At 36.8% G+C, this 72,089-nt stretch overlaps 1 protein-coding gene across 1 annotated transcript; it reads right to left on the bottom strand.

The window, feature by feature from the left end:
- Positions 1–18,452: 18,452 nt before the first annotated feature.
- On the bottom strand, positions 18,453–57,166 carry LOC113237938. Its single transcript, XM_026474655.1, has 2 exons — positions 56,843–57,166; positions 18,453–18,677 (listed from the first exon to the last, which is right to left on the bottom strand). The coding sequence occupies exons 1-2, from the start codon at positions 57,164–57,166 to the stop codon at positions 18,453–18,455; spliced, it is 549 nt and encodes a 182-aa protein (XP_026330440.1).
- Positions 57,167–72,089: the final 14,923 nt, after the last annotated feature.

The raw sequence follows: 72,089 nt of genomic DNA on the forward strand, positions 1-72,089 counted from the left end.
CAAATTCCGGGTACTCGGAGCTTTGTGTAGTGGAGCATCTGCCCAAGCTTGGTACGCGGACTGTTTACTACAATCAGACATTAAACCTGGACGAGCTTGGGGTCTATTGCGTACATCAGAGTATGGTATGTGATACTCCATACCCAAACGCAAGGCCTCGACTACAGCATTAGCACAGCGCGACGAGTCTCCTGAAGTAAAGCACACCTGCCAGGGATATGACGCTAAGAAATAGCGCATTTCGTCCCAATCTGCTAACTTGTATCGCCACACCCGTCTCACACCACTAGGGCCCTATTCGGGTGGGGAGTATGCGGATACAGTTTTCACCAGACAATGGTCGGAAGTACCCAGTGGGGCTTACACAACCACAAAGTAGCAGTCTGGATCAATTGTTAACAGAACGTCCAAGCAATTAGTCGTATGAGACTCAATATCTGGGATCCTGGTGGCGCCACTGACTAGCTGGGAAAGGCTTAGCATTAACGCAAGTTTACGCGTCTCTTTCCCAGCGTGATCGGTCATCTGGTATAAAGTCCTGAGCTGAGCCTCATAAAACGTCTCACTCAGACGTTGAAACAACTTGGTCGTCTCCTGATCTCCACTGTGCGGTTGATACAACAGTACACTATTTATGTAACTCCTGTGTCAACCAGAAGCCATAAAATAAAAAAACTCGGTGCCTCAAGGTTCTTGAGACGCTTGACATAGATGTCATCGCGAACGTACACACAGACTCCGGCACGAGGTGCGAACCTGTGCTCCAGAGTATACCCGGGGTAGCTGAGGTACGCTGCGTCAGTCGGACATCTGCTTTGCGTCTCTGTAAGGAACAGCAGCTGCGGTTTGTCGGTTTCAAGGCGGTAGTAGACCGAATCGAGATTTGAGTGTAGACCTCGGATGTTAGTGAGGTGCACTTTTTAGTGCACATCTTCTTAAAACTTTGTCAATATCTTTTTTATGCTTTCGCTTGTCTAAGATATTAACATTTTTTTTTTTTGTAAGTGATTTGTATGGTTAAATTAATGTTTACACTTTTCTTTTTGCATGTTTCTTTTTACTCTCCAAATTTATTGTGCATGTAGTGTCGGTGTATAAAAGATTGTGCGGATCTTTTATTGGTATAACAATTGTTGACTGACCATTTAAATAAAAAAAAATAATTAACATATGAAATTATATATCTCTCCTGTTTAAGCCCAAAAAAGTTATCGATTTGTAAACCTCTCTCCTGAAACTTTGTCATTTTGCAGGTGTGGCCTTATTCCACTAGTCGATCTAGTGTCTTCTTTATCACTCGCCTTTATGTTTGATATCCAAATTAATGAATAATGTAGATTAAATAGATTTTTTGCTGTATAAGAACGTTTGCACACTACATCCGACTCGTACTATTTCCGAATCTGATTAATGACGGTCCGAAATGTCACAGGTGTCCGAAGTGTCATTTTGTCTTTAGGTGTACAGTCAAGAGCACGTCAAGCTTGACACTTTGTACTTTGGACCGTTCTTATCGTAAGCGGCTTAGAGTTGGATTTAAGTCTTAAGTGTCAAGCTTGACGTGCTCTTGACCCTGTACAAGCGACATTCGTATTTTCCCGGATTTGAATCGGACTTAGTACACAAGCGACATCCGAAATGGGTCTTTTTTTCTGTCAGATTTGTGTAGTGGGAATATATCGATTTGTTTTCCCGCCATTCGTGTCTTATGTCCGCATTCCACTGCGAAAAGGTAATGTGCGGGAAACAACTGAGTAGAGTAGAGTGAGGAGTAAAGTAGTTTTGTCCTTCCAGTAGGAAAAAAGTTTTGCCTTCCGAAGCCAGCGGGCTAAGCGGAGTGACCTAGGCTAGAAATGGTCTGGGTCAGAGCGAGTTGTTTGCCTTCCATAGCGAGGAGCATAGCGGAGTGCGTTAACCGACTTCAAAAAAGGAGGAAGTTCTCAATTCGTCTGTAATTTTTTTGTATGTATGCTACGCGACTGCTCATTTGTGAACTGATTTTGATGATTCTTTTTTTATTAGTCCCATTTAAATTTGAAGGAAATATTCCTCTCTCTAAGGGGTGGCAAACTAGGGGATGAATCCGGCTTCGCGCACTTTCCAGTAACTGATTTCAATAAAACGTGGCAAATAGATTATAATTCCCCGAACTTTTGAGGTCGATTTTTTTTATAAAAAAAAGTTACAATTGTGTTTTCTGTAAAAAAATCAGTTTCAATGTTTCAAGACATAGTAAACGAACTTTATTTCGTCCCATTATCTGCACCCTATAACCCTCTAATTTATCTCTATGCACGGTCTTCAAAAATGCTCTTCCACAGATTACGCCAAAATCATTACATAAGAACGCGTCAGCGAAACACGTGCGCGAATAATCTCATGTCCATCGTTAGCCGGGCATTCACCCGTTGCGCCTGCGCACAGAGCCAGTGTTATGCAAAATGCACACTGCATTCCTTGGACGTGTTAGAATATAATACAAATGTTTGTCCGTTAAGTTATAAAAAGAATGTTAATGATAAAGTTTTACAATACATTTAATATTTATGTATTATAACAATATGAGTATAATTAATATAATATAACAGAATTTACCTGGGGGCCTTACCCTTCAAAACGGAAACGCAGTAATGTTCATATTACTATTTAGCCGTAGAAATAAGCAAAGTGGTTATACTTCTCTGGACGAATTCTTTCAAAAGCAGTTAGTTCTACTGCTATAAAAATGTGTTATTATACTGCTCCACCGTATGGAAGCACCACAACACTCTTGTTAACGCAGAATCGGCTTGCGGCGTTCTTGTTTTACCACAGTTCTCGTGTTAAGTATTATTATCTCTATGAGCTGTAAAGGTCCTTGTGAAAGAGTTCGTCCAGGGAAGTACTGCTAACTTACCTATTTCTGTCGCCAAGCAGTAATGTGAGCATTACTGCGTTCCGGTTTTGAAGGGTAAGTGTGACTTGAGACTTGTTATGTCTCAAGGTGACAGGCACTGTGGAATTCCCCTTCAGATCTTTGCGATTTAAAGCTCTGAGTGGCACTGCATCTGTTACGAACAGATGTGTTGCCGTTATTCGATATTATGTGAAAAAATTCGATGCGCTTTAGTTGCGGCCGTTCGGTCGTTCCTATCGCCGTTCCGCCATTGTATCGTCTCGGATCATAATGAAATATGACCTTTGCACCTTCGGAGGCTTTCATTTGTCAGTCGATGACGCCGACAAGCCATCGTCGGGTACGTACGGACGCGTTCCGAAAATCGCAGGATGATAGTTTCTTTGCCAACCTGTGTTTAGCCGCGTCACACGAGCTCTAATTCCACGGATATAAAGCTTTTCCTCACTGGATTCGTTATTGATAAGTTTGGTGAAACAGATTCATAAAGTGAATCTGTGCTGGCAAGTTGGTAAGGGCTGAACAAGGCCACACACAAGTCTTCTTACCACAACCAAGTTGAGGATGTCTTAAAAAGAGTATGTGTATGAAAACATTCATACTGAATCTTAGCAAGTGGAAGTATGTGCCTACTCCGATGGGAAAAGAGCGAGAAGTGTGTGTACAGAAAAGAAACAATTTCAATTACCAATGATTCAGCGCACTTTAAAAAAAGCATCGATAATCGTTGAGTAATATGCAAAACACAGCTCATGAATGCATTGTTCTCGGACGGACGCAACCCTGAGTTAATAATGCTGCCAAAGATGACTAATCATTAGCCCCGGCGCTTCCCGTCTCGAAGGTTTGTTTTCACTCAATTTTTGCCCGTTGGTAATGAGGGGCATTCCACCCTACTTCTGCGAGGCAGCGTCAGGAATGCATTTGAATATTCGGTATGGTACCAGACACTGTATATTAAAGATTAGAAACCTTTTTTAATATTAACAACGTCACAATAGATACAGCGGTGATAACTCAGCGGGAGAACTTTTTCAATTGACTGGTCAACACGGATCGAATCCCCGTGGCGGCATGTAGATATCTATGACTATAATTTGGGATAATATTTGATCTTTAAAGATATAGGTGATTGGGATCAATTGATATTGTAAAGTGTGGAGAAACAATGGATATTGCAAATGTGCACTTTCAATATCAACAAATTACGATAATCTCAGTACAGAGTACTAAAAAAACTGACCTCAATAGTACGTGGAATTACGTCTATTTGCTAAGTTTTATTGAAATATCCCCTAGTTCGCCATTATACAGGACTTGACACTGGAGATAATAAAAATCGGTTCTCACTACTCAAAGTATATTGAGAGAAAAACGCCTTGAATTGGAGAAATAGCAAAATCAACCATTAAAGTAATTGCTCCTAAATTAATGTTAGGCGCTATTTATGAAAATGAATCTTCATGCGTGAACAGCCACCCTTCGAGGTGGATGATTTTCTTCAAAATGAAATGGGACCACTATGGAAGTACCCCCTTTCCAACAAAAAAAGAATTATAAAAATCGGTTCACAAATACCGGAGTTATCGCGTAACATACATACAAAAAAAAGAACATACAGTCGATTTGAGAATCTCCTCCTTTTTAAAGTCGGTTAAAAATGAAATACATTTGTTGAGATTTTTTGTGAAACAACTTCACTGGTTTTGTTATGATTTTGAATACAAAAAAGATCGAACACACTGAAAAATTTTCGTCGACCCGGTGGGACTTGAAGCCCACGTCCATGCTGGACCGTGGCATTGCTCTAACCATCTGAGCCACGGGTCCAGTTACCGAATTGTCAAAATTCTCTTATGCGTTTTTGTTATAGATCTTTGTCATGTCGCTAGTGACATCTAGTGAGAGATTTTGGAATAACCTTTTAATCGCGGCAAAATTAAAATTGCAAATTAACATAAACAGTAAATGTGTCATAACGAAACTCAAAAACTAAACAAACGAATATTTTTATAAGCCTTGCGCGGTACCTCCGATTCATATCAGTTCCGAACCCGAGAAACGAGGGTCCGAAATGTCACAGGGATCATTTTACTCTAGGTGTACAAGCGATATTTGTATTTTCTCGGACTTGAATAGGACTTAGTGCACAAGCGACATCCAAAGTGGGTTCGACTTTTCTAGATTTGTACAGTCTCGGATTCGGAACTTTTTATTACAATTCAGTTTAAAATGTGTAAGTTATTAACTATTCAAATACAAAAGATAATTAACATACTTACGTGTTTTTGTATAAACAAAAACAGCCAAAGTACATCGAAAATTATAATTTCTTCGAAAGAAATTCCTGTCTTTTTTAAAATAAATAAATAATAAACGAATAAGTCGTGCGCCTGGTGGTAAGCGACACGCCTATCCATGACAGTTGCAGTGCCACTCAGAGCTTTAAATTGCAAAGACCTGAGGAACACTGCCACCCTGAGATACAAGTTGACAAGTCCGACGTGCCGGTAATTTTACCAGCACTCTTACCCTTCAAAACCGAAGAGTTGTATTGCTTACATTACTGCTTGGCGACAGAAATAGGTAAGGTGGCACGACGCTTGAAAGGCAAAATGGAATAAGCGACACTTCTGGTCATATTGAGTTATATATACCGTTGAAATGAGAAACATTAACTGATTCCAATGGTATGTATGTATAACTCTATATGACCAGAAGTGTCGCTTATGCCATTTTGCTTTTCAAGCGTCGGGCAGTTCAATTCATTATCCAGTAAAAGGAATTTCAGTAAGGTATAAAACATTTCGTCGTTAGGGACACTTCTAATTTGCGGTTAGAGTTTAGAGAGGTTCATCGTTTTATAAAAAAAGACTGTGTTTAAATGTCAAAGTTTAAACTGAATCCCAAAGATCCCAACCTAAATTGAAAACTAACCATACTAAAAAGCTTCTTTAGGGACTTACCACGTTTATTCACACGGCATCGTCTTGAGCTTGCCAGAAAAACTTTTATTTCCATCTAATAAGTGCGAAATAGTTATTTTTGATACAAGTGCGGAAAGTTAGTCATTATTCACGAGTCTCGAGGCTTCTTGGCCCGAGCCAGAGGCGAGGGTCAAGACTCGAGACAAGTGAAAATGACAAATCCGCACGTGCATCAAACGACGTTTTTTAATACATTTGCGAAAAAACTACATTGAAAGTAAAATAAAACAGTATTTAAAAAAAAACTCATTTTCTGCTAGTAAATTAAAATAATGAAATACAACCACTGCAACCATTATTTAAAAGTCTATGGAAATCTAGTTCTAACGTGCTGTTTTTGTTTATTTTCTGTAATATCAGTCGGTAACCACTTTTCTTATTATGAAGTCCTGGTACTTTTGTTTAAACTTCTTTAGGAACCCGTGCACGGTAGTGAGATACAATTTATCTGTTATACATAGAACAAATATATACATAAAAATCTCGCCTGTCACCCATTCAGGGGTAGGCAGAGACTGTGGACCACCACTCGATACGTTCATTATATAGTATTTATAAATAAATATAAGTTTTAATGACGAATGACTTACGTCACAAAGCACATAAATATACAACTTCTTTAGTTCTGTGCTTAAGATTTGAAACAACAGTAAATTTTAAAAAAACTGGAAAAGTAAAAAGCACTAGTGCGAAAATTCCAACTTTCGGCACGATTTGTAGTACGAAAAATACCACGTTTTGAGCAACTGTATTAAAAAAGACGTTGCATAATGGTCGGCAGACGCACATAAGGCGAAAAGTGCTCCATTTGTGTATATTTTTATATAAGTATATATTTTTGTGTGTTCCTTATAGTGTTGAAAAATGTGAAGAGAATGATACATCGGAAACATACGCCTTTAGAATTAAAGTTACAAATTAATGACGTAACAAATGAATTTGACTTATGTGCTTTTGCCGGTAGAAGTGTTAAATATAAGAGTCTAAATGTCTTCCGTTGATTCCGCATAAAAGTGAAAGTGTTGAATTAACAAAACTTTGGAAAAAATATACGGTACAATTAAGGATACACTGATTACAATGCGATGTGAAAACACGGTTTCTAACAATTTTCATGACAGGAAAAAAGACCACTAAATTACTTGGAAATTTTACAAGAAAACAGCTGTACTCAATAGGTACATTACATATTATACCAATGACATTCTATCATATCAACTGAACTAATTAGAAAACGTAATAATTTTCAAATGGATTTAATTCGGTCTGTAAAAAAATTAATTCAGAAATGAAGCCCGGGCCCTGCCACACGACTCAAGCAAAATGAGTCGTATTAGTACGGAAAACATTTTAATTCGTGCTGAGGTAGTATGGACTTATAAATGAATGACAAACCTAGAATTTTCGCTCGTAGCATAAAATCTTTATGTCCAGCTCCAGCTTAATGCGAAATCTCGACAAGTCTGGTGCCTCCTTTAACTTAAAGCATACACCAACCTTATTAAATACTTACGTGTTTGTGGCAAGAATTACCAACATACAATGTAGTATTCATGCACAATCGAATGGCATTATAAACAAACAGATATTATGATATGGCCATAAACGAACAGGCACCAGGCATGCAGGTAATCGCAAAAACATCCTAGTAATTTCCGAACCCTAATCCCCTGCCCACAAACAGAGCATTAACCCTATGCACCGTGAACTTAACGCCAAAGGTAAGGTAACATCGTTTTATACTAGAGCCGACATTATCGTGGTGACTTTGACAGATCGTTTTAGTACGAACAAAAATACCAAAAGATGATAACACATGGCAGATTACAAGCAAAGTCTATGGTTACGACAAAGTCATAAAGCATTAAGAAATAATAATTGGTAACACCGATGTAAATGTATGTCATCTTTTATTCAAATTTCTCAACAATAACAACTTTATCTATTTGAATTTATTTTGAAAAGGTATAACAAATTCTATGCATATCATTCTGTGAATTTTAAAAGCAATGTCCATTGGCTAGTCGAACCGGCATTGGAACTTTCGGACCAATCACAACCAACCTCCGACGCGCTATCTACCTAGCAATATTTTGGAAACTTTATATCATCAACTAACGAACTTTGAAACGAACATTCAAACCCTTTACATATTGTACGATTTAATGAAAAACCATTTTTCTATTTAACACTTACATATTTGTTACACAAAAACACTTTAGGAATAAGGAAGTAATAAAGAATAATTCATCTGGAAAAGATGAATGTTTAAATTTTTTAAATGCTCATTAGCCACTCTCAAAATATTCTAAAATGTATATTGTTTCGTTGTAGCAAGCGTTCGGAATAAGATTTTAATTCAATAAATCAAAATAATGAGCCTTAATTGGATTTTAATGTTAAATAAGTCCAGAACACCGACGCATAATTAAAATGTAAAATAATATTATTTGTAATTATACAAGTACGAACTTCTAGGTTGATTGCGAACGTCAAACGTTATGTTTATGTCAGGTTGGAAGACTAGAGTATGTGGCAGGTTTCAAAAATGGATATCAGAACAACCGTTTTCCCTACCCTTAAAATAGGAACTCAATAATGCTCACATTATCAATTAGCGACAGAAACAGGTACGATGGCAGTACTTTCTAGAACAAACTCTTTCAGAGCGATCTCTGCGGCTACTTAAAACCTTAGAATAATAACGCATAGAAACCTAGTCCGCACACGCTAAGTGAGGCAAATTGAAGCGCTCCCAATGGGCCTACACGAGCGGGCGGGCATTCAGTGCTCAAGGTCAACTTGCACCGCGAACAGCTCAAGAATTTTAGCTAAAACTGACGAAATGTGCGGTAAATGAGTGTAGAAATACGTCATATAAACATAAAATAGATACTAACATCACATTCCACAAGGATGTAATACGTTTCAACTTGTATTTGTTATATAAATATTCACTAAAACCGAAAATTAACCTACTACTAAAACTAGCCTACATGAATTTGATTTTTGCCTCACTTGTGACAGTTCGTTTGATATGAAACTATCATTCTATGCGTTATTATTCTAAGCTTAAAACCTATTCGCACTTGCTCCAATATGATATTTAGGAGGCGACTCATGCTGGCAAGCCGTCGGCGTTTTGAGTAGGACCTCTACGGTCCTCGTGAAAGAGTTCGTCTTGGGAAGTACTGCCACCTTACCTATTTCTGTCACCAAACAGTAATGTAAGCATTACTGTGTTCCGGTTAAGAAGGGCAAAAGTGCTGGGGAAATTACAGACACATGGGACTTGTTAACTTATATCTCAGGGTCACGGGCGCAGTGACAACGCCTACAACATCTTTGCGATTTAAAGCTCTGAATGGCACTGCAACTGTTATGGATAGGCGTGTCGCTTACCACCAGGTGCACGACTTGTTCATCACGTCACTTGGTAATACTCATATTAAAAAAACTACCCGCTAATATTGCAATTAAATCGAGAAATATAAATCAATGTAACATAAATTATTTAATGATGACAACATGAACAATGTTAATGTTAAGGTAAAAGATACTCGTTGAATATGTTTAGTCAGTCAATGAGAGACGGTTGCAAGATTGCTGGTCATGATGATCCAGGGCGCTGATAAAATGCAGATATTATCGAGTTCTTAAGCGATTTTTATACATAGGAAATGAAAGTACTGTTTCCTAACTAAATCGCGTATGTAATATGCTTTTTCAAACAACGTTTCGGGCCCTTTTCACATCCAATCGTCACGGTTTACTGATATTCATAAAATTTACATAATTTTTCTTTTCTTCTATTTAAGCATATATAATTTATACGCATTTTTGCAAATGACGGTACTGATTATCAATGTTTACACTGTGCCAGGCTTTGCATGGCCGTTGCGCAGGCGCAGGCATTTCCTGTGGCGCGGGGGCGGGGGTGAAGAAGGCGGGAGGGAGGGGCGTGAGAGCCGTGGCTTAGGAATGCCAGTCGGTATGTAACGGGAAGCAATAGAGCTCCTAGGCATAGATAATGAAGCCTCTAAATCTAGACTTTTCTGTTGGTCCTAGACTTTGAGTTTGTTTTCAAAGATTATGAGAAAAGGAAACTTTTTACGCATTACTTCCGAAGTTTTATCTATGACACTTTTTTGTATGCGAGTTAAAATCATGTCAGAACTGGGTTCGTCTTACGCGCGTTATCGCTAACCCATCCAGGACCCCAATTCAGAACTCTTCGATATTTGAACCGAACCGTTCGATTGCATTCGTTATGGAATCGAAGGGCGCTTTCTGAGATCGAGAAAATCGGGACTATATTTAAAATAATAACAAATATCCACGTTACTTTGCTTTGTAAACAATAGGACGTTCGGTAACTTTCATTCGGTCTACAAACGGTCTGAAAAACGTTTGTATCCGTGACGTCATTTCGGTTCGGCTTCGAATACGACAGATTGACTTTCGATTCGGGTGTTGTGAATAAAAATGAAAAGAAAATCGGTCGACAATTGAGTTATCGTAAGGTTCAGAATCGACCCCCAGGTAACGAAGGCATTAATCTCAAGCTTTGTTCCCAGGTGGTCTCATAACGAAGCTAAAGTTACAGTAACGGATCTCGTAACGACGGGACGTTAGAACGACATAATATAACACCTCAAAGTGGTTAACTCAAGTTCTGACTTCATTTTATTTAACATTAATAATCTAGGCAGATTCTCTTGTGAAGAATTAGCAAGAAACTCTATCGCTTTGTAAATCGTCAGTCGCAAAACATCATCATCTCGTTACGGAATAGCTGTGTAACTGTAGCTGAGAAACTCAGTGGTCGAACGCTTACGATTCGACTCCTGGGCCGATAGAAATATTTCTACGGCCTACATTTATTTCTCTCGTGAATTTGGTTGTGACTTGTGTGGTGGTGTAAAATTCGACGGCCTCTGTGGTCGAGTTGCTTGCACACCGGTTTTCATGGTGTCGCCACCCCTGAGGTCCCGGGTTCGATCCCCGCCCGGGTCAGTGTAGAAAACTAACTTTGTCTCGTGTCTGGGTGTTTGTGGTACCGTCGTTGTTTCCGTTTCCATAACACATGTGTTTTAACTACTTACTTTGGGGTCAGAGCAACTTGTGTGATGTTGCCTAATATAATCAATTATTTGGTGAAGTGTGAGTTGTCCATAAAAATAAGTAGACAAAAAATTATTTTTTTAAAATTTTGGTTGTCTATGTGTATGTCTATGGCACCTGTTATGCAGGGTTTCCCTAGTGCGGTATGAGTCTATACACGTTATTATTATTATTATTATATTATGTTTGAGATTTTATTTTTCGTGAGTTGCAGTGGTAATTGTGCAAGTACTTTTATCAACACACGTGTTGTTCAAGTGTCACGCGAATTAATGTTTTTATTCCCATTTGTAAGTTCGTCATTGTACCATACGTAAGTTTTAGCAGTAGGAAACCTCCATGTGAAAGGGTTCGTTCAGGGCATTAGTGCCACCTTACCTACTTCTGCTACGAAGCAGTAATGTAAGAATGATTGCGTTCCGGTTTTGAAGGGTAAGGATGCTTTACATGTACATGGGACTTGTTAACTTTTGTCTCAGCGTGACGGGCGATCTTTGCGATTTAAATCTCTGAGTGGCACCGCAACTGTTGCGGACAGGCGTGTCGCTTACCAACAGGCGCACGACTTGTTGCGTCCCGTTACTTGGTATCATAAAAAAAGTTCTACAATCAAAATTGTGAATAACTGTGTATATGTATATAAATAACACACATACACACACACACACGAACACACAACATAGCCCCGCACTAGGGAAACCCTCGCGGGTGCCATGAACACTCACATAGACAACCACAAATATGTTACCCAAATTCACGAGAGAAATAAATGTAGGGCATACAAATATTTCTATTATATTACTAGTTACGTTTGATTTGGTGCGTAATGTGGCAACAGGCTTATAGCACTACCTAAGGCTGGAGAAATTGCTACTTAGCAATAAAGCCGGCTGTTGTAGTTTTGCTTACTCTATGATAGTTATATTAGATTGCCAGATTGACTGAATGTTTGCAGTTAATGCGTGATGTCGTAATCAACTTCACGCGTAATCAAAAACTCATTTACATCATAAAAACAATTTGTCACAAGCAATTCAAATAGTATTTTCTTAAATCTAGACGTAGGTAACATTCTTATATCGTCAGGTAATACATTATATAATGTTACGCACATTTTATAGCAATTCCTTTGAAAACATGTAGTAGTGTATGTGATACGTCGGGCCAAACAATAGGGATATCGGGTTAAAAAAGGAACATTTTTTGAAGTATATAAATACTATGTTTTTTGACAAAAATTCATATCTCAAATATATAAAGAAGGACGGGAAAATATTCTTAGTTTTTTAAATAAGGGTTTACAGCTATCTCGCATACCAGCACCACACATCGCCTTTACGCACTTCTTCTGTGAGATAAAAGCTCGACTTATGTGAACAGAGTTATGTTCTCCATTTGAATTTAATAATCAAAATGACTTCTTGGTTGTCCTAAATAAGTTAAATAAAAATAAACAGATATTTATTCACATTTACAATATTTATTTCAAAATATCATAAATACAAACATCGTGAACGAGCTGCAATGGCGCTCCCTTTGATGGATTTGTTATTTCTTAAAAAAAACCCTTTGCTGTTTTTTTTTCACCATCGTTTTAAATCCCTTAAATGGCAAACTTAATATATCAATAGGAATGTTATTATAAGAGCTTAAATGCAGTGCCCTTTAAATGAATTTGTGGCTTTGTCCCGACGATTGCCACGAACGGGCAGTTAATTTTTATTGTTCGTGTTAATGTTATTTGACAGGTCACCGGTTTTAATTAACCGCATTACTAAACTAGTACGTATCTACTAGGAATCGTGTTCAATATCAGTAATCGTAAATGTATAATTGTATTTTGAGCAGATGTTGCATGCACCTTGCTTCAGATTCATCGCTTAACGACATGATAAATTAATTATTACAGTAATGGAGTAACTATTAAAATTAGTAATTAACTGACTGTAAAAGCTCACTCAGCTAAATACGCACAAAATTAAGGTGGCACAAAGATCGATAGAGCGTTCTATGCTGGGCATTTCTCTCGTGGATCGTGTACCAAACGTCGATATTCGACGTAAAACGAAGTTTGATGACGTGGGTTATCGCATCACGAGGTTAAGATGGAGGTGGGCGGGACATTTGGCTAGACAAGAAGACGGACGGAGAAAGCAGTCACGGAATGATGGCCACCAGACCACCGCGCTGGAGATGGTCTGATAATATCGTCAGATTTGCGGCATGCGAATGGCGCAGGATCGAAAATATTGGCGCAATAAAGAAGGGGCCTATGCTCCGCAGTAGGTTGATGTTAGCTGACCATGTTGATGGTTAAGTAACTGTGCAAGGTCATTCAACTTTTTTGCCGACAAAAACACTTCTGCATCGAGGTAGGCCGAGCCTATGGACCTCCACTTTCTGTACACTCCTGACAAATCACGCCCCCAATACTTCTATCAGTCTTTTACAAAATGATGGGGCGAACAAGTCGTGAGTCTGGTGGTCAGCGACACGCCTGTACGTAATAGTTGCAGTGTCGCTCAGAGCTTCAGATCGCAAAGATCTGAGAGGTACTGTCACTGCGCCCGTCACTCTGAGACATAAATTGACAAGTCCCATGGGCATGTTATTTCTCCGGCACCCTTACCCTTCAAAACCGGAACGCAGTAATGCTTATATTACCGCTTGAAGGTAGAAATTGGTTAGGTGCAGTACTTCCCTAGATGAACTCTTTCACAAGGAGCTCTACTGAAGGCCATATTTTTGGCGTTTCGGTTTTGAAGGGTATCTAAGGGTACTGGTGAAATTATAGGCACATATGGGACTTGTCAAGCTTGGACTTTGCGTAGGCTCCCTCAGATCTTTGCGGTTTAAAGTACTAAGCGCTGCAACTGTTATAGACAGGCGTGTCGCTATCGGACGCATGACTTGTTCGTTCAGTCGCTTGATTTGTTTAAAAAAGCTTAGTGGACACAGGCTCCTTTGGGAGACAAGTTCTTTCTAATGGGCTGGTATCGTTTAGCTATAAAGGATTTTTTGAGATCAGAATACTTCTGAATATTTGTAGATACTAGGTTCTTAGTACTAGAGTTCAAACATCCGTTCAGAACAATGGCCTCTTGTCCCTAGGCGATTCAAGTTTATTACTGATCTTGTGTGGTCTTGGCCTAGGAATTCTGTTCAATATTCATTATACCTAGATATTGAGCCATACGATTTAATGAGACTTATTTTTTAAATTCTAACTAAATTAGACAGTAAGTTGAAATACACAGGTAAGGTACAATAAAAGTTTCAATACTGAAAATTAAACTAATCTCAGAGCTTTAAATCGCAAAGATCTGGGGGGCAGGGTTAAGTTGTATGAATAAAATTGGGTCCGCGCGGCAAGGTGCCCAAGATGCTGGCAATTGGGTTTCCCAGGCAGACAAACAATCAAGTCGTGCGCCTGGTGATAAGCGACACGCCTGTCCGTAACAGTTACAGTGCCGCTCAGGGCTTTAAATCGCAAAGATCTGGGGGGAACTACTGCGCCTGTCACGCTGAGACAACTCCCAAGTGCCTGTAATTTCACCAGGTCTTTAGCCCTTTAAAACCGGCTACGAATAGACGTAACATGATTCCTGTCTGCTTTCCTTGACTAATCCAGGTGTAAAATAACTATTAATAATAAATATTAATAACTATGAATATTGTATGACATAATCACTAATATTTTTGCTTTACTTTCATCACCCAAAGTACAACTACCACAGTGTTTACAAGGGCACTAGGTTTCAATAAAATGAAGCGTCTTGAAAAAATCTATGTAAACGTCTCTCTAGTCATTGATTCAATAATTTCAGTACAGAGTACTAAAAAACCGACCTCAACAGTTTGCGGAATTATATCTATTTGCCAAGTTTTATTGAAATAGGTTATTGGAAATTGCGCGTTCACAAATTAATTCAAGAGTTATCGCGTAACATAATAAGAAAATACAGTTGAATTAATTCTAAAACCTCCTCCTTTTTTAAAGTCGGTGAAAAATAGTTATGAGTGACACTTATCTCTTCAAGGAAGTAATACACATTCAGAGTTGATAATACCTCCCATAGAAATTCTGGGATTTTACAACATTTGGTTCTATATTTTTGATGAGTAAATTTTGTAATTTTTACTAAAAATATAATAATAAATAATAATATAATAAATAACGCACACACTCAACATAACGAGCCCCGCACTAGGGAAACCCTGTGTCGCGGGTGCCATGGACACACACATAGATAACCACAATTTACACCCAAACTAAGGAGAGAAATAATTGTAGGCCATACAACTATTTCTCCCGCCCCGGGAATCGAACTTGGGACCTCTGCGTGGCAGTCCGGCATGGTAACCGTTCGGCCACGGAGGCAGTTCAAATATAGTTAGCTATTTTGTTTACATTTTTGGTTTTTATTTATAATCGCTCTGGGATTTCAGTGGGTTGTATTATTCACTGTGTGTATATAAACTTGAACTTTAGGTAAAGTACTTTAGGTGAACTATTCCGATTATAACTTATTACAGAATCAATCGCAATTTTACTTAGTGTTTTATTATTTTAATTGAATATTAACTAGCTCAGGTTTTTATATACTTTAAGTATTTGACGACGCCTGTGGTCGAGCGGTTTGTTCACCGGTTTTCATGGTGTCGCCATTTATGAGTTCTTGGATTCGATCCCCGGCTAATGTCAATGTAGAAAATTAAAATTTCTATATTGTTTCGGATCTGGGTGATATCGTCATTGTTTCCAATTTCCAAAACACAAAAGCTTCAGTACTTGCTTTGTGATCAGGGAAACGTATGTTATGTCTAATATTTATTATTTATTAAGGTATAGTGAAGAGAATCTTCCAAATTCATTTATTAAAATATCCTTAAGCCACAATTTCATTTAAAATAATCAAATATATTAAACGGTTCTTGTCTTTTGTGACTTGGATTCTTTTGAAAAGATTGAGTTAGAAAATATAGAGGTTATTCTTTATTAGTAGATTTATGGTTACATTTATCTTTTCAAATAATGTTATTTTTAAAACATCATAGGCACAATCAGCCCGAAAATGTTTTGATGACCTTGCTGGCTTAACGTTTGCACTTTGGGCAGTGGACGAGATGTTCTCGGGTTTTATTCCCGGTAGAATTTGAGAAATGAATTTTGTTAAATTGGTACTCATCCGGGTGTTAGAGGCCAGGTGCCTCTGGTTATTATTAAGCCAAACTTTTTTGTCACCTAAGTGAAGAGAAATTTGATAACCTTTAGTGTCTCGTGACAGTTTTAAACTTGGTTAAACGCAAAGATAAACTGTCAATATCAGCAGGGATCTTAAAATTAGATGTGACAAAAATTTGTGCTTTCAATGATTTTACGACTTTATAGGCACGGAGACTACGATGACTAAAGAAATTAATTCTTACTCTAACGTTGTGGTACATTTATGAAAAATTTAATTTATGTACAAACATTGAGAAGAGTAGTATGTTTTCGTATGAAAAATAGTGATACAAATAACATAATTACGAGAAATAAAAATACGCTGCAATAAGATTCCGGTTGATATTCAAAGAAGGATGGCGAAAGCTGACCCAAAATCAACGATGACAACGATTTTGATGACTAAAAATCGCTGAAGGCTATTTTCTCAGTTTTCAGTGGATCCGGTAGTAGCATCCGGTAACGCATGGCAAGGAACATAGCAGATGTAGAACTAAATTAAGTTGTCATAACCACTATTTCAACAGAATTCTAAATTATTTTGAAAATATGTAAACATACCTTATTTAATTTTTTTAAATGTAATTAAGCTAATAAATCTCATTTAAATATTCAAAGTCATTTCTCGGATTCGGAATTGATACGGATCGGACGAAGGACGCAAACGCTATTTAGAGTTTCTTTCCGAATTTCTCATTCTTCTCAGGTGAGTCTGCCTTACTAATGAGAAGTAGAGTTACATCAATGTGGCGATGTGATTATTTGATTAACTTCGAAACTATTTGAGATTGGAGATCAATACCATGCACGGCATTCTATTGGGATCGTCAACCGGTTCAAAAGGACTTGCAATGCATCGATTTTGGGTTGTGTTTTATTTGATTGAAGTCTGGTGGTCTCGTAAATGCTATGATATTTCTACTTTGGGTGACGAAAGTAACTAGATTAATCAAGGTAAACAGATAGGAATTGTGTTACGTATCTTACTTAGAAAGCCTTCTGTACTTGTTACTTATTTTCTATTAAAAGATTCCTTCCATTTTCCGCCTCAAATTGCCTTCGTCTATTGTGATCCTTCTCAACAATGTTATCGATATTTCCCTTACAATTTCCCATGAGCCATTGAGCCGTGATCTCTGAACGCCTAATGTGCCGTATCACGATAAGGAGGAGCGGGCGATTTTTCGTCGAGACAACTCTTAATTAATTAGACATTTGTTTCTTATTATCAAATGCTTGCATAGTTGGGATAACGACCCGCATTTGGCCAGCGTGGACACACCTAAGTTTAGTGGTTTTAGTAGCAGCAGAGCTGCTTGTGAAAGAGTGCATCCAGGGAGGTGCTGCCGCTTTAGCTATTTCTGCCGCAAAGCATTAACGTGACCATTAACTGTGTTCCAGTTTTCAAGGGCGCTGGTGAAACTATAGGAACACGAGACTCGTTAAGTTTATGTCTCCGCGTTATGGCTGCAGCAATAGCCTTCAGATATTTCCGATTTAAAGCACTGAGTGGTACTGCAATTGTTATGGGTAGGCGTGTCACTTTCCACCTGACAGTAGGAGATGAAACTTCAAGAACTTATGTTTGGTCACAACAACTCACGAAAGTCGCAATACGAAGTGACTCGATGAACAAGTCATGTGCATGTTGGTAAGTGATATGCCTGGACTGGAGTAGTTGCAGTGTCATTTGAAGCTTTTAAATCGCAAAGATCTTACGGCACTGCCACAGCGCCCGTCACCTTCAGACGTAAATTGACAAGTCTCATGGTGCCTGTAATTTCACCAGGGTGGTCACATTTATTCGACATGAAATTTGCATCTAACTGTCATGGCAAAGCACGCTCACGCATTTGGTCTACGCGGTTATATTATTCAGAAGAATTTAAATGTTGTTGCCTAGTAAATAGAATTCAGATTCGCCGTTAATGTAAAGCGTGGTAACTGGGCGGCTGCCGCGCGAAAACTTTCGCATCGTGTAAACTGGGCGCTTATCCTTCAAAACCGCATATGTTAATGTAAGTAATGCTAGCATTATTGCTTGGCAACAGTAATAGGTAAGGTGGCAGTACTTCCTTGGATGAACTTTCTTGGAAGGAGTTCTACTGCTACTTATACAGGACAGACATAAATTTGTTCTTTATATATCTGGTCCGTCCCAAAAGTATCGAACATTTTTCAGGAAAAATACTTTTATTGAACTTATCGGTACCATACATTAGTACTCTTCAAAATAACACCCTTCAGCATCGATGCACTTTTGTAGGCGAGTTTTCCATGCCCGGAAGGCCCCCTGGAAGACGTCAACGGGTAGGTCCTTCAGCGCCCTCGTCGTAGCTTCTTGGATGTCCTTAATTGTGCCCCAATGCTTGCCTTTGAGCTTCGACTTGATGCTGGGAAACAAGAAGAAGTCTGCCGGGGCGACGTCAGGACTGTAGGGAGGCTGCGGGACCAGCGGGCTTCGTCGGTCACCTCTTCCCTTCCGTCACGGAACATCTTGTGCCACTTCCTGACCGAGGATTCGGACAAGGCTTTGTCCTTGAAGGCCTGTTTAATCATCTCGTTGGTTTCCACAGTATTTTTGCCGAGTAGAACACAAAATTTCACTGCGTACCTCTGTTCTAACGGATCCGTCATCGCGCTACTTTTAAAAACTTCGACGAGGTGTCGTTTAGAGCTCTACGCGAACGCACGTCCTGCCGCTCCAGGTGCTCGGAGCCAACTGGGACCGGTCGCGCTGTATCGGCTAGATCCCCCCACCACTTTCTGTTGCCAAGCGGAGCGCTTCCCGCCGTTCGGCAACACTCCCAAAAAAAATGTTCGATACTTTTGGGACGGACCAGTTTATTGATATTAAATAGCTTATTTTAAGAATCAAAATTCCTGGTTCTTAAAATAAAAATAAATAAGTAAAATAGTAATTAGCAAGGTTTAATTAAAGTTCATCTTTACGACGATCAAGAAAGATTTTTTCATTCCGATTTGATGATATTTTGTTTGCACGATTCAAAAATCCAATTTGAATTCGCCGTCCATCAGTGTTATTACTAGGATGATTCAAATGTTTATTTAACAAAACGAGTTAGTAATAATTACTTAATTGTGTCTGACGCAGCGATCTATTCTTCTTTTGAAGCTTTACATTTCGAAGCGGTGCTAGAAGGCCTGAGTATCAAAATTCATTATTGAAAATGTTACCTTACGCTTTTTACGCCGTGTTCTAATTTCCAATTGAAAAATTACTGTTTACTCTGAACTGAGTATACATCCAAATTCATCAATTATGTATCCAACTTCAGTTTCAGAATGGAACGGTACGTCAGGGAATTTTTAGGTGGCGTATAGTAATATACCTTAATGTTATGATATTATAGTTGAAAAATCGATTATAATGGTCGTAGCTACAAAAGCCTCCGGAATGCCTTGGCAGATTTCGGGATGCTTCGGCAAGCTTCCGAAGGTTCACGCACAATCTTTCCCTTTTTGGTTATGAGTTTCTTCTTCAGCAAGACTAACATTTTTACCATTTGTATGGGCAATGCGTATTTAGTAGCAGTAGATCTCCTACTGAAAGAGTTCGTCTATGGAAGTTCGTCACCTTACCTGTCTCTGTCAAGCAGTAATTTAAGAACATTACTACGTTCCGGTTTTGAACTGTAAGGGTGTTTATGAAATTTCAGGCACATGGGATTTGTCAACTTCTGACTCGGGGTGTCGGGCGCAGTGGCAGTGCCCCTCAGATTTATGCGATTAAAAACTCTGAGTGCCACTGCAACTGTCATGGATGGGTATGTCGCTTACTGCCAGGCGCACGACTTGTTCGTCCCATCGCCTGATAATATAAAAAAACTTTACTTCCGAATAACAGAATAGTATATAAATTGTTTATTTCAGGTAAAGAGCCATATAAATTGTTAATAACATTTTGTCTTAAAGTAGGTTAGTATTTGTACATCAACAGCGTGAAAACCATTTTTTTAATATTTATTTAATATACATAAAAACAGTTTTCATGCTAAACGTCTAGGAGTGACTTAAGCCCAACCATTTTATACTCGGCATCTCTTCCATCTTACCAATTTTGAGGGCCTTTGATAATCCAGATCTGTACCTGCAAAAACAGTGGCAAATCTCCCAGAGGCTGACCTTTATTGGAAGAGATGGGTAAAGAAAGTTCTACCAGAGATGTTCCATAAAAAGTAAATACAAGTGGAAGATCTCGTATTGATTGTGGACCCAGACCAGATTGAAAAATTCGGACCTTGACGCGATATTCAGAAATTTGTATAAATTGGTTTTTATTGTTGTAGCAATAGTGTCACAATTTCAGGGTCAAATTGTAATTTTTTGTTGGCCCTTGCGTCATTTTATACTAGAATAGGGCAATGTTTATACCCGTTTGTTGCTTAGTCGGCAGCCTCGTGCCACGCGCCCGGTCAGCCGTGTCCGGTGACTCTTCATAGACAAAGAGATATTGGTGTTTCTCGAATTGACCAATTTTCCTGTTATTCCATTGTTATTTTTATTCGGTTTGTAATTGTTTCACTCACCCGCTTTATATAGGATATATTTCGGAGAGTGTGCACAGGAACTTTATTATATAGTTCCACCCTTAATCTTTCTTCTTTTGGCTAGTAGATTGTCAGGAACATACCATTGCTTCCATGATTGACTTAGCAATAGCATCCATTCGCAACCATTTTGCTTCAATCTTCCTGATACGTACGGCAATGGAATAAAATAATAATAACAATAAAATATGTGCCAGACAACCGCACCAGTGGCTTGGTTTGTTGCCACGTTGAGACGACAGACGTTGGTTCAGTCGGACCGAAGGAATTTTTCTTTGTGTTTGTAATTTCATAATAGAAAAATAAACTTGGAAAAAGAGAGAAATATTAAAAATGGTACAAGAAAAATAAGTGTTTTATTGTCATATAGGAATAACACAGTTCTTTTTCTTGTACCATTTTTAATCCACACCTATTTCTGCCGCCAAGCAGTAATGTGAGCATTACTGCTTTCCGGTTTGGAAGGGTAAGGGTGCTGGTGAAATTGCAGGCCCATGGGACTTGTCAACTTTATGTTTTAAGGTGTCGGACACAGTGGCAGTGTTCCTAAGATCTTTGCGATCTAAAGCTCTGGGTGGCATTACAACTAAAATACGTAACGTATCGAATGTAGTGCGTATACGCGCTGGCTCTTTTTTGTCACAAAAACAAATCTTAAAGGGGTTGAAATAGGGGCTAAAAGTTTGTAAGGAGAATCAATTATTTCTCAAGTAAGTGGTACAGTGGGCTATTTACTCTACACAAGCGAAAAATAAACCGTTATTCTACTAAGCTACCAATGCTGATTGTACGAATATTGCATTTATTTAAATTAAGTCGTTTCCAAGTAAATTAAATGACTGCGTACAATAAGTGACGTAATTTGTTTCTATAGTCAGTGCCTCTACCACGAAGTTTACAATGACGGTTGTCGTTAACGTCCGAATGGAATACTTCACAATTTATTACGGCAAATTGTGTATTGCAGTCGCAAGAAGGAACAATGATAACTGTCACTATAAAACGTGGAAGAAGTTGTGGTATAGTGATGACAAGTAGGAATGTTTTTTCTTCTTATATAGGGCTACCATTTTGAAATTTGAATAGTCCGGACAAATCGTTTGTAATTTGCAAGATAATCAGAACTTTTTTAGAAAGAAAATAAAATTGAAAATGTCTCTCACACGGCGGCAGAGAAGGACAAGCGCTCGGGCAACAAAAACTTTTGTCGTAAATGGAATTTTATTCAAATTTATTGATATGCCTATTTCTATTCCTTATTCCAACCCGTCTAAAAAAGACCACCAAACCGTTGTGTCGACGCGGTACACGTGCAGATAAGAAAGCGAGTAACGGGTGGAGCCGCTCGGCGGGACAAGAACCTTGTTTTTTTGTTTTGGTTACTTGCTACTGATAATTCTGTTATTATATAACGCAGTTAGTGAGACTCTGCAGAAGTGCGAGATGGATATTTTACTGTTTATTCGGAAAATTGCCGAAAAATCCGGATTACACTTCAAACGGTCGGACATATCTGGACAAATCCAGACGGATGGTAACCCTGCTCTTGTGGCAACTTTATTTACCCCACATCAGGGGACAATTTTGGCAGTACCGAGTTTAATGACCTGGACGATATTTTGAGAGTATGCTGATGGCATCTCCGCGACGAACGACGTGATGTCATCGTGGCTTCCACATTTTTTTCACAATACTGTCAATTGCAAGTAGGAACAACAAATTAAAGAAATAGAAAATGATACGAACTATATGAAACAAAATAAACATAGCTATTACAATAGTGTTGTAACTGAAAATATGTGAAATCCGATATTATCCTATTGTTGAATATAAAATTTTATTCTCTACACCACAATAAAACCATTTTTAGAAAATTGTAAGAAACAATATAGTTCAGAAACGAAACAAACAAAACAGTTCTCACTCAAAAATATGAAATAATTTTTTCCTTATTAATATAAAGGTTATAGGCCGGATACGAATCGACATCTCCAAGTAAACCGTGTCATAGATTTCTCATACATGGCGTTACGGCTAAAAAGTCGTTGAAAAACCAAATAAAAAGATCCGACAACAAGCACATAGAAAAATTCGTGAAATTCGTGAAATCCGCTGGTTCGTTCCGTGTAGTGTTGTTAAAAAACAATGAAAAAAAACATGAAAAGAATCCGTTTTTTTTTCTGGAATACGTTTTTTTTCTAAAAGAATGAAAATAAAAATATATGACTACATGACAATTGTATTTTCTTTTTTATTACATTTAATCTTTTGTTATTATTATTATTCTTCATAGATAAATTGCTCAAAATTCCCCAAATTGCGGCGAATTTCAACTCGATTGGGTATTTTGTTATTGTAACATTTTACCTTTTTTTTTAAATGTACCGATTGCTGTTGCATCGCTACTTTATTTATCTAAGGGCAATATCAATTATTTTTTCCACATCGCAAATATCCCTTATATAGCAACATTTACATAGAATTATTAGCAAGCCGCTTGCATAAAATTATTCGGTGGGATTTGAATGAAGGAAACGGAGACACAGAAAATGTTGATGACATTACAAGTGTGGGTAACACCTGTAACAGTAGTAACACTAGTAACACCACAAATGAAAATTAAATTTTTGTTATAATTATCATGGTAATAATTATAATTATATAATAATAATTATCATATTCACATATATATATTCTTAAAACAAGTTAGTGTCTTATTTTATTTCAGTTATTCCATTTTACTTTTTCTGAAAAAAAAAAAAACCAAATTTAGAAAAAAGACCAGGGCGCTGTATATTTTTTCATGTTTTTTTCCAAAAATGTGAAAAAAGAAGATTTGGTTTTTTTTAAGTTACAACACTAGTTCCGTGGCTTAGTTGGCAAAGCGGTTCGCAGGAATTTTTTCTGATTGTTCGATCTTTGTATTATTACAACAAACTTGTGGAGTAATTTCATTAAAAATCATTGAATATTAATTCAATAAAAAATTACTTCTTTTTCCTTTTTACTTTAAATATGTATATTTGGTAAGTAGGAAATTGTGTAGATGTCTGTGAACTTTAGCTTATACATAAATTTTAACAATCTTTCACAAGAAGTGAGTAATTTGTTTTTCATCGAAAAAAATATACTTTTTGAGAAAACACAATATTGTATTCAATATTGTGTACTAACTCCAAAAGTCTCTTAATAAAGAGCGCGATAAATTTTATAACTTATTTTATAATTTAAAGCATAAAAAGTTATCAACTCATTTTCTGAAAAGTTATCAGTTGTCATTAGTCATCATTGCAGATGTGGATTAATTATGACCAAAGGTATGAAATATCTTCCCATGAAGTGACACTAAAGTCTACTTCTTTAAATTGTTCTGGCTCCATTAATACAATCCACAATGTCAAGTTAAGGAAGACACCACTAAAGTCTATGACATCAGTCCATGATTGAAAAAAAAAAGAAGAAAATACCGTCATTTTTGGGACCAGTTGCCAATCTATATTATAATTAAGTACATTTTCAAGTAGAAGATATTGAAAAACATATTATAGAAAGCTTTTATCGAACTTTAGAAAACGACCTTTATTCTTTGGCGTGTAAAAAAAAAATATGACGATGTGATTTTTTTAGTCTGTGGAAAATGAAGAATCTTTGATACTCTTACAAAAAAAGGTGGTATTTGTAGTTACAGTTTTTTCACAAATTCTTAATTAATTGTTTAAGCTGATGGCTCTATTGCCAATGCTCAACAAATAAATAAGTAAAGAAAAAGAAATAATTTTTGAAAAAAGAAAATCGGCATTGATAGCTTTGGTGGGCAGGTAAATTGATGACTGAAAATACTGCACAGTAATCGATTTTTTTTGACATACTCCAAATTGTAACGAATATGTGTAATGTGTGGTTAAGTGACATAGTGAAGAATACTGTGACCCGTGAAATGATGCGGTTTGAAAGAGGGCGCAGTGACAAAAATAGAGAAAGGTTCAACATACCTTGTGGTTTAGGCATATGGAGCGAATGCATGAAAGTAGATTACCGAAAGATATATACGAAGCTACCGTTAAAGGCACTATTGGAAGTGGACGGGCACGAATAACGTTCTCAATTCAAAGTGAGAATGTTCTTAAAAGATCTGACTACGCACGTAGTGAGAAAACCAGGAGAACTAATATAAAAAGTTTTTTTAGTTACTTCCATACATTGACTTACAAATAAATGGACGACGGGTCTAATACAAAAACCACGAAAAAAATGTCCCAAGTCAACCTATTCGAAATTTAAATTGTTATGTCATCGCAGTATCGCGCTGTCCGTAGAACAAATGAAGACTAAAGCGGAGTGTCGCGCTCTGTATACGATTTTAGCGCCTTACAAGTGCGGACACTTTTTAGCGCGGACCCGACGTCCATATAATTGTAAGTCAATGCTTCCATAGTAGAATGTCTTACGGGATTCTCATATGAGGTAATGCGACAGATTTGCTAACCATATTTTGTATTGCAAAGTTTAAGGAGATTGATATCATGGCCCTGGCATCACAGTACATTTACTCAAATATTTTGTACGCTCGAAAACGTGTACATAATATCATTAAAAACTCATGAATTGTTCCATTCTTTCCCTCGCATTCTGATTTTCTTTCGCTCCATCGTCACTCCCTGTTCGACCGCGGCAGAGAACACATCTCATTAATTTTTTGAACCATTTTACAAGTTATCATAATCTTATGCTATAAACATTTAAAACATCACAAAAAAACTTTAAAATATTAAAAAAAAACCGGATTTATTTGCACTTCATTTACCAAACTCACTAAGCAAGAGTCTACAGAACATTCCAAGCGGTACCAGCAGTGGCACACGCTTTCACTAATGTGAAATGTGGGTTGCAAGCAACATTACAATCCACCAGAACACCAGCACCTCTGCAAAGGGACACCCTTGAATTGGCGTAACAATAACAAATTCACATAGCTACCAACCCTAGTACAATGACCCTTCTCTAACTATCTCGTCCCCCCTTATTCCTCCCTCCCCTGCTGCATCCACGGCACGCGAGGTGTTAAAAGGCGGCTTTTTTAATACCACTCGAAATGTCAATGCGGGCTGTTCCTGCTACGCATCACTGCGCGATTGTGAAGCTCCATTGAAGGGTTAGGTTTTTAATAGGATAATCCTGGTTAATATTGCCCCCTTCATCACGAACGGACGTATATTGTAATTACTACGGCAAAAAATTATTTGCATCTATGCGGAATTCCACGCTCTATGTTGTGAAGTAAATTACTTGGTTTCTTACCACGGTGTGACTTCTTATTAGTTTCACGTAGGACGTACTGTCCCATATCTTTCTACAAAAGTTTTGTTTAAATAATGCCCCTCCCTATCAACCCCTTGGTTATGCGGGAAGGGTACTATGACCTGTGCAAGCTCGCTTGCACAGGGACCATCTAAGTCAGGTCCTAACTCCGGATCAGCACGTTTGCACGCACTTATCCGGTTCTCTGTAAGGCTAGTGCCTTAGGTAAGCCGCCCCGGGTTCACGTACAACACCTTCCCTATTTGCCAGATAAGTACCGGAGCTGTAGGCACAATGTCCGGACATAGCCACCGACTTAAAGGGCAACTCACGTGTCTCGCGCGTCTCCTCACCTCAGGCCCTCAATTAGACCCCGGACGCCCGCCGTGCCCTGGTCTTACCGTCGAGCTCGTAGTCTCTCCGGAAAACCCAAAGTCCTAGTGCGTTTCCAATTCGATTTTTATAACCATCGAATTTATTTATGAAGACGTTTTAATCGTAAATGTGAACGGGTTCAGATAAGAAGATATTGTCTGACTGGGATCGAGATGTTGCGTTTGACAATTTGTGTACTCAAGAATTAATAATCAATGTTAATGAGGATTCAAGCGATGATTCCCGTTTATATGGAGAAGAATCCGACGATCAATAAGAATTTATTTATAATTTATTTAATTTCAATATAATTTATTAGACAGGTACGAAAATTGATCAACTTGAATAATCTTCGTTACATATTCATATTCCTTATTTGCAAGTTACTTGGTTATATAACAGGTGTTCTTATGCTTATGGTACGTGACAGTGCCCGTGGGGGCACTGCAACATTCTGTGGGCACTATATCCTTACTTTACTAAAACATATACATTATTAAAATAAAATTAAGAACGATTAATACAAAAAAAAAGAAACAGAATTTTATGCAATATCAACAATAAATATTATTAATTCCTTTTACATTTAGGTCTCATTCCTGATACACTTATGTCTGTCTATTTGACATACTTTACAAATTATAAACTTGGTAATTCGTTTTTAGGCACTATTTTCTAAAAAGTATTCTTTAAGTGAATAAAAAGCTTTGCTCTGTAGATAGCTCTTTAGATGGGTTACAAAGGCTTTATGTGTATCTTGTGTTTTTATATTTATTGTGTTTACAAATTTACTACACTCAAGAATATAAATTGAGGTTAGTGTCAAAATTTTGTGTTTAATAAAGAACGACTTACAAGAGGTTTGTGAGTCTAAATTAGTAAGTCTTCTTATACATTTCTTTTGAAGTAAGAATAAGTTGTCAATCTCAACGCAATTTCCCCATGAAACTATTCCGAGAGCCTTGCGTGAACAAAGGCATAGTACGCAGATAGAGCTCTTTTAAAATCTGTAACCTTTTTGAGGTTGTACAACGCATATAACGTACATAATCTGTTGGCTCGATAAATACCGGAGCTAGAGAGCACGCCGCTTCACTAAAATTTTAAAATAAAAGAGTCCAGCAAGTATTGCATTTTTTTTGTCAAAATAAATGGTTGAACGGAGTATAAACTTACTTTATACTTTAAACCTTATAAAGTCCTTTGGTTCCGAACATTGACTTACAATTATATGGACGTCGGGTCCGCGCTAAAAAGTGTCCGAACTTATAGGGCGTTAAAATCGTATACAGAGCGTCATTCACGCTTTAGTCTTCGTTTGTTCGACTGACAGCGAAGCAAGCGAAATTAGACAGTACTGCGATGACATTACAGTTTAAATTCAACGTTTTAGCTTTTTCATATTCCTTTACATGTCACTACGTTTAAATAGGTTGACTCGGGACATTTTTTTCGTGGTTTTCGTATTAGACCCGTCGTCCATTTATTTGTAAGTCAATGGTTCCGAAAGCCTTTTTCAGCATTCAACAGAAAAATGTAAAAAAATCCAGCTTCTTGGTGGAAATTTGTATTTATGGAATGTAATTAAAGATCAGGATGGCTTGAAAAGTTTCTTAGAACGTCATTCACTACTAGTGCAATATTGAAGTCACACCAAAATGAATTTTACGGCTTATAGGCTGTTGCAACACTGTTGTAACTCAAAATATGTGAAACTCAATATTATAAAATTTCTCTGTACGTGTCAACAAAACCGTCGTTAGAATATTGTAAGAAACAATGACAGGATATCTACTTGTCTCGAACACAAAGGTCTCAGGGGCACTGCCACCGCTCCCGTCGCCCTGCGATACAAGTTGACAAGTCCTAGGTGCCTGTTATTTCACCAACACCCTTACCCTTCAAAGTCGGAACGCAGTAATGCTCCAATTACCGCCTTGCGGCAGAAATAGGTAAGGTGGTAGTACAACCCTGGACGAACTCTTTCACAAGGAGCTTTACTGTTACTAAAAAGCTTTTTTTTATAACATCAAGTGACGGGACGAACGAGTTGTGCACCTGATGGTAAGCTACACGCCTGTCCATAACAGTTACTGTGTCACTCAGAGCTTTAAATTGCCAGGATCTAAGTGGCACTGCTACTGCGCCCCTCACCCTGAGACATAAGTTGGTCAGCTACCTTTGGGCATCAACTGCACAGTGTACAGTGAGAGTGGTTAGTCGGAAAAAAACAAGGGAGACAATGGTAACGCTGCAAGAGTCGAGTGCAGGTAGTCGGTGACAGCAAAAGGGTACAGATATAGTCCATTTGTTTAGGTATTTAACTAAATATATAGATATTTATAAAATTGTTTTTACTTACCTTCAAATACAAAATACGATAACTTAGTTTTCATATAAATTGCGTGCCTATTTTTAATTCCTATTGATTTGTAAAGTATATGTTTCAATAAAAAGCTGTATCAAGATTGTTTACATTTAGTTAAGTACCTCTAAACAAATGGACTATTATATAGATGTGTCTATTCTTAAGCTGTTATATATTTTAGTAAATCCGTGACCATGGAGCGTGTAATAGTATCGAAATATAGGGAAAGTAATAAGAACTTAGGTAAGAAAATGTAATGACCTTATGATCATTAAGAGAATAACGACGAAAGTTAAAAAATCCCTATTGTAAGTTACGCACATTAGCGTTGTAAGAAATAATATAGCTTGTAGGAAATAAGGTAATAATTCTGAGCTAGTGTGTTCGTGAATGGTAATAACTTTGATAAATACAAAGTGGATTCTTAGCAGGTGTATTAAGTTTCATTTTTGGGTATAACAATGAAAAGAAATCGTTCTTGCTTGAGTTATTTCTTTTTCGAATAGTACAATGAAAACAAAAAGTTTCTTATAAATGTTTGTAACGAAATATATATAACACACATAGATAACAAACAAATCACCTAGATGGCGCTTATTTCACACATTTGACTGCCTTCTTATGTTTTGTTTAGAATTAGCGCCATCTACCCATATTAGCAAGCGGTAATTTATAAATTAGTTTGTAACAAACAATGCCATCTATTGACAAGCATATTTGTCAAAGTTCAGAAAATAGTGTCAGTCATATTTGAATAATATACTGGTATCTGATATTAAAGAGGTATTAATTAATAACCAAGGCCATTTACAAATACAAAACTACTTTCAGGCTTTTATTGATCAGCGCTATCTAAATATAACACGGGATTTTATTTAATTGTATGTACATGATTATATGATTTTTCAGAGTAATGACCAGTAGTATGGAGATTAGGCACTCCTCTTCAGTTATTGTTCCATGCTATTACCATCTCAGGCAGCCGTTACAATGGGACCTGTAAAGAACCCGAAATGTTGTTGTTTCGTATATTTTTTCTAAGACCGTTATGTAATTGGAAATACCTAAACAATTTGATCCAGCATAACAGTTTTTTCACCTTACCAGCTCGGAAATGCTTTCTTTCTCATAAGAAATCTGCGCGCAAAAATGTTTTTCCACACTAGCGTGGAAAGGTTTTTGACATTCGATGAAAAAATAGTAGTTTGTGCCTGTTATATAATGAAAGGCAATAAAAAACAAGTGTGGTCTAATAACATGAATAAAAACATCACACGAGTGTTTTAATGCCTAATTATGTACAGTTACATACACTGTTTTATTTATACACATATTATAAGCTCTCTATGATGTGTTCGGGAACCGCATGCTACGACTGGCGAAATGGCGGCAAACAAAAACTTTTCGCACACATGTCACACAACCGCAGTTTTTATTTAACACATAGACAAACTAGAGTCGGCCCCAACTATCTTAACGTTCGATATCAAGTAACGTGTGAAATTTACAAAATTGTTTGCTATTGAAATTTCATTTCGAATTAAATTTCATCTTGACTGATATTAAAATTGAGGTCGAATGAAATTATTCTGTTTTTCAAAGATGTTCGACATTTTAATGTAATAATAAAATTTGATGAAAACAAATTTGATGTTATTATTAAGTAATAACAACATTTTCGCAGATGAGAAATTTGTTCCAACAAAACAGTTTAGTTTTTTGCTGGGCGTAATTCACAAAGGGGTTGTACCATGTGTGTAGATAAAAAATATAATGACACGTTCAAATACGCGATTTGTCGTACATTATTTTTGTAATATAAATCCGTTGGTATATTATTCTTATTATTGTTGACATTAAATTGACAACGATAACAAATTTTGTTTAATAAAGTTTCACAGTTTTTCTTTCATCTACCATTTTCCTCGCTAGTGAGGTGAAAAGTTGTTTTGTGTCTCGTGCCTTGAAACCCCCGCTATGTTCAAGAGTCTATTTTTGAACCACAACCAACTCGCACATAAATTACTATTCCCACTTCTCCTCCGATGACTCGCCTTAAGCAAAATCATCGCGAGTGGCATTCTTTTAGGAGACAATAAAACTTTAGGTGCCAAGATCTCGAAAGTTTACAAATATGTTAGTTACGACAAGGAGGGTAGAATGCTTCTCAGTCTTTTGTGATTTAAAGGTGCGAGTGGAGTTACTTGCCATCATGGGTTGAGATGGTGACGAAAATCAAATACAGAGTGCCTTATAAATGCTGCAACTCGACCGCATTTTGACGATTTTTATGAGAAATTTGCGTTTCTTTTGTTTTTTTATAGCACTAACGTTTACTTTACCATCGTTCGGTCGTTCGACGATCGGCATTTTGTTTAATGCCTCGTTCTTGTTTCATTTACGACTGTTTCAGAACTTTTATTCTGTTTCGATCAACAAACAAAATTTATTTAGTGACGTAAACTTGCTACTATGATAAACATAAAAATGACATTGGCGGTACTTTTGACGGCGTAACTTCTTTCTTTTATTTAGAACAATAGAGTCTTTTTATTATATCATGGTCATTGCTGTCTGAGATGGTAAGTTGTCAAACGATTATGTCTAATATTAATGCGGACCACCCTATTCCGAATTATAGTTACAAAAGTTATTAATTGAAATATTTTATATTTAATTTAAGATTAAAAAATGTTTCATTAAAAATTTCCAACGTATTAATTTCTATCGTGAAAACTTAAAAACTCCATGTTTGTTTACCGTGTAACAAACCTTTTTTCTTTTTAAATTTATTTGGCAGTTGTACAAAAATTCAAAAGCGACTCAGCCAATGTTATTAAACTAACTTTAAATGTAACTATCACAAAATAATACAAGAAATATATTTTTTTGCCGTCTGTACGGTTTTCACCTCATCCCTTATTCCTTCCCCTACCCGCTGTCGATTCCGGTCTGAATATTTCATTATGTCCAAGAACAATTTATTTTTGGTTATTTAAGCAACTTCACTGTGTTTAACTTTGGATTAATATTACACAGGACATCGCTGTAAGTTTAAACATTCAAAGTCGATTTTCTTAAGACATCAGCGTACATGTCGCGTCTTCAATAATAATAATGTAAGGAATTCGCAAAAAGTATTTTTTGGGAAACAGAATAAATACGAATAAAATAAAACAAATACATCATTTTTGTTCATATTTGGTACCGGCTTTAAAAAAGATTTATTTTTGTATGTATGAAATGAAAGAGGACCTCAGTCCTCGAGACCTCTAAGTGTGAGGCCAGACGAGCGTAATTTTATGAGTCGCCTAGTTTGAGTTGTGTAGTTTGCGCTGTATTCGGTTTCATATAAAAGAACGGTTTGTTTCACACGACGACGCAAAATGAGTTAGTTATCTGCCGACTAACAGGCGTAATGACGACTGACGTTCGGTCGCATCATGCGACGGGCTGTCGCTGATGGAGGCAGGGGTGAGGGAAGGGGTCACTTTGGTATAGGATGCGTGTGGGTATAGATGTTTCTTGCGAAAATGTTCGATACAGAGATTGAAATGTAAATAATTGAACTACTTACTTGACTTTTTGTTAGTAATATATTATTAGTATTTCTTCTGGACATGGTTTGTCTCATATTTGTATCTGACTTTCCGGTAACCGGTTCCTATAAAACTTGGCAAATAGATGTACTTCCACGAACTTTTGAAATCGGTTTTTTTTTGTAAAATGTTATTTTAAACCATGTTTCCAGTTACCCAAAAATTTGCGAATGACACGACTCCAAGTTTCAGGCAAGTGATCTCGCACTGAAAGCTGTTCCTGTAGATATTGATAAATCCCAATTCCCCTGATAAATCCTAACAAATTGGGATATCTCGATTTTGGGGATGTCCAATGAGAATATGGCTACTCGTTAAACAAATCCGATCATAGGTTGGACAATTTCCAACGGAACATTTTTTCCCCGTAGCTTTAACAAACCAAATGGATATTCTTTTTCGTGTTTTATTCCCAAATTCAAGAGATAAATAAAAATAGGCCATACAAGTATTCTCCCCGCCCGGTAATCGAACCTGGGACCTCTGCGTAGCATTTCAGTATCAATAACCGTTCGGCCACAGATACAGTTCGTTGAATAGTTGTAATATCCTACCGCCTCTCAAGCAGAAGCCGCGGGTTCGAATCCGGAGTTCACACTTCTGAGTTTTTCGGAATTTATTTGCGAAGTTTAATTAGAAACTTAGCATCAGCTTTTCTGTGATGGAAAATGTCGTGATTAGAAGATGCACGTTGAAGAAGGTTCACAACACTCGGAAAACGTGGGAAGTCTCCAACTGCATATGGCCTAAACCCTCACCTGAGGGAGACCCGTGCCCAGCAGTGGGACATATAAATAGGTTGCTGGTGATGACGATAAAATTGAATTAATCAAACAACCCTTACCTTAAAAAATCCATTCTGCTATAATTTTCCAAAGAAAAACAATCACCAGTCGCTTTGACAACTTTGTACGAGTGTAAAAATACGCAACAATATTAATAGCCTAACAGCTAGGTCATCTGAGCCCGACATAGTCTGTTTACTACGTGACGTCAGAGACATGACCTAGGCTAGACCTAGGTTAAACTAGAATCTTTTAGGATGATCTGTAATTCGCGTACGGTGTTTCAGAGTGTGACTATTGTAGATGGTTTTGTGTATGTGTGAATTTTTAAACCAGGGCTATCAGTGGGGTAAATGCTGTAGGAAAGAGAGTTTTGCACAGGTGTTACTTTCACAGTGGAGCAAGAGAGCTTTATGGGGTGAATAATGATGCAGGTAGTAAATGTTTTTTTTAATGAAACTTAATGACGAACAAGGAGTAGTAGAATTCGTTATGAAAGAGTTCGTCTAGGGACTGCCATCTGCCTTATTGCTTATGCCACGATGCTAGTGAAATTACGGATAAATGAGACTTACCAACGTATGTGTCACGGTGACGGGCACGGTGGCAGAGCCCATCAGATCTTTATGTTTTAAATCTCTGCGTGGCACTGTAACTGTTATGGACAGGCGTGTCGCCTACCATCAGGCGCACGACTAGTTCGTCCCGTCACTTGGTACCATAAAAAAAATAAGTAGCTTTGTTATGCGGCCAAGCTTCGCGCTAGCACAACATAAAAACATACGTGGATTTCGCAGGTTGTTAAACTCGTCCGTGAGGACCGAGGCTTTAGTCATACGTATTCGAGTACCTTCACGTTAGTCGGCTAACATATCTTGATGCACATTTCATTTTATAGCATTAGGGGTTCTTTACCCCCTTAACCTAACCCAGAGGGTTGTCGCAATCTCTTTAGGGTAACATTAAAATAACATGCCGCGTATTTCCACTCGTGTTTGGCCGCGCGGAAAATACAGAAGTTTTACCATTTTGTTTGTGTCCTACAAAAAACGTATATCTTTACTTAAAGTGTTCGTATTTTTTTAAACCGACTTCAAAAAAGGAGGAGTTTCTGAATTTGATTATATATTTTATTTTGCACGAATGTCACGCGAAATTTGTGAACAGATTTTGATGATTATTTTTTGTTGGAAAGAGGCTATCTTAGTATTGGTCCCATTTAAATTTAAAGAAAACATTCCACATCTACACATTCTACGTCTAAGGGTGCAAACTAGGGGATGAATCCGGTTTCGCGCACTTTCCAATTACCGATTTCAAAAAAACTTGGCAAATAGACGTAATTCCACGAACTTTTGAGGTCAGTTTTTTTTAATAAAAAAGTTACAATTATTATGATATAAAGTGACGAAACGAACAAATCGTGCGCCTGGTGATAAGCGACACGCCAATCCATGACAGTTGCAGTGCCAATCAATGTTTTCAATCGTAAAGATCTGAAGTGCACTGCCACGGCACCCGTCACTCTGAAACACAGTTGATAAGGCCCTTACGCCTTTCCCCAGCACCTATACTGTTCAAAACCGAAACGCAGTAATACTCACATTACTGCTTGGCGACAGAAATACGTATGGTGATAGAACTTCCCTGGACGAACTCTTTCACAGGAACTCTAGTGCTACTAAAACTTGTTATTAACTGGTAAGGTTGTGTTAAGTTTTGAGGCTGCTAATAATTATGATGTCATATTTTGTTAGTAATAAACAACTTTAGCTGAAGAAAATGTATATACACTCAATGTACACGCTGTCATTAAAAAAGTACATCTAAGTAAGATTTTTTTTAATTATTACTGATCATTAGCAACACTGCACTTTATTGAAGACCTCGGTGGCCTAATAGTTCGTATTATGGGCTTCATCGGCGGTCGGGAATCTCCTTCTATGTTTGAAGTTGAATAAGAAGTTTAATAGAAAAACCTGAACATACATTAACAAACTACGCCTGACAAAACTTTTTGTTTATAAGGCGGTGATATATAGGGACGATTTGATACAAGTAAGTACCTCGACGCGTTTGTTTTGATACAGAGTGCTATTAATGTTATTAATGCTATTAAGATACAGCGAATAACGACCGGTGCTAGTAGCTGTAAAGGTAACTGGGTGACGGAATACTTTCCTAGATTTCTCATAGATGGCGCTGCAGTTAAAGAGTTGTTGAAAACCAAATACAAAGATCCGACCAACAACCACATAGAAAAATTCGTGAGGTGCGCTGGTACGTTCCGTGACGTAGTTGGTATAGCTTCTGACACGGTATGCTAGAAGACGTCGGTTCGTCGAAGGATTTTTTCTGAGTGTTCGACCTTTGTATTAACAATTATAACAAACAAAGTGAATTTGTTTTATATGGCTTTGACTTGTTAATCGTGAAACTAAAGGGGTTAGCATATTTGAAGTTTGCAATGCTGCTTACATTTACAAATACACTGTCATAATCAATTGACATCACCATAACATTAAATATCAAAAGATACTTATGGAACCCTTGCTGGGTTGTAACATTTTTATTACTTCCTCGTTTCAACGTTTTGTTTTACGAGCGAATCCTTGAGGACCTTCGCGGTGACCTCATCGGTTCGTAATTTGCGTCTCCTTCAGAGTGATTATTGTAAGACAGGATAGACAACTGCCTTTATGTATGCGACACACTGTCTACATTACGTGCCTTTATCACTTTGATCACGCCGAGGTCACCGGTGGTGTAAGGGTAAGATGAACGTGATTAACAGAAGATGGAATAATTACGATGATCGACTACGTGGAAATGGGTATAATTTTGGCTGGGAATAATTACATTTTGATTATACACACAAGTTATGCGAGTGGGCACGGGGCGCGTACCAACCCTAAGCCCGAAACTTCTTACACAGACTCATGCCAACAATTTGTTTAGATTAAAATAGAATTGTTTATTTCATATTATCAATGTTAATATAAACAATAATATTTTAAAAGGTTTTCGAATTACATCTATGTGCCCTGTTCTATTGAATAAGTTGACGGAAAGTGGTCCATCCAATACACCGGATTTGTCCTCTAATTTGGTGGAATATTTTTTTCGTACTTCAATGGGACCACTACTAAGGTATCTATCCCCTTTCCAACAAAAGGAGAATCATCGAAATAAGGTTTACAGATGTTGGAGTAATTGCCTTCCTCTTTTTTTTTGAGGGCAGTTAAACATGTTGTTATAATACAACGACGTCCATTTAAAAATATAATAATAACAATTTGTACGAAAGAATTTCCTCTACATTGTATTTGTTTGCAATATAAATATGGCAACTTTTTTGCGTTGGCGACAGATCTTTTTCATATCCTTTTTTTTTATGTAATTTTTATATTTGGAATTAGTTTTGCTTTTTTGGATTTTTGAATTATGTTTTTGTTTCATTGTTTCATGGTTCGCTGTGAAGAGTGTTCAGTGTCTATCGTGTTTTAAATTTATCATAAAATTTTCACTAAAAATGAGTATTTTCCCTCCGCCGCTGTCTACTACTCAGTCCACTGCTCATCTGCTATCATTTTCACGCCGTTCATATTCATTAAATACATGGTGCAGGTTGTCTCAATCTTACAATATTTGAAATAAAATTATTGTTCTCATTTTTCTGAAGGAAACCTGCCTTACAGAATAAGCAGTAGAGTTTTATCAATGTGAGGATTTCAAGTGTGATTTGCTTACCTGAAGATTTATTTAAATTGGAGTTTACGCTGTTGGCTTGGCACTTAACAACTTGAGATGGAAGTCATAAATTAAAAATAGCGCCATCTATTTGTCAATAATATTACTATTTACTATGTACTAATGAGTTACGTATAAATAAGGTACAACTTGTACTAAGTGGAGAACGTTCGCTTTTGAAAGGCTGAAAACTGAGGAAGATCGTTCGTCTTACTAAATTACGATATAAAGATATCAAATACTGCAGTTAGTAAGGAAATATGTCAGCCAATTGAACATTACCAGCTTATGTTGAACCGCCCTGACGCTTGTCAATAAACAATTTGCCGTATCCCAAAATATCCGATAGTAGTTGCAGCAATATACATAACATTACTGTAAACTCCGAGTGTTCCGCATTTGCCCTGTTTTCGCATCGCTGTTGAGGTGACCATCTTTTATGTTATATTACGGATAATGTATAGCTGTACATTTTCTAACTGTACATCTATATTATTTAGTATTGCAGACGCGTTTGTAGCGGTTGGAGCTTGGCGATATGTTCTCGTTCTGTAATTATTAAATATTAATATGAACTGGGCGGAGCCGGTGTGTGACTGTCGGCTGTAGGACGAAAGCTCTAAAATCACAGACCCTGAGAGTCCACCTAAACAAGGTCCCGTTGACATTGTTTTAATCTTAAGAAGAAGATAAAAAATATATATTCTATCATGAATCGTTAGTTATAATGAATGTGCCCGGGGGTTTGACAAAGTTTCCCTTTTCTATGGCTAAACTTTTTCTTTGGCAGAAACAAAAATGGAATCACGTTTTAAAAATAAATGAAAATAATGTGACAGTCCTTTCAATAATTTCTTCGAATTCGTAAATGTTGGCCATCTTGCGAGTCCCGAAGCTAACACTCTGTATCCCGTAACGTTACGTAACAAAGATTTGTTGAGGTAGGCTGTTTTTGTGCGTAGGTCAAGGTGAAAGCTTGTTCTACTTAGGTATTTAGGTACAATTTGTTATCTAACTTTAAAACTTCTTACGTTTGTTTTGAAGCTGTTCAAAGCAAAAAGTTTTTTATATTTTTTTGAAGAGAATTTATGTAATTACCTCCATTTATTTTGGGGAGTGTAATTTGTTTTATAGGAGTTTACTCGCTAACTTTTTTTATATCTAATTCTGTATGGTTTGTAAAAGCTTTTTTGTAGCTTTTATTTATTATAATCATAAATGTATTAAAAAGAGCGGGTATAGTCACCGTTAACACTTCTGATTGTAGTTTTCACACCCTTTCCAAGGGTTGTAACCCTTCAGGTTTCATCATGATGTTTTTAAACATTCTTAAATATACGTAACATAGAAACCAAAATTCTAACAACGCTAATAGGAGAAATAAATAAATATAACCGTCTGTTCTTGACCATCGTCATCACAGTCACAAATTCATCTAAGCGTGGAACACACAGAGAACGGGTGCGGGCCGGCGCGTTTCAGATCGGGTCACGTCAACACACCACGCGCAGGCGCGAGACGGGCGCAGGTCGGGTCCCGCGCCCGCTCATGTTATGTTGTCTTCCATATAATTACACGGAATTACACCCGCCGTGCTCTCGACCCGACACGTGACCGACCCGTACCCGCTGTCAGTGCATTTCACGCTTTAAAGGGCAGTGTATGTTGATAAAAAAAAGTATCCGGCTTGTCGGTTTTCTATCGGACACATTTCTGGGAGTGTGCGCAGGAACTTTTCAATTCAGTTCCACCCTTACCGTTCCTCCTTCGGTCGACTAGAAGGTCCAGAACACTCCATCCTTGTGTGGTTGATATTCCACCTATTCGCACTAAGCGCTTTGCTGCCTGCTTTCTAATGCGTACGGCAGAGGAATGGAATACTCTATCTGTGTTTCCCGAAAAGTACAATTTGGGGCTATTCAAGGCTAGAGTGAATAGGCATTTTTTAGGCAAACGCGTACCATCGTCGGTCACATCGTCGCTTAACATTAGGTGAGATTGTGGCCAAGCGTGTGTCTATTATTTATGAGAAAATAGTAGCAGTAGAGTTCCTTATGAAAGAGGTCATCTAGGGAAGTACTGCCACCTTATCTATTTCTACCGTCAAGCAGTAATGTTGCAGGCACGTGTGAGTTGTCAACTTACGTTTCAGGGTGACGAGCGTAGAGGCAGTGCCTCAGACCTATGTGATTTAAAGCTCTGTGTGGCACTGCAACTGTTATGGACCGGGCGTGTCGCTTAACACCAGACGCACGACTTGTTCATCCCGTCATTTGGTACACAAAAAAAGCATTATAATCGACAAATGTGTGGAAATGTTTACCACCGACTATACCCGAATTAGAATTCGAAAGAAAAATTAAAAAAAATTGAAAATCCGTTGTATAAAATCATTGACTTACAATTATATGGACGTCGGGTCCGCGCTAAAAAGTGTCCGCACTTGTAAGGCGCTAAAATCGTATACAGAGCGCGACACTCCGCTTTAGTCTTCATTTGTTCTACGGACAGCGCGATACTGCGATGACATTACAATTTAAATTTCGAATAGGTTGACTTGGGACATTTTTTTCGTGGTTTTTGTATTAGACCCGTCGTCCATTTATTTGTAAGTCAATGTATAAAATGCTCATTATTTCATTATGACATTTAATGTATCTATTGATAATTTATTTCATAACATTATATTATTATAATTATTACTTTACCAAAGTTGGTATAGCGTCTGTCACGGTATGCTAGAAGACGTCGGTTCGAATCCGGCCGGATCGATGGATTTTTTTCTAAGTGTTCGAACTTGTATTAATAATTATAACAAACTAGTGGAGAAATTTCACGTAAAAATAATTAATAATAATAATAATAATAACGCACACACTCAACATAGCCCCGCACTAGGGAAACCCTGTGTCGCGGGTGCCATGGACACACATAGACAACCACAAATTACACCCAAACTCACGAGAGAAATAAATGTAGGCCATACAAATATTTCTCCCGGCCCGGGAATCGAACCTGGGACCTCTGCGTGGCAGTCCGGCATGGTAACCGTTCGGCCACAGAGGCACTCCAATTGAATGTCAATTCAATAAAAACTTAATTATTATTAATATTTTCATTGTGTCTGTATGTGCAAATCTTTGAAATTAGGTATGTAATACAGTAAATGTTAGCAGTGAATGACTTTGATAAGATATTTTGTGCTATTGACGTGCTAAATGTTAGATGCGTGTGAAGTCGGCAAATAAAGAATTTGAATTTGAAAAAATTTGAATTTGAATTCTTACTGATTCGTCTCAGGGAAATCTGCTTAATTGAGAAACTACAGTTCTTGCACTGTGCTACCACTGTCATGATCGCACCTAACACTAACCTAATTATTCTTACCTAATATTTGAATAAACTTCAAAAATATTCAGTGTTACTTAGAAATAATTGTTGCATTAAGCTCCAATTAATTATTATAATTTTTGGTTCTATTCCCAAAGTGTAATTACGAATGGATCTAACAAGATCTTATACAAATAACTAACAGATATTCCAGTCTGTTATTAGAAAAGTTTAGTTTCAGATGTTAAAGTAAAAGCAATTTCCCAAAGTGGCAGGCAATTTGGTAACCTAACTGCGACATTCATGGCTATTGGGGCATAATTGAATCTACAACACTCGTAAAATATTGCAGTGTATCTATGAGAAAACGGTTTTTAAATTTCATATTATAACGACAGAATTTCTAGAACATAATGTGTCTACCTTCCATTTAGTAGCAGTAGAGCTCCTTGTGAAAGATTCGTCCAGGGAAGAAGGTTTTATTACCTATTCCTGCCAACCTGAGACAAAGTTGACAAGTCCGTGTGTGTCTGCAATTTCACCAGCTTAGCACCCTTACCCTTCAAAACTGAATTCTTTTCGAAATCTGGAAAATTCAAGAGACGTTGTGCATTGAGTATCGGAGTAAAGCAACATTGCTCGAGGTATTTGAAGGACCTAACATTTTTAAAGTTCTAAATCCAGTCACGTGCTCGTTTATGACAGAGGAAGTGCCAGTTCCTATTTTGATTCATCAACTTTAGTATTCTTAACATGCTTCGCCAAGTCCCATTTAGGTTTGTATTTTGTCAAATTACACATATGAATTATTAATGGGCGGAAGAGCGGTTCGTTAAAAGGACCTTATGACACGTTACAAAACTATGTTGATATTCAAAATTTGTCATTTGCTAGAATCAAAACTATAACGAAACAAAAACTTTGTACAAAAAGTTTTACACAATTTTTACTTTTTCGGGTTGTTTCCAAATAACTAAAATAAAATAAAAATAGACTAGATAATCAAAAATTACCCAACTCACGTGAGAAATTAATGTAGGCCACACAGATATTTCTCCCGGCCCGGCAATCGAACCCGGGACCTCTGCGTGGCAGTCCAGCATGGTAACCATTAATAAATACTTTTATTTAATTTTATTCCACAAATCCCCACTGACGTAATACTTGCTACGTAGACACTGTCTATATACTGATAAACTGTCGAAGGTTTTACACTTTTTAAAATAAAACGTGTGTCGATGACATAGTGATGACAAATCCCCACTAAACATCCCTACCAGTGGGGATTTTTAGTGGGGATTTGTGGAACTTGCCGTTTCTATCTACAGTGTGAGTTTTGACAATCATGACATTTTTGTAAAACAAAAAACCGATATCAAAAGTTATTTAACGATAACGAAATGCAAATCCTCCTCAAAACGAATCATATGAGCCCAAAGACAAGGTAGCTGCTGTACACTATTTCCTTCTTTGAAAAGTTCCTTGCGTCTGTCTGCCATAACGTTATTAATTATTTTCATTGGAATTCAAATTCACATTCCAAATTTTATTCAAATCGGTTAACGGAAAGTGAGTGAAATTCAAAAATAATTTGTCACCATTAGAGTTGAAATATTTTCTTCAAATCAAAAAAAGAACTACTACAGAAGTTATTCCCTTTCCAACAAAAAAAAAATCATTGAAATTGATTCACAAATGTCTGATTAGTCGCGTAACAAAAACTAAAAAAAATACAGTCGAATTGAGAACCTCCTTTTTCGGAAGGCGGTTAAAAATACAACGATGTCCATTAAACGTATAAATAAAATTTCTTCGGAAGAATTTCCTATACACTGTATTTGTTTGCAATAGAAATATGGCAACTGTTCCTTATTAAAAATATTTTCTTTCTTACACTATGTGTGTGCTCCGTACATATCTGTCGTCCACTAACTAAAACGCAAAAAAAAATAATTAAAATTAGTTAACGTGGTCGACTTATCGGAACTTACACTAACGATGCGTAGCTGAAATATCATTGAACAATCTCAATATTCTTAAACAGTAGACTTGTGCTTGATCGGTCGTTAGCTGAAGCGATCCTAGTAAGTTCAATCGGTCAACTGAACTAGGTCGGTCTTCTAGTTCACCTAGTTCCTTAGTTAGTTAGTTAGTTAGTCTTGTCGTAGCTCGGACATTGAACGAACGCTCCAAACTAGTAATTTTATTCACATGAACTACATGACTTCTAATATTATGAGGTCAATACTACACTGTACAAAATATTTAAAAATACAATTTGTATGGAATCGGTACTATTTCATTTTCCTTCATATTTTACAGGTTTAAAGACTGTTATTGTAACTAAATATCCTTATATTTAGGTACAACTATTTCATATACTCGTACATGTAGGTTGATATTATACATAGCTTGTATATATACATGATGTAGATACGTATTAGAGACTTAGAACGAGTTCAATCGTGCATCCCACTCGAATTTGTATTAAAAGCAGTGAAAGATCGCTATAAAAGTTCCTACTGTATAAAATACAGGTGAACTATCAACACAGACAGTTCCTAGTTCGTACTGAACTAAAAAGAACGATGAACTATTAAAACCGTGCAAGACGAACTAGTTCATGTTGGTCAGTGTAGGGAATATATTCCTAATAGTTCGTAGTTCATGAACTATATATACAAGGCTATTAAAAATGATATCTCAAGAAATTATTTTGTCACTTCGTGGCGTTTTAGTTAGTGGGCAGCAGATATTCACTAAATACAGGTTGCGGGATGTATAGATCAAATAAAATTATTCTAAATGGTAAATTTGTACAAATGAATTTAAAAAGATGCTAAATGAATTTAGAAAGCGCAACTTTTAGAGCATTTGCGCACCAACGTCCGATTCGTATCAGGGGATCTACTCTCGATATCCGTCCGAAACAATTACTGCCAAATAAGCAATACTTGGCCAAATGAAAAGACGCGTGATGCGAATGGAGCTTCATACTTGATAGTTGTCTTTTAATTTTGTCGAATATTATTCCAAGTGTCATTTTGTCTCTAAGTGTACAAGCGATGTTCTTATGTTCTCAGATTCGAATTGGACCTTTTTTTGCCCAATTGGATTGGAAAAATACTGACAATTTGAGAATCTAAATAAGCAGTAATCAATTAATATCTATTTACAAATAACAATTCTCATTGTTTTCTATTAATCTGCCTTACGAAATTAGTGTTTAATAAATTTGATGATTCCTATAGTTTTTATTCACCTGCTTATGAAATAACGAAGTTATGAATTTGAATAATTACAAAGATTAATGGTCTACCGCAGTGGTCGTCCTTTGTTCATTTATCATTTTGCTCTTCATTGTATAGAGTATTATAATACATGTGTATGTTATATACGCTATAAATTATGATGCACATTAGTCTGTGTCCATTTACGTTTAATCACCGCTTTAATTTCTCAACACCTTTGCAGTTATTGTTCTAATCGCCATACAATTTGTTATAGGATGGTCTGTTTCGAATTCAATGTACAATAGGCAAAATAAAGTAAGGGCGCCTTCAGATTAGACGTTTAAAGAAGCGCTGCAGTGCAGTGCGCGAATGTGGCGCTACTGCGGCGCTACTGTGGCGCTACTGCAGCGCTACTGTGGCGCTAGTGGCGCTACAGTTACGCCACCAACTCAATCCTGCCTGGAATTCCATTACTATTTTCAAAGTATTATAATTTACCGTTCACTCGGGGTTACCAATTAGCAACTAACTACCAAAGGGTATATTAAAGAATATGACGCGCACATTTTTCACTTCTAGAACATTGCGAACGGGAAGTGGCGCAAAACTTCGTAGGAGTAGAGCAGGGTAAGGCGTCTAATTGGCCATACTGCCAAATCTTCGATTGCAATTTCTCTTGAATAGTTTTATTATTTATTATTTCTGGTTTTTTTTTTCGCGAGAAATCGAAATATTTTGATGGTAGCATAATCAAAGATCATTTATTCCATAGGTAAAATAAATTTACACTTGAAAACGACACATTTACATTACATTAAGCTACTGTTCGTTCACTACGCTGACTTCCCTGAGAAGAACGAGCAAGAAACTCTAGGGATTGCTCTTTTCAAATAAACTTAAATGCTATGGAAGACACTTTGAATCAAATTTGTGTGGATTCTGGAGCCGTGTCGTCTTTCCATACATCTTTATCTAACACGTAGTCTTCAATTTTGTAATATGACCTTTTCAATCAAAAAAATTTAATGTAGCTTTTAAACTTACGAAATGATAATCTTAATAATATTATATGCTCCGGAATCTTATTGTAAAAACATATACAGTTCCCTTGGTTAAACGAAATCGTGGTACTATGAGTTTGGACTTAGCTCTAAGGTTTATATTATGGATATCTTCTGAAACCTTTTTAAAACCTTTCAAAACTTCTTTGATGTCATTGTAATGTTACATTTGACATCTAGAATATGTATGGTTTCAATCCTTTGCCTTTTCCTTTACGGAAGAAAATGAAAAAAAAAAACAACAACATTGGTCTTTCCGTTTCACGCAGTTAACAATGTAATTCATTACTAGTTTAAAAAAAAACCTTAGAACCAGTTTTATTCAAAGTTTTTTTATGATAGCATGTGTTAGATTACATAACAATGAATGATAACTTTAAGTATATTTTTTTAAGTTGCAAGAGTCTTAAGTAAATTATATAGTTACGTTTTAGTGTTCTTCATAAATGAAATACTGTTTATTTTGTTATATATGCAATAGGAATGAAGTTATTTTAATGTTTCATTAATTTACATATAAGGAATATGATTATAATAACATTCATTCGAATTATTAATAAAATAAGTTGGTAATTGCTACAACGCACGAGAACTGTCAGTAGTTTGTGGCCGTAATGGCGGCGGACGACGAAATGTATTGGTTTTTCGGGAGGAATATATTGTTTTAGTGTGTGTCTGCAGTTTTATTTAACAAGAAGTTTTCACATGTGATATCGAGACATAAGTTGACAAGTCTCATGCACCTGTAATTTCACCAGCACCCGTATCTTTCGCAGCCCCGTCACTGCTTGGCGGCAGAAGTAGGTAAGGGTAAGTTACCCAACTTGACGGCAGTTGTTCCTTTTTGGTTCGGAGGGCAAAATAAACGTTACTCAACGATGAAACTATTATACAATTATACAATTATACAATTCAAGACAATGACAATTACAGTCTGATTAATATTGTAGAAATAACACCACTAAATATAAAGAAGTACAGTAGTAAAACAACGGCAACTACATGTATACATTATGTATTGCGTCCAGTAAGTGATGTAAGTGTTAGGGGTCAAGGGCAGTCTCCATAGCGACTGTTTGGTTGTTACAACAACGTGCTCGCTTTCATAAAGCACTTTTTGCCATTCTTACATGCCTGTTATGCGTACTGATGCTCCGAATGGGAAATACGTGAGTTTTAATATAGATCAATAACGTCGTTATAAAACGTTTTTATTCTCTTTTCGTCCGTACTAGACGTTTTTAATGTATAAAGACGTGCTTGGAGAGACGTAAAGTGGTCCGTGACGATATATTGTCTCGACAACGAATACATGTTATGGTTTATTAAAATATACATATGTTCACAATATCATTTCGAAGTAACGCTTTGTAAAATCGTTAACAATTGTAATTAAGTTTATAAAATGTCTCGTACGGCCACAGAATGTTTCAAAATGTCTAACTTAATACAACTTTTATATGGAGATATTTCTCTTTAAAGGTTGTTAGACATGCTACATTTTGATTTTCAACTGAAGCCCTATTAGTTATTAAAATCATATTTATGCCAAAATGTGCAAATTGCCTAGCCGTTTAACGAAATGGCGCAACGCCTGCTGCCTCATCAGTCGACATCGGGTGCTTGTCGACGTCGGGTCTGTGTCATATTTTCTTCGCTTAATTTTATTCATATCAATTTTTACAATTTTCGTGAGAGGTGACCCCCCATACCTCACTTTCTGAAATCTAGCTTTGAATACCTCGCCTTGAGACTATTTTCACCGGGATGTGTTTTGTTTATGTTTGATGAACATCGTTACTGCATGTCCCACCGGGTCGACGAAAAAATTAAAAATTACTTCCAATTTTCAGATAGATTTGAAATTTGGTGTACTATGGAAACCCGATAACACGATAATAATTTGGTAACCGAGATCGGATGCTGCAAACCTAGTAACAGTAGAGCTCCTTGTAAAAATTTTCGTCCAAGGAAGTTCTGCCACCTTACCTTTTTCTGCCGCCAAGCAGTAATGTCAGCATTACTGTGTTCCGGTTTCGAAGTGCTGGTGAAATTACAGGCACATGAGACTTGTCAACTTATGTCTCAGAGTAACAGGCGCAGTGGCAGTGCCACTAATAGTTTTGCGGTTTAAAGTTCTGAGTGGGAACGCAACTGTTCTGGGCAGGCGTGTAGATTACCATAAGGCGTACGACTTGTCCGTCCTGTCGCTTGATATTATAGAAAAAAAAACCAGTACCCCAGGTCTGCAAATTTTAAACCATGTCAGTTGTGCGTCGATAGAACTTTTAAGAAGATTTAGTACGTTTGCTATTCTGCTAAAAGTTTAGTGGTTTAGTTGTCAGATCGAGCTACTATTCAACTGGCATTGTTAACATACATTATGTATAATGTATAATTTGAAGACTAAATGACTGTTGAAACGAGATAAAAATTAGGAAATTCCATGGTAGTTATCGATCGCTAGTAATTGAATGTATAAATATGCCATCACTGACATTCCACAGAGACTCAATGCTATTGCAAGTACATTTTAATAGAATAGCAAATATTATCAGAAATAGAGAGATTCTGCCATATCGTTACGGTGACTCTAATTAGCCAGCCCGAATTCGAAACAATTGACGGGTGTCGTCAATTGTTTCACTTCAAACCTACCAGTTTAACTTGAGTTTTGCTATAATGTTGCGTTTGTTTTGTAATTAGATGTCATGCTGTTTATCCCACACCACCGTTTGGAACAGCCCTCCGTAGTTAGAGATATTATCTCTATTACAATAAATACAGAATATTTTTGGAATGTACGGAGACGTACACACAGGTACTATTTCAGATTTCTAATTTGTGATTTCAGCGCAAACGAGATTTGATATTTAAAAGTGATATAAGGCCCATTTACCTGATGACTTGCCAGGGATGGATGGATGGTTATTTCGTCTCTATTTCTGGTTATATACTCGATGCGTGTGTGTGAAAAACCAGTGGTTTCAAGAAACGCAGACTGGGTTCTTAGGTTACAGACTACTCTAGTATTTACGGCAGAACCATTCTTTATGTTTGGCGTCATTGGAAAGTTAATTCTAAAACAACAACCTACTAATAAATGATATTTATAGATTGTTCTTAATTGGCACAAAGAACTTTTAGTAACACAATAACACTTCACTTGTTAATTTTTATAGCTCAATCTATATTCAAAAACAGTCATTCTGCCAACGTCACGGTTAAAAATTCGCTTAAATATGTGTAGTTGGATTTTTAATTAGAGATAAACTGACGTTTTGTGGGTTGCCAGTTTTTGATGAAATAAAAATTGTTATCGAGTGTAAGGGTGCGTACAGATCTGGCGAATTCGCCTGTGCGTCCAATGGACTGGACATTGCAAGACCATGAGATTTCAAAAGGCTGCGAAGCGGGAAGAAGGCGAACGGCGTTCGATACTCGCTTAATTCCCTAGTGGAACCAGCGGACAGGAGAAGGGGATCCCCTGACCGCATTGCACGGTCTCACTTGTCTGGTGGGATGGGTCATGCGAGCCGATCCTCTCTTCATTAGCGTGGGAACCCTAGTGAAAAACGGGGCGGCCAAGGGCTTTGAAAAAGATTATCCAGGGAAGCCACCACCAGAAATTACAGGCACATGAGACTTATCATCTCGACGTGACACGCGCTGTGGCAGTTTCCCTCAGATCTTTGCGAGTTAAAGCTCTGAGTGGCACTGTAACTGTTGACATGGACAGTTGTGTAGCTTAACACTCAGCACTGGTTGGTTCCATCACTTTGTATCTTAAAGAAATAACAAAATCACGGAGGCGGTGTAATAAATAGCACAGATAAGCCAATAGGTTCCCAAAATACCTTTATAGCATAAAAAGAATAGGTGTGGGTGTAAGCAAAAGATATGTATTCAGTGGGTGCCGATACAGATGTGCCCTTTATAACCACTGGATCTACTTAAGCGTGATATATGGCATTTTGTTTTGGGGTTATAATACAATTATGTTCCTGCAAAAACGTGTTCTTAGGACACTTAACGAACAGATTCCAAGTGTCTTTGAGAGATAAGTTTAAAGAAATTAATATTCTTACATTTGCGTCACAGAAATGAAATATGAAAATGTAAATGAAGGTGTGGGGGTCGCTCCTCGCGTTCTGCAATCTGCTCGAGAAAATTGTACACAGATCTGACGTTGATAAGCGCCCGATAATCAAAATTTAGCAGGTTTTAGAAATATCTCGATATAAAAATGAAGTGCAAAGTTAGATATTTTATTCTTATTCGTTTTAGGTTTTTATTTTATCCTGTTTTCTGGATTTTATTATATGATCTGCTAAACTACGTTCTATCGTGTAACAAGTTAACACGCAATATACTTTTTTGTAATTAAATTAAATTAAATTAAACAATTGTGTTGTTAAAATAAAATAATTTTGTAAAACACTCGTAGCGTAAACTGGAATGTTTCTTTGAAAAATTGAAAAATAAGGTATTTAATGAAAAACTTACAATAAGTTATAATTAATTAATTTGAAAAAATAATTAATAGCTTTGGAACATTAGTGAAAAATGGGGTGTGGTTTTTCATTAATATTAGACATAACGGGTTGATGACTCCACCATCTCGGTCAACCGTGACTATAGGACTTGTAAACGACCCGAAACGTCGGTTTGAAAAAACAAATATACGCGATTTAAATCCGGAAAATAGTTTCATTTCCGATGTGTAAATTTATTCAATTTTTTAAATAGATAAAATCAGTATCTACACCAGCATATTCTGCTGATGTTAAGGTAAAAAAATCAGCTACTGCATCCGCGTCAGTTAAGGTGTAAAAACCCCGTATTTCTTATTTGACCGTAAGGGCGATTTATTTGAAATAATTTTCATCGCGCTGACTCTCCTAGTTCGCCACTATACGGGACTTGACACAGGACATATTGAGAGAGAAAAACGCCTTGAATTGGAGAATAGCAAAATCAACTATTAAAATAATTGCTCCTTATAATAAAATTTGGCGCTATTTATAAAAAAGAATCTTCATGCGTGAGCAGCCCCCCTTAGAGGTGAATGGTTTTCTTCAAAATGGTTGCATTTCATTTCACTATGGAGGTACCCTCTTTCCAAAAAAAGAATCATGAAAATCGGTTCACAAATATCGGAGTTATCGCGTAACATACAAAAAAAAGGAAAAATCATACAGTCGAATGAGAACCTCCTCCTTTTTTTGAAGTCGGTTAAAAATACGCTCTATTTATTAACGTTTTAACTTAAATGAGAGTCCCGGGCACGCGGGCGAGGCTGGCTTGAGTTTTATTATTCAGAGGAATTTAAATGTTGTTGTCTAGTAAATAGAATTCAGATTCGTCATTAATGTACATCAAAGCCTGGTAACTGGGTGCTATTAGTTTCGGACAGAGGACGGGAGTAGGAGTAAAAGTATGCATACATTCGAATAACAACCAAAGTCGCGTGAGACGATCAGCGCTATGCAATGCGAACTCATCGCGAGATATGCAAATGTGCGTGTCTATAAACGGCACGCAACGCGGTCGCGCACACAAACAAGCCACGCTGCTACGTTTGTACGGAGTTACCATAATATTATGGTAATATGGTATAGGTACGTCTAGACTTCTCAATTACCTCACATCGTTTGTTTCGTCAAATTTACGGCTATAATTTAGTCTACATTCCCTACTAACATCAAGTTAGTAATCTCTTTATTACCAACATGTTTCGTTTTGCATAATAATTCTGTGTGTACCTAACGTCTAGGTTTACGTTCTGGATTAAGATCTAAATATAATGTATTTCAAATATTAATAACATTATGTGGTAGCCCAGTGGGAAAACGGCTGCTTCTCGATGGAGATATCGCCGGTTCGATAACAAATGACATTTGTCAATGTTTATAAGCAATACCGAATACCTGTGAAAGAAAATATTGCTTTGAAACCATTTTGAAGATAATCCCTGGGACAGCGTGTGCAATTCCAGTCGTTTTCAGTAGCAGTAGAGGTCCTTGTGAAAGAGTTCGTCTAGGGAAGTGCTGTTACCTTATCTATTACTGCCGCCAGGCAGTAATGTGAGCGAAATTACAGGCATATGGGACTTGTCAACTTATGTCTCAGAGTAACGGCAGTGCCTCGCAGATTTTTTGGTTTAAAGCTCTGAGTGGCAGTTACAAGTGTTCTTTCATTAAGTTTCTCACTATACAGTAAACGTATCAAAGTTAATAGCATTGTGTCAGCTGTCAAAAATACATTCAAAGGCGCCCACGAGATAAAAAGCTTGGAAACCTCTGGCCTAAAGCCTTTCTTTAGACGAGATCTGTACCCAGCAGTGAACGTACTAAGGGATTGACGAAGATCGAATATTGCTGGCTTTTGACTCCATTTTATGTTTAAACATTTGTTTTATATTGAATATTATTGTTTATTATCTTTATTATTAAATGAATATTTCTTATCTATTCTATTTTCTAAAATTCTAATGAACTTGTCAAGTTTTAAATTAAGTTACGTCAGTTTGTCCGTCACTTAGCAGTTAAGTGAAAAGAAAATAAGTGGACCAAAAAAATAGGTTCTATCTCATTTATCTTCGCTATCATCACTGTCAAGCCATTATTAATACAACTGCTGGACACGGATTTCCTCTATGAAGAAGGTATAAGCGTGAAACACTCTGGGTCGGGCGCGTGTCGGGTCGGGAGTGCGGCGGGTGTAATTCTATGTATTTATATGGACGACAACAAACCACACGCGGGCGCGTGACTGGCGGAGGTCCGGTCTAGCGTCCGCGGTCAGTGTGTCTCACGCTACAGGCCATAAATTAGAAATTAAATGCCTATGCATTGCGAAGTAACCATACTGTCACTACACTACTGTGGTGTAGAGAAACCCGAGTTACGCGGCTTGCAGTGTTACACAGAGCTTTAAATCACAAAGATATGAGGGGCACTGCCACTGCGCCCGTCACCCTGAGACAGGTTGACAAGTCCCATATGCTTGTAACTTGACCACCACCTTTATCCTTTAAAACCGGAACGTGACGGCAGCGGCGTAAGTCTCCGTGTAACCCTGGTAAGGTCGGACACAGCACAAATGTGGTAAACATTGAAATGCATTAATAAAACTTAAATTATAATATTATCAAATAATAAATTACCATATTATATACGGAATGATATATATATTTGTATACATAAATATATATGTAGCAAGATAGCACTTCATTAACACACAGATACATGAAATAACGATAGAACAGAAATTGTAATAAGAAAATTAATTCATTTTATGGAAAAATGGTTTTTCGCGAGCTTGAGTGACACTAACTACAGCTCATTTATATTCAACGTGTTAATGTGATTATTTTATACTTAACTAAAACCTTCAACAATATGTTTTGACGTAGCAAGTTTCAAAAGCTTTTCGAAGTAACGTAGACCTCACAAAAATTTCAAGTTCTAAGGTACTTAAAGATAAATATCTCCCGATATTTAATAGTAAATATCTAAACCATTTGATGTAGTAAAACGGTTTTTCCTGCTTCTCCTCCGGTGGCTACCACAAAATACAGTAAGCCAGAATCATAATAAACATACTCGTATATTATATCGCACTGCTATTACAATAGTGTTGTAACTTAAAATGTGTGAATTTCAAGATTATACAATTGCTGAACGTAAAATTTGACTCTCTACACGTCAATAAAACGTCGTACTTAACTCAAGAAAAGACAAACTTTATATGAGCTAGTTCTGGTCAAAGCAGTCCTTATTAAAAAATATCAAATTATTTTTTCCTGTTTATTTTTCAATATATTAGGCAAGTAGGAAATTGTGTGTCTGTAATAAATAAGAAGTGAGCAATCCGTTTTTCCTCGATTCTGAAAAATACACTCTTTGAGTTAGTACACTACTGTATTAACAGTGCGATGTCATCTCTGAACTTAAAATTTGATTCGCTATATGTGAATAAAACCGTCGTTAGGATATTGTCAAAAAGAATTGAAAGATATCTATTTAACTCAAAATGAGACAAACTTTCCCCAAAACAATCCCTACTCAAAAACATGAAATTATATTTTCCCTTTTATTTAAATTACATTATATTTATGATGTCGAAAATAGATTAGATGTATAGTAAACTTTAACCTATACATAAATTTTATATTTTGAAGTGAGTAATTCGTTTTTCATCGATTCTGAAAAATTACACTTTTTGAGTTAATACACTATTATATTAACAGTGCGACTTGTACGGATAACGGCACATCAGACACACATACATTTTTGTTCGAAAATCGTCTCCAGTGCAACGGAGCAAGATACGTCAATTTGTAGCTTGATGTACTGGCGTGTGTACATATGTATCCCCAGCAACATTATGCGTAGTCTTGATCTTAAAGATTGTCAACAAGACACAAGTGACGGAACGAACAAGTCATGCGCCTGGTGATAAGTGACACGCCTGTCCATAACAGTTGCAGTGCCACTCAGAGCTTTATATCACAAAGAGTTTAGGGGCAATGCCACGGCGCCTGTCACCCTGAGACATAAGTTGACAAGTCCCATGTGCCTGTAATTTCACCAGCGCGCTTACTCTTCCAAACCGGAACGCAGTAATGTTCACATTACTGCTTGGCGGCAGAAATAGGTAAGGTGGCAGTATTTCCCTGGACGAAATTTTTCACGAGGACCTCTACTGCTACTAAATATAACAGATAGCTTGGTCTGAGCTTGAAGAGTTAGATTTAACTGGGGCCCCCGTGCATGTGAACACCCAACTGAAATGAATAGCTCGATTGTTGACTCCATTACCAAATCTTATATAACAATCATCATTTCCAATGACGTCACAAAGCCTCCTCCCACAACACATCCTCCCATACCCCGGTAAGGTCACTGTATTAGCATTGGCGTCATTGTGGTGACGTCATGCGTCGTGTTTTGCTCTTATAAGAAAATAATAAGACGACGCGTGATGAATGTCGAATCCCGTGAATTGACATTTAATAAGATGCAAATATTAAGAGGGATGGGTGGGAGTGAAATTTAAATTTTTGTTCACTACGCGTCGCTTAATAATTATGCTACCTTTATTTATACTTGGTAATTACGTATAATATGATTACGTAACTCAAACTCATGGCACCACAATTTCGTTTCACTAAGGCATAGGTTGCCAAACTTTTCGAGTCACCGCCCACTTGGCAAGATAAAAAAATTTAAATTTTTTACATTAACTTAACACAAAATCACAAGAAAAAATGTGTACGTAGTGTAGTTTATATAGCTAATTCAGGTTTTATTTTCAAATGCGGTAGCATCAATCAATCCTAGTCAGCATCAATTGTTTCCGAAGCCCTTACCGCCCTAGGACTCTTCAGCGCCCACTTCGAACCAGCAAACCAATTTTGATGATTATTTTTTGTTGGAAACAGGGTAACTCACTAGTGGTCCCATTAAAATTTTAACAAAATATTCCACCTCTAACTAAACAAACTTGGGTGTTTGCCTCCCTTTCCCCTCATCCCTTGATGAATCCGGTGCCGCACACTTTCCGGTAATAGATTTCATTAAAACTTGACAAATAGACGTATTCCACGAACTTTTAAGGTTGGTTTTTTACTACTCTGTACCGAGATTACTATTATAAATTTTAATTTTAAATTTATGTCAAATATTTTTTTCACCATTTCCGCAAAATAGGGTACGAAATTTAGAATTGAACGATGGTTATTACTTTTTATTAGTCTAAATTATAAATTACGTCCTTTCGAAATAAAAAGAATCATGGCAAGAAAAAATGTCGATAACGATAACCATTAATCTTTCTTAAAATTGCTCGTTTTTATGATTTATACGAATATTAAAACCGTCAGCTGGTATCTGTTCAACTGCAAAGCCTAATAAACTAAAATCTTAATAGGCAAGAAATTGTTAAAAATAAAGACAAATAATTAGTATTGGATATTATATTTTAAGAATCTAAAGTTAGCCAGACGCGTCGGTTTGGTTGAAAATTCAAATATACGTGATCTATTTATTAATTGCTGCCACCTTTGGGACGGCTCTGCCCAATACCAGTTAGCTGCCTTGGACTCGGTGGAGCGTAAAGCAAAGAGACTTATTAACAATAATCCTCTTGTGGAGTCGAAGCTCCAAAATCTCGATCATCGCAGAAAAGTAGCCTGCTTGTCGGTTTTCTATCGGATACATTTCGGGGAGTGTGCGCAGGAACTTTTCAATTTGGTTCCGCCCTCACCGTTCCTCCTTCGGTCGACTAGAAGGTCCGGAGCACTCCATTCTTATGTCGTTGATATTCCACCTATTCGCACTAAGCGCTTTGCCTCCTCCTTTCTGATGCGTACGGCAAAGGAATGGAATGCTCTACGAAAAGTACAATTTGGGGCTATTCAAGGCTAGAGTGAATAGGCATTTTTTAGGCAAACGCGTCCCATCGTCGGTCACATCGTCGCTTAACATCAGGTGAGATTGTGGCCAAGCGTGTGTCTATTATATATATAAAAAAAAAAAAAAATTAAAAATATATACAAAAATAATACTTATTAAGACTGGGCTTCCAAAATTTCATACTTTTTGAATGCATATCTGCACTAGTGTCTATGATTGATCAATGCCAAATTTGGCCATAGGTTTCATTAAACCTTTTTCTAGTAATTGAATAAGACACTTACATAATACGTTCACTTTCGCTCGATCCTTTTTGTTTTGAAAATCATACGTGTTTTGAGGTTATCATAATATATTATTTTAGTTAGTAATATAAAATAAACATGGCGGTGCGCGCAACAAAAACCTGAGTGACTTTATCCCTGCACCGCAATTATTTTATTTATTTATACTTTCATTTTCAGTGGTTTCGGATACCCAAAAACTTGAAAGGTATATTTCTACTTATAATAAAACATTTTTTAATGCGCTACCTTAGTGACGTAGGTAATAGCTAGTTATACATCAAAAACATTAAACAAAATACAAGACAATAATTCGGAGAATTTGTTAGTTTTTTTTGTGATACCAAGTGGCAAGATGAACTAGTCGTGCGCCTGCTGGTAAAAGGCCTATTACTCTGCCCTAACTCTAACTAGGGGGGTGTAGCAAAAGATATGGAGCTATTAATAATATAATAATTAGGGAAGTAAGAGCGGCAGCGCCCAATTTATAATAATAATAACCCTATATCACGAGTGCCATGGACACACACATAAACAACCACAAATTATACCCAAACTCACGAGAGAACTATATTTCTCCCGGTCCGGCACTGACAAAATTTCAAGCATTAACACTATTTAAAAGGAAACGTGAGTAGATGACCTCAGACCAAGTCATCTGTTATATTTAGTCGCAGTAGAGCTCCTTGTGGGTTACCTATCAGTAGTCAGAAATGACGTTTTCCAGAAATAACGTTTGGTCGAAATTTCATAACCTCGAAAGTAATTTTGTGAGGAAAATGTTTTTTCTTTTAAACCTAACTTGACCTAAGCTTTTTTTTTATTACCATGAGGAAAATTCGTTACGCATTCCCCGCCGCTGGGAGACGGCGGGGATATGTGGGACTCTCTCCTGGGGATTATGTCGGTCCCCAAGAGTATACCCACTAAAAACCTCACAATGCTCCTGCGCGCACCTGGCGCCGGAGCCGCGGGGTCCCTTTCAGATGCTACTGCGACTCCGGTGGTGCCGGTCCGCCTTTGGGCGGACCCCTACACCATCCCCCCTTGATCACGGAGGGCGACCTGCACGGAGGTGCCTCGGAACATTTGGGGCATCTACCGGCGGCGGAGGCCTGTGCAATGCAGGGGCAGGGTCTCCCAACCCTGCACCCTGCTGGCCTCCGCTGATGGGACGCAGGCGGTCGGCGAAGAGCCGTCACGTGCGTCCTCTCCGTCGACGCCGAAAGGGGTCCGAGAGGGCGCTGTCTTCGCGGATCCGTTCGGCCGTATTGCGACATCACGTCCTCGCTGAGGGAGACCATCGCATGTCATGACCTCTCGCTTCCCAGCATGGCTCTAACTATGCTGCAGTGAGAGGACGCGTCCCACCACCTCTACGAGATCCCGGCGCTGCTGGCTCCAGGTCGGGCACACCTCCAAGGTGTGCCTCGCCGAGTCTGTAGCAGCGCCGCACTCGTGACACTCCGGGTTCACCTCCCTCCGTGCGATCTTGTGCAGGTAGTCACCGAAACAGCCGTGTCCGGTGAGTACCTGAACATGACGGTAGGTGAGGGACCCATGTCTCCTCTTTCTCCAATCGGCCAGTACAGGGAGCAGCGCCTGGACGGTGCGCTCCCCGTATCTGGCCGATCGGAGTGCCTCCTCCCACCCCGCCTGGACGGCGGTCTTGGCGGCACGCCGAACCCCCACTAGCTCGTCTAGTGTGGGGCGCTCTCCACGTGCCTTGGCTTCCGCACGGCACCTGTAGGTCTGCTCGAGGATGGACGCCTCGAGCTCCCAGGGTGCGTATCCAGCCAGGGCGCATGCCGCCGCTCCGGAAACCGTCCGGTACGCCCGAATCGCCCTCACCGCCATTAGCTTCTGCGGTCTGCGCAGAAGCGGCCGCAGTCTGGTGGTGAGGGCCTCCGCCCAGATGGGCGCCCCGTAGAGGGCCAAGCTCCGTAGGACGCCAGCATAAAGCCGACGACATAGGGAGCTGGGTTTGGCATAAGGCGCCCAAACTTAACGTAACCTAACCGAACCCAATAGTGTCTTTGCGATAAACATTCAACATATCCTAAATGAACAACTGTTTCGTTATAAATCAGTTTTCGGTGTAATGAAAATTCGAACAAACGTTATTTCGGACAAAAAAACATTTTGACTTTGTGATAGGTTACCCTCCTTGTGTAAGAATTAGTCCTGGGATGACTGCCACCTTGCCTGTTACTCTGAGACATAAGTTGACAAGTCCCATGTGCCTGTAAATTCACCAGAGCTTCAAACCATAACGCAGTAATGCTCACATTGTTGTTTGACGACAGAAATTGGTATAGAGGCTAATCACGTACTTGCCTGGACGAATTCTTTCACAAGGAACTCTACTGCTACTAGCTGCTATTAGGTTTAGCGCAGTTCGTGACCCCTGTGTGTAACAGACGCTATTTCAAGTTCAGTGAGATCGAAGCATTTTTCTTTGTTTCTTTTTATCTTTATTTTTGTCTTTATTTTTTTCCTTGTATCAATAATAATAAAATTTCAGAGGGAGGTATTATAATGTTTACCTTTTATCTTGTTTTCGTCGTTAAGTGGGCACTCAAGTTATTAATAAAGACAGTTGAGAACCAATGTAAGATCTCAAACATCGATTTACTTGAGATAAATTTATGAACACAAGTATTATTAGTCGTTGAATTACGTCATCTTCTTACGTTCGGGGTGAAATTCAATTCCTTTAATATATTGTGAAATTTTATATGTTTTTTATTTGATATGTCAATATGAACACCAGGCATATTTTCGCTTTCGGTAACTGAATCTCAGAGGACCGAAACTAAATACGTACTGAGAAAATGTCACAGTGGAGATATCTCGAACAAGCACGATATGTCGAATGTAATCAATTTTGTGGTCTGCTCAGAATATTACAAACACAAAGTACATTTGTCAAAATTATTAATACAAAGATCGAACACTTAGGAAAATCCGGCCGGATTCGAGCCGATGTTTCAAGCAATCCGTGCCAGACGCTATGCCAACTAAGCCACGGAACGAACCAGCGGACCTCACGAATTCCTCCAAGTGCTTATTGTCGGATAAAGATCCGATCCGTATTTGGTTTTCAATAACTTTTTGGCTGTAGCGCCATCTATGAGAAATCTATGAAAGTATTTCGTCATCCAGTTAGGTAACTTTGCAGCTACCAGCCCTGACGAGGGATGTCGCTATTATCTGTTATTAAATTTTTATTGAATGTATATTCAATTATTTTTATGAAAAAAATTCTAAGTGTAATTATAACTAACTAGTGGAGTAATTTCACAAAAATTAATTGAATATCCATTCAATACAATTACCTACATTTGTCAAAGTTTACTGGCATACAAAATATTTGAGTAAATTTACTGTGATGTCACAGTCATGACACCAGTCTCCTTAAACTTTTCCCTGAGAGAAACCCGAGAACCTTAACGGTACACAGAACAAATCACTCGTTTTCGCAACATAAATATGGTTTGTATATCTGCCGCTTTACCCCACATGAGAATCCCGCAGGATATTATACTATGGAAGTAACTAAAGTAAACTAGTCTAGCAGTACCAACATCGGTAAGCTCACGTATTCTACGGACTGCGCAACAGAGCTTAATCTGTTGGCTAAGGAAAATATATGTGGAAACCATTGAAGTTCACTATCCAAGGTTACTCTAGGTCTAACTTTTCTCCATTTATTTCTAGGATAGGACTAGTCGATTTTAAATTTGGTAATTCAAATTTAACACACTTTGTCTTGGTATTGAGCAATAAATTATTAGCATTAAACTACCTTTAAAAGGGTGTCGTTAACATTATCATAGTTATCATGACTGGATGTTTTAAAAATCAAGGATGTGTCGTCAGCCAACAATATTATTTCGCAAAGGTTGTTAACAATATATAATATACGAAATTATATATCGAACACGTCTTGAATACATTCGACATAATTAGAATGTTTGTTAATAGTTTTTTTTAAAGTCAACGACGGGACGGGCAGTGCCACACAGAGTTTTAAATCGCAAATATCTTAGGATCATTGCTACTTCGTCCGTCACTCTGAAACATAAGGTGACAGTACATCCTCGAACGACGTTCACAAAGAACTCTACTGCTACTAAATAGTGAAATTTTTGCTATTCAGTCAGCAATATTATAAAGAATTGGTGAGAATTTCGTCACGAACGAGAATCGGTACATTGAATTAGAATGCTTCGTGGAGGCTTACGTCTAACACCGAACAGAGGCTGAAAATAGATCTCTGAGAGCTCGTACATTTAAACTTCCAAATTATAACATTGTATATGGTAGGAGAATATTGTCATTTGTACTTCCTGTTAAACAGGGTACCAAAGAAGTTAGTACACATATTAGAATCAACAAATAATCTGTACCAGATTAATTAGACGACACTTGGCTGAGGAGTTATATTATATAAAAGCTGTCTAAGTAAATGTGCTAGATTCTGAAAAAAGTAATAATGTTAAGATGTAGCTGTGGTTGTAATTTACTGCATAAACTAGCTTTTGTAATTTTTCGAAATAAACAGTTTGAATTTTAATTTAAAATTTTAATTTTAGGCCATTCAAGGACCATAAAAAATAATTTAAAAAACAAAAAAGAAATAGTGACAATAAAAAATTGCCTCGATAAAACATTACATAAAGGACACTGTCTTATGTGAAACGACTTTAACATGTTCGTAAATTACAAACGTGATATAGTCCTTAGTTTTGTACTCCATCTAGCAATTATTATTTAATATGTGTTATAAAAATCCAGGTTTATGGTTACGTCTATTTAATCGTAATTCCACATGATTCTTATATATACAATAATATACAAATTTATTATTTTTCTCCCACTAGTCCAGTCATGTACAGTTATAACCGTAAAATTAAATATGTCAGCCTGTAGCATCCCGCCGGGATAAAGCTATTATACCCGCATTCAGCTGTCAATTTCGAGTGTTAAACCGGCATTTTAAAATCTTATCAAATTTGCTAACATGGCGAGCACTGTGACGTCATATTTATATCCTAAATACATGTTATCAACATTTTTTTATATCACCTGAACTAAATAGAACACGTATACGTGGGGCGCACTATAAGTTTCCGGAATGAATAAGAAGAAAATTCTGTAAATGGGCAGAAATGAATTTATTGTTTCTCAAAATATTCTCCGTTAGCGTTAATGTACTTTTTCATACGAATGAACCAATTTTGAAAACATTTATGCCACTCCTCCGTGACAATCTCTGAAATATATTTTTCATACTCTTCGACAGCCCCTTTAGGTGATGAAAATCGTTGACCGCGTAACCGGTTCTTAATTTATGGAAATAAATAAAAGTCACAAGGTACCAGGTCGGGACTGTACGCGGGATGGCTCATAAGGTCAACGTTGTTCACCTTCAAAAATTCATTTGTCTGTCTGGCCGTGTGAAAACTGGCATTATCGTAGTGAAAGATGATACGGCGTTTACGGAGTTTTGAATAACTTCCGGCCAACAAATGGTCGTGTACCAATCAGTATTCACGGTATCACGATTCTCCAAACCAACAGTAGCCACGTGTCCTGTTTTATTAAAAAAGAGGCACTTTGTACGCGCGCCACTTTGGTTGGTTTGGGCTCATTTCGAAAGACTCATACGCTCGATTGCTACTTTGTTTTGGGATCGTTACTATAAATGCATGTTTCGTCTCCTGTTACTATGTCCCACACCAAATTTGATGCACCTTCGTTGAATCTGGTAAGCATGGCATTGCACCAAGAGACGATCGAGCATTTTCACACCCATATGTTTGTGTAGTATTGATTGTATTTGACTCATGCTTATGCCTGAAGATGCCCGAATCTCATGGTATGTCACATGCCTGTGTGTTTTGATCATACGGCGCACAGCATCGATGTTTTTGTTGTTCACAGCAGTGGACGTGCGACCATTACGAAATTTGTCACTGAGATTTTCACAACCGCGTTTGAATTCTGCAAACTAGCTATAAATAGTCGTCTTGCATGGTGTTTCATCGCCAAAAGCAGTTTGAAGCCGAGCGAAGCTCCTAGAAAGTCATACTACGAAAATTTTCACGAGTTAAATCCACGGTGATGTACACAACCAATTTCTAAAATGACGCCACAATGTAAAAACAAGTGATAGTCAGATGAAACAAACTGTATTCTAGAGTCAAAGAGTTCCAAAATTCCAAAATTGTTTATGTAAGTGTCCAGTTCCGAAAACTTACAGTGCGCCCTATCTGAAATAAAGCCAGTGTCCCGAACGCTCGACCCGCGCAGTAGAACCGATTATCTACGGAAAAAATTAAATTCGAGATGAGGATTTATCTGGTATTAAAATTACTGTATCTGCCATAAAAAGTTATCACATACTAAGAATATATACATACCTTTTAACGGTTGTAATTAATTATAACACAACTTATTATGTGTTATGTAACAGATACAGTAAGTATACTATAGAAATATATTAACTATATGGAACTTATATGAGTAATGGAACTTATGTGAGTGGATACTGCACATGTTGAAACTTTTTCTAATCCATCAGTGGAAAACCAACAGTGTTATGTAATAACAATCAATCTTAAAGCAAACCCCATAAAAATTACGCACTATTCTAACATCGAGCGCTCAATAAATTCCAATGACCGGTCCTGTGCGAGAGAGACAGTTGCGCGTGCGCACGCGGCAGAAAGGGGCAGGGAATGACCTACATCAATGAGTGGACATTTGCAGAAGAATGCTGCAGTCGGAATGCCGCTCTAGGAATTGAAATGAATGCGTTGTATAGAGTTTGTACTCGCGTTAATGTGTTGCATTGCATACTAATCGACTGCATTCTATGCAAGTCACGGAGACTTCAATGTCAAATCTATAAGGCTTGGGCTGTATTTTACATTATTAGTAAATTGCAAAGGTCTGTATGTACTCTACCATTTAAAAGCTTCTTAAGTTCTTAGGTTTTCGCGATTGCAACACATTGGACATGAAATTATTTTTTCGGTCATTCTCGGACTAGTTTTCACTACCTAATTTTCGTGGCAATTTTTATTATTTAAAATAATATTTCACGATACGATACTCGAATATTAAATAATATTGTAAGTTAAAAAGTCTAATACTTAAATAACAAAAATTATCACGGAAGTTAGGTAGTGAACACTGTTTTTATTTTTATTTTAAAGAGTTTTTTTTTCTTTTTAACCTTTATTCCATTTTAGGACTTTTGTTCTTGAGAACAAGCCAGTCTTATCACAAACCTTTTTCAAATTATCATACAATGTACAGTAAAAATAATTTTTATATTATTATTACATTAAAAGTACTATGTTAACTAGGGTTATTTCCATCTGATCCCCAAAACTGATCCACCGCCAATTTTAAATTGCAACTGATCCCCTCTATATTTTGCAACTCCCAACGGATCCCCTAATTGTATAAGTAAGGTAAATACAGTAAAGAAGTTTTGAAATCAAAGTCAATACAGTTATATAATTTAGTACAGTGAATGTTGTTCATTTCTAATAAACTAAATAAGATACAGCACAACCCTGAAATACATTTTCTTGTTGACTGTACCACAGTTACCTACCTAAAAAAACTTGTAAGTACCAGGGTATCAGGTGGCAATAAAATATTAATATTTATTCTTGATCCCCTGTATTGGGAATTCCAATGGGAATAGACAATATTTTAAAATAAAACGGATCCCCATAGGATCGGTTACAGGTTTTAGGATCAGATTGGAATAAGCCGTTAACTAACGCCGATTAATTTAAAGAGTTCGAAACGTTAATTTGCTAAGTTACTTTTGCCATGTATCGCAGATACGGAAAATACAATTTCATTTCCAATTTTAAGAGTTTCTATTGTTGTTTTGATCTCTTCGATTAATGATTTGCATGTAGAATTAAGTAGTAGTTGTTTTGACTTATTTTTTGTTTTTCACACTCATGGGCCTATGAGGCACTAGGGAAATCCTGTATCGCGGGTGCCATGGACACACACATAGACAGCCACGAATAACACCCAAACTCATGAGATAAATAAATGTAAGCCATACAAATATGGGTTAACCCGGGACTTCTGCGTTACAGTGCAGGATCGTAACCACTCGGCCACGGAAGTAGTTATTATTATTGTTATTTATTTCATTAACTTTATTCATTTATGTCTACGTTACTACTTAACACTTAATTAATGTAAATTTTCCTATAAATATTTGACGAAGATAGAAATTTTATTGATTTTTCGGCGTTCCATTTCCACGACAGACAAATTAGAGCTTTTTGTGAATTCTACAATCTAAGTACAGAGTACTAAAAAACCGACCCCAAAAGTCATTCACCCTTTAGTTTGCCACCCTTAGAGGTGGAATATTTTCTTCAAATTTAAATGGGACCAACTCTTTCCAACAAAAAAAGAATCAATAAAATCGGTTCACAAAGAGTTATCGCGTAAAATACATACAAAAAAAACATACAGTCGAAATGAAAACTTTTTCCTTTTTTGAAAGCGGTTAAAAATAATATTATGACATTTAGTTATATCGCCATTCAACCGAATAGAAACAAAAAAAGCGAAGCCGTAATGCTAAAAGAACTTTTTATTTGTTGTGATTGCGGGTTTGCGACCCAATTATTGAATTGTCTCGTCAACAAAACAATTCGTTTACTTGTACCTTAAAAACTAATTTCCTAGAACTATTAAGGCAACCCCAGGGTGCGATCCTGTTTTTTCTCTTTCTTATCTTTTAAATTAAGCGTAGTGCACTGTGTTTGCTTTTTTCGTTTTATTTAACCCGTCATGAGTCTGTCGAGACACGTGGAGGCCGTTAATTTATTTTTATAAGGTTATACACATTTTTGTGTTTTTTTTTATAAATGTTTTTTATAAATTGAAATAAAAAACATGGTGAATGAAAATATAACTGCGCGTGTGTATCTCTAAGACATTACAGTACCAAACTCGTTCTGACACCGTGTGGCATGGGACGCTATAATCTGTCTTTTTTTTCATGTAGTAAAATGGCATTTGCAGGGTTGCCAGTTTTCGTAAAATTTTAAATAGTCATGTAGTTATTGTCGACAGTTTTATCGATAGATTGTGAAAGGAGGTAAAATTAAGCCCAAAATCTCTGAATTGTGAATGTTACGCCGACGTTCTAAAGACTACTAATTGCGTTGTTGTATGCTTTATTCTTATTATGACCGTTGATCTATTATTATTAACTTAAATTTTTAGTCATACACATTTTAATATGGCTCCTATTTGCACTTTTACTAGACATTCTTTTAAATTCATATAAACCCGCACCCAGCAGTCGGACGTATAATAGTCGGGTGATGAATCAAACGAAACAAGTTCGGCTATTTATTTCATAAACGTAACCAACGTTCTGTCGATAGTCGATAGAATATTTATCGATCACTAACTGTTTGTGAGCGGGCAGCACTTTTACGCAATGAATTGTCATTTTACTCCATCTTCAAAAACGACAGACTGTACTATAGTTAGGAGCACCGTATGTCGATGACACCAAGACCAATACCAAAATCTTTTGTCGATGGAGTAACCATCAACCCTCGCTGTTCAGCGCCTTTACACCCTGATACGACTCAACATTAATTTTATCCCTTATCTGATCTCAATAACTTCATCTAGGTCTTCTTTATTTCTTTATCTACCCTTCTATAATGCTTCTAATGTAATTCCGTGACGTATTTGTTATTCAACTGACTTTCCCCTTCGGTTCTATAATTTCTTTATTAAGCTTTATTAATCTGCTTAAATGTGTTAATAAGTTAACTTATTTATTGGATTTATCGAGGTAGTCACCAGGTATTACTATTATTTCGTGGTACTTATTATTTTTATTAATAGAACAATGGTAGTATAGTGGTTGAGCCTAAGATTTTAGCAGTATATCTCGCTGAAATCATCTTGACGACCTGTATATAGAAGGCGGCTTATAACTTTTGAAAAACTTGTGGAATCTCCAACCCGTATTGGGCTAGCTCGGAGAACCATAGCCTATCCTCTCTTTAGAGGATCATCATATATGAAACAAAACGACATTATCTATGATTTCTGGATAGACGCAAAAAGCCTAGAATAAGTTATAAAGCAACAAAAAAGTTACACAATTTTGTAAAGAAACAAACAAAGCAGCAAAAGCAAACGACCGACAAAACGTTTATAGAAATTTCCTTTTGAAAGCAAAGTTGCTCGTTCACTACCCTGACTTCCCTGAGACGAACGAGCAAGAAACTATAAGATTGCTCTTTTCAAATAAACTTAAATGCTATAGAATACATTTTGAATCATATATTTGTTTGGAATCTAGACTCACGTTGTCTTTCCATACATCTTTATCTAACACGTTGTCTACAATTTTGTAATATGACTTTTCAATTAAAATACTTTTAATGTAAGTTTTAAACTTAGGAAATGGTAATCTTAATATATCCTCCGGAATGTTATTGTAAAAACTTATACAGTTCCCCATAAAACAATCGCTTACCTTAATTGAACCCAATGGTGGTATCATGGGTTTGTACTTAGTTCTAAGGTTAGCAGAGCTTAATCTGCTGGCCAAGGAAGATATATGTGGAAACCATTGGAGTTTACTATCTACAGTCACTCCCAAAAAGACAGCTTTATTAACAAGGTCTAACTTTTCTTCATTTATTTCTATGATTGGGCTAGTCGATTTTACATTAGGTAAATTAGGTAATGTAAATTGGACAAGGGCTATTTAAAAAAAATTGGAAATTGAGAATAATAAATTTGTTTTCTTGGGAAAAATACTAATTTCGTGTAATTATATCGATACCTAATAAATATCGGTAACATGAATACTTGTGTTAACCGAGAATTTACTTACATAGGTTTAATAAAATACAGGATAATTATCATTGATAACTATCATATTAATAATTATCACGAATACTATCTTCATAAAATAATAAATCTTAATAATTGTAAAATTAACTGGAACAACAAAATCGTACCGCTATTAATGTTGTGTCTTCTGCTTGTATCCAAATGTGTCAAAGGTCAATCTGCAAAAAAGTCACAAACCAAATCGATTTTCTTATCATTTTTCTTCGTGTTTATTTAGGTCTCACTGTTAGTCATTTTTACTCGAAAATTAAAGAGACAAAAACTATGAATATTTATCAGATATTATATCGGATAATTATGACATAATTATCATAGAAAATAAATGTCTTGATAATTTTGAACCCTGATAAAACGTGACTCGAGTAAAATCAGTACTTATCATTATCAGATTTTGGAATACGTGGATTATATTTATCTAAACTTCAAGTAATAAATAGAATGTATAATACCTCCCAAGTTTAAATAAATTTCAGAGGGAGGTATTATACACTCAGTTCATTACTTGAAATTTAGATAAATATAATCCACGTATTCCAATATCTGATAATGATAAGTACTGATTTTACTCGGGTCACATGTTATCGGAGTTCAAAATTATCAAGACATTTATTTAAGAGGTAACAAGAAGATTACAGACAACGAAACTAAATAAAGTATTAAAACTGCATTTACAATTGAATAAAAACAAACGTGATGTTTATTTTTTAGTACAATATTTTGTATTCAAAGCAGTTGTTCGAAACTAAAGCCTCTCTACGAATGTTATATTAAATGTATGAGATCGTTCAATGTTAATTTTGGATATTTGTAGTATTCTTTTTTGAAAGTTATTGAAATCATTGTATTCATTAAGGTAACCTACGTTCGACATCGGATTTAAGGTTTTTGATATCTTTTATATTACCGGAATAATTACCATACTAGACGATTACAACCTGTTTATGTTCACACTTATCATTTATTCACAAATATGTGATGTGGAGCGGGTGGAAGCAAACTGAAAGAGCAAAACGCATTACTATCACTATTGTTTTTCATCTAAGTACGCTGAAACGGTACAATAACCTCTTGTGCAATGGTTTTGTTTCACAATAGTTTTAAAGGCATCTAATTGCATAGCAGCATGTACATTGCCACTTATAAATTGTGATTTCGTAAAGACGACTAAAAAGAACGGCCAGATTACGGAATGGCTACACGCCTCGTGGTCACGAGTTGACTGGCCAGTGGCAGATGACAGCTTTAAGAAGAGACTTAACTGTCTACCCTCTTTCGCTGTCGACGACTACCCTCATCTCAATTATTTGTGGCGTTACAATTGCCACTCACTTTTTGCCGACAAACCACAATCACTGTATCCACACGCGAAGTATTTTTGCTTTTATTCTTGTAAACGTTAAGAACGAGATTCCACGCACTATAGTCCATTTGTTTAGATGCTTAGCTAAATGTAAACAATCTTGGTACATCTTTATATACTTTACGAATCAATAGGTATAAAAATGTGAATTCATATGAAGTAAATAAGTAAAAATAATTTTATAAATTTATATTTCATTAAATAGACATCAAAAGATTGTTTACTTTTAATTAAGTATCTAAACATATGGACTGTAGATACTTTAAATCCATCTTCACGGTTACACGTTTGGTACATTTTTTTCGTTTGCACAGATACAAGCAGCGCTGATATTTTTATATGAAGTTACGATACTTGTCTCATTATTATGTACTACATTTGTAACGTCGTAAGTAACAATTCATAATAGTCTATTACGATATTTCAAATTCCGACAGTTGATAACTATTCTCAGGATTCTCAGTTAAGCTGTGTAATCCTTAATAATCCAGATTAATCCAATCTATCCCACTTTATTCCACTAAGCAAATACGTCTTTTCTAAGCCGACATATACTAACTTACTTTCAAATGGGTGTCTACATAGATAGACACATATACAGAGTGTCTCACGGTCATGTGACACGGAAATAGCAGAAATTTTATTACTAAAATACTAGGTATTCTGCCCTGATAAGCCGAAAAACGCTATCTCAATTGGAGTAAGTTTTGAGAAAGTCGACTCTTTGTAAATTGTATTTTATGTAATTGTATTGTATTTAAAAATACTTCTTAGTAGTTTTTTAAATGTTTTAAGGTAGCGCTATTTCTAATATATCATTAGATGCGAAATTATTATAGCAATTGTATATGTATAATATAAAAACTACTAAAAGGACGTATCTCAGAGATAGCGCCTTTCGGCTTAACAGGGCAGTATTAATGTTATTAAAATCCAGAATTTGGTAACAGAAATATGATAGTAAATGTGATTGTATTCTCAAATTGATATACTCGTACAAAGATTTGCAGCTTTCTTAAGTTTAAATTGAGAACTTATAGCAACATAAGAAGTACACCTAGTAGTATATAGTAGTTTGAAGAATAATATAAATCACTAGCACACCCTGGACACTCCATACAACAGTCGAAAGTTATTTGCCTACTACTACTACATACAGCAAGGTGCTAACTGCACACGCGCAAATGTGTGCGTGAAGTGGCAGGGTTACCCATCACTTATGTGGTCAGAGCGGCAACATACTAAAAATTCTTAAACGTATCTGTTATCTTTAATTGTATTAATAGAGAAATAAAACCTAATAATTATACATGTTGATTATTTAATGAATAAATCCATATAAATACCTATTTATATCGATATAACATTATATTTTTCATTACTTCACTAACTAGAATAATATTGAATATTTCTTATAAAACATACAAAAAACACTTAAAATGTTGTATTCTAGAGAGGTACTTTCAAATAAGGTAACAATTATATTGATATAATAAATCTGTATTATATATTACTCTGCACTAAATGAATGAAGATAACGCGTTTCATCTTTCGGAGAACGAAAGAAACTCCTCTCTTTATCCCGTTTAGATGATGATAAACAGACGTACACAGCATAACTCACAACCCTTATAAATAGTAACCTACTATGATTTCAATTTCAATTTCAATTGTTTATTGCATATCACATTACAAATTTAAGATGGAACATTAATTGATGGTATTATATATTAACGTACAAGTTGCGTAATGAATAAATGTAAACCTTGTTTTCGTTCAGTCAATGTGACCGTCAATGTGCGGGGCGTGGAGCGCTATCTAAATCTAGGGAGGGGCGGAGAGTGTCCATTCTAATTACTTTTTGTTCTCTGTCACTATATACACTACACTAGTATGTAGTCATCGAGTATATAACAAGAAATAGAGACGAAATGTCATTTAATTTGTTTGAAAACTATTCTGCCAAATAAATCATTACGGGGACAACTGCGCTCCGATTGGCCAGCCCGAATTCGTAACAATTGACGGGTGTCGTCAATTGTTTCACTTCAAATCTACCAGTTTAACTTGAGCTTTGCTATAATGGACGAAAATTGAAAAATTGCATATTTAATATTTCAGTACCGATGAAACGTATTCCATTTGTTTTGTAATTAAATGTTTTGTTGTTTTTCCCACACCTAATGGAACAGCTCCCCATAGAGATACTATCTTTATTACAATAAATAGAGAATATTTTTGGAATATATGGAGATGGACACATAGGTCCGTTGTTGGTGCAAACGTCCGCAAACGAGAGTTGATATTTAAAAGTGATATAAGGCTCATTTACCTGATGACTTGCCAGGGATGGATGGCCCTTATTTCGTCTCTATGTATGTAGTAGATTTTAATAGATTCTGTTGCAGTGAATTCATTGGGAGCTAATGCGACTATAGTATAGGTACTTTCTAACAAAAAAAATATATACTTGTATTTATTAAAGCCTCATATCAGAATAATATGTCTTGCTCATATTGCTATCTCTTTCATGTTATGTTTATATGGACTCCGACATGATTTACACGTGGTAGGAAGGGTATCGTGTTCAATTTGTTTGTTGGAATACGCTGTCACTTGATACGTTATGACAATACATCGAGTATATTTTGTATTAAATTTAAAATTTGATTAGTTCTGCTGGCAATCGAACCCGCGACCAAGAGTTACGCAATACACTCCGCGGCAATACCCAGAACACCTAGGCCAAAACCATTTTAGAAAAGTTCATTCCCGAATCTGGTTCTACCGGAAATCAAACCCAGGACCAAGAGCTACGGAATTCACTCAGCGACACTTTAGAAAAGTTCGTTTCCCTAATTGGTACTGCCGGAATAGGGTGGTTTGCATCAATATTAGACATAACTGGTTGAAGACTGTACCACCTCAGTTAACCGTGACCATGGGACCTGTAAAGGGCCCGAAACGTCGGTTTGTTTGAAAAAACAAATATACGCGATTTAAATCCGGAAAAATAGTTTCATTTCCTATGTGTAACAATCGCGAAAACCTAAGAACTCGAGAAGTCTACTCATCTGTTATTTGTATATTGGTTTTTTATTTCAGGCCGCTCACTCATTTTACTCGCAATAAAGACCAAAAGTTTGTCATTTACGGATACGTAATCGCGTTAAGTTGGTCAGAATTTGATTGTTTTTTTATAATATAAAGTGACGGGACAAACAAGTTATGCGCCTGCCTGTCTCTAACATTTGCAGTGCCACTCAGAGCTTTAAAGCCACGGAAAAAAAGAAACAACCGAATGGGCCGACCAACTGTTTTTTTCCAAAGGATCGCCCCAGATAAGTATTCTTGATGTTCCAATCTTCTCTCGTCCTTTCTAAATAGCCGAACCAGCGAAGTCTATTCTCTTTAATTCGAACTGGTCTCCCAATATCTTTTTGAGAACCTCTCTCTTAACCACCAGGAGTTTAGTCTTTCTTTAAGTTGTTTTAACAGTCGTAATGAAGTTTTTATTGTTTTATTTGTTAAAACGTTTAAAGACATTTGAACGCGGCATACGGTTTGCTAAAACTCCAAGACAACATGCGGAGTTCGCAACAATCTGTATTTACAGAAAGTTTGTTGGAATATCACGACGTAAAAGTTCCATTTGTACACACAGTTACACATGAGCTATATAAAGTGGCGCAAGCGTCTTATATCTAAATAAAGGCAACCGTTTGCGCCTAGCTTATTTGAGTTTATTTATACACGTGATTTACATTATTGCGAAACCTAATTCACCAGGCGCTAACTTGCTTGTTTGCCTTTTTTTGTATAGTCATCAGCGGTAGTCGCCGCACTTAAATTTCATTCACTTTCGATCTTCAGTTCGTCGGTTCTCTTATTAAAACAAAAATCAAAATTGTACGCCAGTAACGAACCTGAAAAATACCTTAACGAGTTTCTATAACCGCCTACAAAGAAAGAACGAGGTTCTCAATTTCAATGTATGTTACGCGATAACTCCGGTATTCGAGAACCGATTTTGATGTTCCTTTTTTTCGTTGGAAGGAGGGCACCTCAGCAGTGGTCCCATTTAAATTTGAACAAAATATTCCTATTCCACCACTAAGGGTGGCAAACTAGGGGATGAATGACTTTATTTATTATTTAAGCTCCACATACTCTATGAGATAGTAACGCAGTAATGTTTTTTTTAGGCTTTCTTCCATTTATTTGTGTAGGCAAAGGTTTGCTCATACAACCTCTACAAGCAATTTTTTTGATAGAAATAGCGACAAGCGACTGTTCTTAGTTCATTTCATAGGACTTAGAGGGTTGATAATATGTAATTGTATAGGCCAGGGTAAGCTCCTGTTTTTCCAAAGGTCTTCTGTGAAGCGCGGGATATCCTCGTGTTTCTTATTTATTTCCAGCAGTTGATCAATGCAACTTGAAGGAAGTCAGTCAGCATATAATTATATAATT

This window comes from Hyposmocoma kahamanoa, unplaced genomic scaffold (assembly GCF_003589595.1).
Source record: "Hyposmocoma kahamanoa isolate Upper Pololo Valley unplaced genomic scaffold, ASM358959v1 94, whole genome shotgun sequence".
NCBI classification, from domain to species: domain Eukaryota; kingdom Metazoa; phylum Arthropoda; class Insecta; order Lepidoptera; family Cosmopterigidae; genus Hyposmocoma; species Hyposmocoma kahamanoa.

What these genes read in the sequence shown, in the direction of transcription:
- LOC113237938 (XM_026474655.1), bottom strand. Translation starts at nt 57,166, where the DNA reads ATGGCGGTGAGGGCGATTCGGGCGTACCGGACGGTTTCCGGAGCGGCG. An exon ending in TCACCTACCGTCATGTTCAG is followed by an intron (nt 18,678 to 56,842) that starts GTACTCACCGGA and finishes CTGGTCCCGCAG; the next exon opens with CCTCCCTACAGTCCTGACGT.